Source organism: Phaeoacremonium minimum (assembly GCF_000392275.1).
Source record: "Phaeoacremonium minimum UCRPA7 unplaced genomic scaffold PA7_03_scaffold_610, whole genome shotgun sequence".
Taxonomy (NCBI): Eukaryota; Fungi; Ascomycota; class Sordariomycetes; order Togniniales; family Togniniaceae; genus Phaeoacremonium; species Phaeoacremonium minimum.
The window spans coordinates 206531-276125 of record NW_006921512.1 but is presented as its reverse complement, the minus strand read 5'-3'; the positions used below and the strand labels follow the sequence as shown (position 1 = coordinate 276125).

The following is a 69595-nucleotide window of genomic DNA, read 5'->3' as shown; positions in this document are numbered from 1 at the left end:
GTATGGCTGGCGCAACAGAGTACTACATCCACACAACCGTGACCGCGACGACCGACCTTCCCCCGTCATTCACTGGCTGCCATGAGCATGGTTCTGATACGTAAGATATTGAAAAGAAGCCCATTGCAACAACATAACAGTTGACATCTTGCGTGATCCATAGATACTGCCTCTCGCCGAGTGGCGATGACGTGGAAATCACACTTGCCACAGAAGACTCGTCGGAGGACGACGGAGAAGCTGAAGAACCTGTTGAGGAGAACTGCCATTTTCATGCCGGCGTTGAGTAAGTCAACCTAGATAACTTATTTCATTATGAAATCTTGCTAATCCCCAACAGGCATTGCGTCGGCGGCAGTTCAACGGAGGAAGAAACCGAGAGGAGCTGCGAGCGGGTTGACCGAGACTACAATATCCGCCTTCGGGTCGGGCTTCTCTTTGCTATACTCGTAACAAGCGCCATAGGTAAGATTCCTCCCTGTATCTCTCACAATAGAGCCCATGTTTAACTTGTTGTTCCAGGAGTGTTTGGCCCAATCCTTCTTGCGTCATTCGTCCCGCCAAGAAATATCTTCTTTTCGATACTCAAGCAATTTGGAACCGGAGTCATTATTTCGACAGCATTTGTGCATGTGAGTAGAAACCTTATCGTCAATTCAATCAACAAAAAGCTCATTTATCTTAGCTCTTGACCCATGCAACACTTATGTTCGAGAACGAATGCTTGGGCGAGCTTGCATTCGAGGGTACATCGACTGCTATATTAATGGCAGGGTTGTTCCTCTCGTTCTTGGTCGAGTTTGCAGGCCATAGGTTTATGCGATGGCATGCTAGCAAGAAAGCCGCAAACATCGAGGCGTCCGCAGCGCCGCGGTCGCTCGGATCGACCGAGATGGTGAATATTTCGGTTCTTGAAGCCGGCATTATCTTTCATTCATTGAGTAGGCTAATCGCCCTCCATTCAGACGACTGAGACTTGCTAACTTCTTGAAAGTCATTGGCTTAACATTGGTTGTGTCCGGAGATGGATTTTTCCTCACATTGTTTGCAGTCATCGTATTTCACCAGATGTTCGAAGGCGTTGCCCTAGGTACACGCATTGCTGCGCTCGGCCGCGGCGGGACTGTGCCTTTGCTGGTGCATGGCCATGGGCACGATCCTATATCAGGAGCCTCAGACAATACCCAGGTCACGACCCTAGACTCTGAAGGTAGAGAAACAAAGCCACCTGTCTCGGCTGTTTCTCTGCGGACGAAACTTCTCCTGGCCACTGCGTTCGCACTTGTGACGCCTCTGGGAATGGCTATTGGGATTGGTGTTCTGCAGCAGTTCAACGGCAATGATCCTTCAACCATTGTGGCAATCGGAACGCTCGATGCTCTGTCCGCTGGAGTTCTTGTTTGGGTTGGTGTCGTAGAGATGTGGGCTCATGATTGGATGCTGGGAGGGGAGATGACCAATGCGAGTCCACTCCGAACAATGTTCGGGATGAGCGCTCTTATCGCGGGCATGGCCTTGATGAGCTTCCTTGGAAAATGGGCATGATGACGCTCGGGGTCACAACAGACACGATATTAAACGTTGCCGATCCTCGTCGCGAAGGCTCGTCGATACAGCATAGTGACTTAATGTCAGTAGCACTGGGTCAGAAGAGAACACAACACAAACAAAAGCCTTGTGATATGAGTTTAGAAAGGATCAAATTCGCGTCCATCATGGTATCAAATGTATTTACCCATTTCAAATGACGGATCGATGTGGGGGAATCGTGTTAATGCAAATCAAGACTCCCATTTCATGCGTATCCATTCCATCATTCTCTACCGGTATATCTACATGTGATATTGTACCCTGCAATGCAAACTTTTTAAATGAAGACGGTATGGAACAAACGTTTTCCAGCTGACATCGCAGCCAGTTCGGCGCGGTAGGCATTGATTGCATCCCAATCAAGCTCACGGCGGCCTGAATCGACGTCGATTTGATGGGTCCTTAGCCACCCAGCGCGTTTCCACAGCCAGCCACCAATCCAAAAGACGATGACGACCGGAAGAGCTAGGTATGACTTGAAGAAGCCCTGAGCATCATTGAGCTCGCTTCCTTGGTTTGGTGGGGCGATAGCTGTATAAAACTAAGGAGAAAGATTAGCATGGTTTCAGTCACATGCCGTCTGGAAAACGACATCAAACTAACCTGAGCAGCTAGAACTATGATATTAAGGGCAAGTCCAAGCCATGAGCCCCAAACACCGCCGATTGCTTTGAATGGGATCTCGTCCACGGTGTGGCCATGGTATGCCCAAGCCTTGCGGAATCGGATATGGGCGAGACAAATAGAGCCCCAGGTGAACAGCGCTGCCAGACCAGACAACGCTTGGAGCCAATCGAAGACAGTCGGGCCCTCGGCATCCAGGTTCACATAGGCCAAACATCCGAAGAGCAAGATGATGGCGACACTGAATAGGGGTCGGCCAGAGCGATCGACATAGGTGAAAATCTTGGGTGCGTAACCCTGCTGGGCGAGAGCGGTGAGCGTACGAGAGCCACCGTACACGGAGGACACGCCAATGGAGACGACGGAAACAAGGATGATAACATTCATGAAGGAATCGAAGCCTTTCAATCCAGCATACTTGCCGACGAGCACAAACGGCGACGCATTTACGTCAGCGTAGGGGTTAGCGCCGAGCAAGTTGTCGTCGTCACAGCTGATGAGCAGGCCGACGAAGAACAGCCCGAGAATGTAGAAGAGGGTGATTCGCCAGAACACCTGCTTTATAGCACCGGGCAAGCTTTTCACAGGATTGTGTGCCTCAGCAGCGGCCAGACCAACTAGCTCAGTTCCGCTGAATGCGAAAGCAGCAGTGACGAAGACAGAGCAGAACCCCTTGAAACCATTTTTGAAAGCGCCTGGGTCGTACCAGAGGCGTGCGCCCCAATAGTGGTCGTATTGGCCGGAGCTGGGACCGCCGCCGCAAACAAGCACCAAAGCGATAATCATGAATATGACGGTAGCAGAGAGCTTGAGAATGGAGGACCAGAACTCTTCTTCAGCGTACCCAAGAGTGCCAAAGATGTTGATAATGACGATAAAGACCAAGAAGACAGTTATCCATACGCCGACACTGATGTCTGGGTTCCAGTACTGAACTGTCAAGCCACACACAGTCAGTTCAAGCGGCAGCACGACGGCCCACTGCATGACATAGTTCCAACCCATGGCGAAACCCCAGGAGGGATCAATGAAACGGGTCGAGTACGTGTAGAAACCACCAGAGACGGGGTACATGACGGCCAGTTCGCCGAGGGCATAAACGACGTTGAACATCATGATGCCAATGATGAGGAAGTCGATCAACAGAGAGCCAGGTCCGCCTTTGCTAAGAGCAGCGCCAGAGCCGACGAAGAATCCAGCACCGATTGAACCGCCAATGGCGATCATGTGCAAATGGCGGGACTTCATGGACCGGTCGAGCTCAACAATTCCCTTGCCGTAGTCGCGCTTCTGGAAGGAGCGCAGATTGAGGCCGTTGCGCGTCATCCAGTCCTCCTCGCGCGGCCGGTCAGGGATAGCGCCAACCTTTTCGTGGCCATTGCCATACTCGGGCAGTGTCTGGCCATTGTTTTGGGAGTGAACTGGCTGTGGGGACGCCACGCCCTTCTCCTCATTGGAAGACATGATGAGCTGTGTGAACTGTCGTACTCAAGCGACCTGTAAGCTAAGGTTAGTTCTTGATTCGCAGCGAGGACGGTAAACATGGATCACAATGAAGCTGAGCATACCGATACTTGAAGAAAACGAGATGTAGAACAAGGTGAGAGAGCTTTACAAGCTCTCGATGAGGATGAGGTGGAGCTAACCTCTTTACACGTTCCGTTCAGGAAACGCGACAGGTGGGATGGCAGATATGGAAGAAGAAAAGACGGCCACCACACAGTCAGGGAGATGACGATCAACTTGAAGGAGGAGAAGATGGTGGATGAGTGAGGACAGGGGGGGAAATGACGACGTTCTTGCTCGAGGGGGGACGGCAAGGTATTTATGCATGGGAAGGGAAGCTGCGACTTAGAGGGAGACTGAGAAGAAGAGTGAGAGGCACCTGCCTTCCTTTCCTCTGCTTGCCTTCTCCCGAGGTAAGGCAGGTACTTCCTGGTTCATGTACTGGCTGCTTCATTCGTTCCTTCCTTCTCCTCACACCTGGGAAACGACCTTGCCGTGTCCGTCAATTCGTCAGTCAGGTTAGTCGGTCCCACACACCGTCACGCCTCCGTTCTCACTGCTGCCCATCCAAATGTGAAGAAGGCGCACTAGAAGGTCTGTCGAAGCTGTGGAGAAGGCTCTTAGCTGCAACCACCACACCCACCCACCAAGGCCACCGTCTTCAAGACCAACACCAACCCTAACTGAGAATCCGGCCCACGATTACTCCATCGCTACCTCACCAGGCTCACCTACATACATACAGGCGGCAAGGGGCGGTACTGTACGACAAGCGGAGCGGCGGAACCCCACATACAGCTAGTGGGCATGGGCGTGGGAATGGGCAGACTGGGCCTCATCTCCGTCCAATGGGCAATCCCGAGCAGTAGTGTGAGGCAATTGGCACCGGCAACGTGATGCACACGATGGGTGGCTCTCTGGTGGATTGGGGCACGCACTCGTCGTAGCTTGAGCTTTCCAGATGAGCATTGGCATCGCTAGGATATGAGATGCGCTCGATGGCTGATTCGACGCCGCTCGGGACTCGTTATTGATCCCAAAAAACGGACCCGCTGATCTTGACTGCAACGGGGAGGTCTCACGGCGGTCATCTGTCTTGCTGTGGCAGGCTATTTCGAAGAACAAAGTACCCGGACATACCAACCCACGGCGGGTCTGTCAGGCTACGACTGGCACTCCTGCTACCAGGCTGGCCGCCAGGCTGCAGACAGCCTCAGCCGATGTGCAACGACACCAGTCCGCCAAGGCGCACACCTGCCGCTCAGCTTGAGGTCGGCTGTCTGCTGGGTGCTACAAATGATCCAAGACTCGATCATGTCGGCGTCAGCTAAAGCAGAGACAACGCAAGAGAAGCTACCTCTCGAGTGGCCAGGCTGTGCAAAGCAGAGAGAAAGCAGGAAGCAGAAGAGGAGAAAGTCCAGTCACCCACCATGCACAGTCAACACTGTGAGTCAAGGAATTACAGCACGGGCCAAGCCAAGCATCCCCGTCTTGTAAGATGCTAGTCGAAGCATCGCACAAATCCGTACCAAGGCTGTTAATGCCGAACTTATCCTTCGTCTGTTGGTGCCTTGGGGTGGCACAGAGCAGACAGCCGGCATTGCATTAGAGTAACGAGGTCGACGAAAAGTGAGGTGATGGAATGGCATGTGGCTTGCTGCTGCTGTTGCCCCACCACCACCACCGCTTGAACATGATCAGGATGAAGCGCGACAGCTTCAGGCAAGTCAGATGCTGGCTAGGCGACTTGTTGACGTAGCCCCATCCTAGAATTTTGAACGATCGAGTCCTGGGCAAGCAAGTGAGGAGGTGGCTGGACGCCGTGTCCCCAGACTGCGTTATTCGATATAGATGCGCACTGCCAACTGTGAGTGATGTTCATATTCAGGTTCTTAGTCAAGTTAGAGCGGCCCTTTAAGTACAGTCCCGGTTTGGCTAGGACGTTGCCTGGTCGGCTGTAGGCACTCCATTTCAGCTCCAACGCCCGTTGATGTCTAGTCGCGCGAGCTAATCTCCGATGCAGTAGACAGCCGTCCCGCAGCCCGTACCAACAATGAACAAAAAGGATTGTCAAAGTATGTGATGTCCGTTGTCTTGGCCAAGTGAAGACCTGTGGTTGCTGTGCTGATTCCAGCGCCTTCCAAGAAAGCCCAAGGCGCGGCAGATGTGACAAGACGAGGCCAAGAGGGTCAAGCTTCACATGCGACATGGACAAGCAGTTGGGCATCACGGAACTGTAGCGCAGCCAAGCACGCTATTAGTGTCGGAGGCACGTCACCGCAGCCACGTCTCCAAGATCACAACCGTGAAGGACAATTCAGGGCAGAGTGCGCGTATCTACTTAACACAGCATCACTATTAGGAATGGGGCCGCCAGCCCAGTATTAGTGGTATGTAAGACCCATTGTCGACTGAAACTGCCGTATCAAGCTTCATTGGCATATCCAGAGTTTCACTTGGCTTGCGTTATGGAATTGACTAACAGAGAGTCATTTTCCCCCAAAAGAACCTCATTCAATCGAAGGGAGGCAAAAGGAGATACAAGGACCGAAATCATCAGGTCACAAAACACGCAAGCCAAGGCTGACCGGCCGGAAATGGGCTCAATGTTGGGGGATGCTAGAGTTGCCGCTTAAGGCCCCTCAGTGACCCTCTAACCCGTGAACGGCAGCCAAGAACGGCCGTCCCGGAGCCAGAAACGAAAAACCCCATCAAGAACACGACGTTGCTTGGAATTGATTATTGCAGAGTGGAGGGCAGCACTGAAGCGAAGTCCATGCTGCTTCGTGATTTGACGCGTCGGCCATTGCAGCCCCGCCGATGTACAGACGCTGCTCGGTTTAGTATCGAGGGACCGCTGATATCTAGTCTGGTATGCCGGGTATCACGATGATGCTGCTCCCTGCTCACTGGTGGTTCAACATGGAGCCAGATTTGGTGGAGAAACATGGAGAGTAAGAGATAAGGCTATCATCTTACAAGATGGCATTTGAGCGTTATGGGCCTTTTGATGGAGCTGTCTGAACGGCCCTTCTATGGAGTGTCTTCGCACCTCTCCCATCTTCTGCTTTTGTTAATCCAACTCACATCGACTTCAACGAAGACTGGCTCACTGGGTAGTCCTGCCATGGTTGTCGCCCGAGCCGCCCTGCATCTCCTCAAGTTGTGATTCAAATACTATTGATAATAATTATTAAACAATATGTCAACGCTGCACCTGTCAGGAGTTCCCGCTCAGCACCCCGAGAGCAGCCGCCCCCAGCCTCGACTGGGTACATATAGGTATGTTAGGCCCTGGAAGACCCTGCTACAGGGCGCTAGCAATGCAGCCACACCAGTGCTGGGGGCGAGCTCGCAAGGTTGACGGCAGTGGCTGTTGTAGCCAGTGGAGATCTGTGGGGAAGGCGCCGGCAGCGTGATCACGCTAATGCACATAAAAAAACCCGCGATGACATGAGAGAAACTCGATCTGCCCAATGGGAATCCCTCCCCACAGATATCGGCAGGGTCACGGAAACCCCCTACTGGCCAACCCGTCTCGGCCAATGTCTTGACGTCAGATCCATATTTCATTTCTGTGCAAAGAGGGAAGAGCATCCTCTGCGGAAGTCTACACGGTTGAGCCTTCCCTATCGACCCAATCACTCGGTAAAGGGGTTGGCGACCTGTTCACGGAACTGTCTTTCTGAAATACTGCCACCTGACTGAGTGACTAACAGGTAAGTAGCACAACGCGAACTTAGTCGTTAGACGTAGACTGGACACAACGTCTTGTCTTGATATTTCATCGGATGTAATCTGTGTATATGTATATCTGGCCCGAAATCTTACTTGCAGGATGAGGAGCATGCCGTAAACACCGTGGTGCATTATGTAACAGCGGCTACGCGCGGTGTAAAATACCGAAGACGGGACAAATCATCTTGAAGAGGAATATGGAAGAGAACTTCTTGACGGCTTAGATGCTCGGTTCTCCTAATATTGGTTGTCTTCGGTTGTGTGTACCTGCGTCTTTTCCTGATACTCTCTGGCAGCCGGCAGAGGGAGGCATCTAAGGTTCGCTGCATAAGAGACAACCGAAGTGTGACAACTTAGCCGAAGAATACACCAGTATCGCAGGGTTGCACTTGGCTCAGATTGCGAATCTGCTCTGTCCGTCGATAGCCTCTAGTACTACCGCAACCCCATCACAATTCACTCGTTAGAGTTCCACCCGTTTTGAGGCCAACGAACAGGCTTGTCTCTAGACCCTCGGCTCTTCACCCAGCTCTGCGGCTCAAATGTCTCCATGTTGTAAATAGTGTCACCTTGTGTTTGTAGGACCTCGGACTCATCTCCGCTGGTTGACATTTTCATGTCAAGTACAGTACAACATTGTGCCGCAACATCGATAAAACTGCTCTCAGAATCAGACATCAAAAATATCGTGGTCTTAGACAGCATATTATATTTCTAGTCTGAGGACTATTCGAGCTTATTTGAATCTGAACGCCCCCAAAGTACTGATAGATTCAAAGCCGTCAGGCCATACAACTTCATCCATTGACCCGTCTTTTGTCTCGATGCCCTTCAATATGCAAGCGCCTCGGATCTCTCGTCGCATCCTGATCGATGACATATTCCTCCGCCTGAGCTTCACCAAGTCGCCGTTGTCCAGCTCCCCAAACACGGGAAACTCAAGTCTACCAACCAAAGGAAACGACATGCCTTCGAGAATGAAAACGTCGTCCCCGTCTTTGAGTGGTTGTGCACCTGGACAGCTCAGCCCCACCAGTCCACTCTCTGTGACAAATAATTCTCGACCCTTAAGAAAATCTACAACATCCGTTAGGGTGAGGTGCACATCATATGAAGGCCGAGCAGTACATCTCCAAGCCATCCATTCTCCGTAGGGCTCTTTGGTTGTAAGTGGTTGTTGAGGGGCCTCAGATGAGGCAGTCTCTGTTGATTCCACTTCTGAGTGTGTATCTTGCGACTCCGTTGACTCTTCCTCGTAATTGATTACATCATTTGCCTCGTGAGAGCCTGAGGACACATGGTCCATATCGTCATCTCCAGTTGGTAATGCTCGCATCGGTACCATCAATATCTCATAACTTGTGTCATCCTCTGGTTTGTTCTCGTCGAGATCATCCCAAGTGGCCTGTACAGTAGAATACAAATTATCCCCTTTGAGCCCGACGAGGCTTTGAGCCTTTTCGTGAATTCGCTTGGATAAGGTCAGTACTGCATTCCTCATGAAGCTCCTGATGGCATCACCATCACGACCGTCCAGTATCTTGCCAATTAGGTCGAGATAGAAGAATGGCTGCTGCGTCACTGCATGATTGAAACACCCGTCGGGTGGGCCGTCTTTACCATCTTCGCTTTCGTCATCAGTTTCTCTAGGTTGTACGAAACCCTGTCGTACTGCTTCTTTCAGATCCAGTGGTATGACCAGATAGCGAACTTGTGAGCAAAGATTGTCGTAATCAAATATGGATATACCGACAAAATCCTTACTATGTTTGAGGAGGTACTTGAAAAGTTTGTGCAAGTCATCTATGGCCTCAGACCTCAGCTGATAACGCCGTCGCTTTTCAAGACCTTTGGCGGCCAACATGTTCATGTGATTCGGGAATTCTCTATCGATGTCGCGGATCCCGCCTTTTTTCTCCTCTTCAAGTTGTTCCTCCGCCACCTCGGGAATTTTATCGCCAAATTCCTTGAAGACGTCTGTAAACAGTGTTGCAAAATCGCCGACAAAATAGATGATATCAACGATCGATATGTCAGCCGGAAGTGTCTCGCTGTATTGTGTGGCCCACGCTACGCTCGGGTATGCCGTGACACCTCCCACCTCATCCGACATTTTGTGAAGACCAGTAACGGTTTCTGTGTCGATACCTTCATGCGTCTCATGGTCGTGGAAGAGTTTGTATTTCGGACGTCCATGCCTGCGCTCAAAATACCAGAGTTGTTGGAGAAGGCCATAAGGATCAGCATCAGGTAATGGATAGACACTGATAATCTCATCGACCAACCAGCCACGTATGAAGAGAACTCTGTCCATAATCAATGGATTGCTGTCAACAGTCCTCCTGATTTGTTTGCTTTTAACTGTCGTTTTTTCCGCCTCGCGCGGGCGTATGGGCTTAGTAAAGTCTGGCGTCCATGAAGGTATGTCTTTTCCGTCTTCGCCATATGACGATGGGTCTAGACGATAAGGATAGTGGAAGAATAGATCGGTCCAGCTATCAAAAACGAGGAGATAAACCGCCAGTCTTGTGAATAATTCCGGTACGGATAGGGTGTAGTCAGGCTTGAACATATCCTTGAATAGGGGTTCCATAAGCTCGCGCACGCCGTACACTATGTCGTGCGGATCAGAGCATTGCGATCTGAAGCGTCGGTATAAGAACTCAGGAGTATTCCAGGGTCGGCAGCGAGACCGTCGGTCCATAACTTCGTGAGCCAGCTGTATCCTGCGGCCCCATGCAGCCCATTCCCGGCCCTGGGAGCTCTGCTGTGGAAAAGGGCTTTTTTCAACAGCCCAATGATCGCGCGTTTCACATGGTCCGTCGCCATTGCCTTGCGACGTTCCTTCACTTGTGTTGATGTTCTTGGCCAATTGGTCTTTGGATTTTGAAGGCCTAGCGCACGCAGGATGCGAACAAAGTTCCAGAGGCACGGGGTGTCGCCTCACATGCTCTGCCCAGTCACTGAGTTGTTCAAAGTTGTCATGAAAAATCTCGTTGGAGAACTCGTCCCTTCCACAATGAAGCACAGGATCTTGTTTGCTCAAAACATACTCTTGAAGAGTCCAGACTCGGCTCCACCAACTCCTGCTGCTGATATCAATGAAGCCTTCTAGTACATCGTTCTCTTTGATTGATAACCTTCGACACATGTCTCGAAGCTGCAGCCTAGGTGTATACTCTTCGGGATCAGAATCAGTGCTTGTTGGCTCCTCGCGGTCGCCGGATTTGAGAAAGTTTATGAATGCATTGGATAAATCCGTAGCAGGACCAAGATAGACAATGACTTGATGAGCAAGCTTGTAGATTTTTGCCATAAGTATGACTTGATGCATTCGTTCCACTGAGTCGCCTTGATTGATGCATAGGGAGTCAACCCATACTGTTCTACTTGTCGATGGGCGACGCAAAGATAGAAGGGCACTATATAAATTGCGAGTGACAAGTTTCTTCAGACCGTTTAGTCGGACTGTTTTCGATTCCGATGGCGAATCAGCATCACCCCAAGTGTATGATAAAGCTTCGTATTGTTTCTCAACAGACTCCAAATTTGCGACAAATAGACGCGTCTGAATCACTGGGTCATCAAAAGATCCTGGGAGTATTTCCAAAAGCCGGATCGCTGAAGAAGTATCGGGAAGCCTTAGGTTACAGTAGGGGATGCGATACTTGTCCAATGTTCCCTGTTTGGTGGCCGCTCCCTTGTCATGCTCATCTCGTATAGCTGGTAATGCGATAGAAAGAGCCTTCTCGAAAGAATCGAGAAGATATGTATGATTCTCTTCATATGATGCTGCCTTCTCTGGTTGAGGTAGAAGTTTAATATTGTGCAGTTCTATCAAAATAATGTTACTACCGTTTACTACCGAGCAAACTACCTCGTGGAGAGTGATTGACACAGGATTTACTCACTCACGCCCGCAAGATGCTCTTCATCTAGTTGGTAATAATACTCAATCTTAGGCCGGATGAGAATCTCCCACTGTTTCAAGCGATGTTTCTGGTGATGAATTCTGCTTGATTCTGCCCACTCATCCCATTTCATGTAGTACTTGACTTTAGGATCGACTAGAGGAGGGTGCCCATGCTGAATATGAGCCTCTGAAGAGAGCGCCGAATCTAGATCTAGGACTAAATCTTCTGAACTCGCCATCGATGGAGGGTGGCGAGCAGAAACCCGGCTGCAATTAATCAGTTTGGGGTGAAGGAATGAATATAACAAGTAATGCCAGAACGACTGCAGAAGATAAACTACTGAAAGGCTGCCTCATCTACAGGGGGTAGAGATAGGATGCTGGCAGCTGCATGAACTAGCCGCATAAAGCGCATGAATGCCTGTTTGAACCAGGGTGCGAGAGATGTAATTAAGCTACTGAGTCCTACTGAGTCTTCGCGTGGCTATGCGAAGCCAGCGCCGATCCTTCAAAGACTCAAAAGACCACAAGACTTTAGGCAACTGCAGAATCGGGCAGCAATTAGACAATCGCGAATTCTGCAACAAAGAATTAGTACTCAATTTCACACATGATCAGAATAGACAGATCGTGAACTGAATTGTGAAGTATCCATATATTGATTGTCATGAGGTTTCTGACAAATGTGTGCTGCTTTTCCCCCGAAAGTTGGTGAGTTCAAAGCTCTATAGCGGCCTAGTAAACATTGGATACACCTTCCTTTTCATCACAGTGTGTATCAAACTGTAATAATATAGAATACGACTTTAGCTCCGGTCGACCGTAGGGTCCCAAGCAATTGGGGCATAAGAATCAAACTCCAGAGTTGCCATGTCCTCATCGCTGAGTTGGAAGTCAAAGACTGCAGCATTCTCTTCAATTCGAGAAGGTGTTACCGATTTAGGAAGGGGTACAAAGCCCTAAAATAGATTATCAGTCTCTATCCAACAATTGGAGAATCGGACAATGCGTACTTTCTGCAAGCTCCAGCGTATGAGAATCTGAGCGGGTGTCTTCCCGTGCTTGGCAGCCAAAGTCTGGAGGACTGGCTCGTTCATTTTCTCTGCGCGGACCACTGGGCAGTACGCTTGCAAGATTGCATTGCGCTCCTTGAGCCAGCCCACAATATCAGGGCGAGGCAGCCATGGATGCAACTCATATTGGCCTACGTCAATTGAGCCGCCACCGCCCTCTTTGATGTATTGCTCCAACTCCTCCAGATGGTGCACTCCGTAGTTGGACACTCCAATAGATCGTACCATGCCCTCCTTCTGGGCCTCAACAAGGGCTCGCCATGTCCCAAGTCGCGCCTCTTTACCACCATACGGGCAATGGATCAAGATGCTATCATATGGCTTGAGATTAGTTCTAGATTATTGAGTGTTGGAATCCTTACAGGTCATAGTAAGTCTGTTCGGCATTTTTCAGACTCGTCTCAATGGCACTCTTGGTCTTTTCATATCCCATCATTCCGGGAGGGATCTTGGTTGTGAAGAACACCTCGGATCTAGGGATTCCTGACTTCTGAATGGCCTGAGAGCATGGGACCTCATTATTGTAGGCAATAGCTGAGTCAACCTGGCTTTGTGAGCGACATGGTCTGCGTTCCATCAACCTCGGAGGTATTTACATGACGATAGCCTGTTTGGAAAGCCTTCAGCGTTACCTCTTCGGTAATGGCCGCAGGACTATCTACATTAATTGGGTCCTCTAGTCAACTTCACATTAGACTGACGAACGTTCTGTAGACCTAAACCGACCGGTATTAGCAACCATGGACGATTGGTAATCACAATGACTTGAGGCACAAACCCCATATCCAAGGACTGGCATCTGAAAGCCAGACTTCAGCTTGTAAGCCGATCGTATGGTGAATTCGTTGGCCATTGCTGCGACTATGATGATTTCGAGGATCCAAAGAGCAAAGTTCTCTAGCGGACAGAAGGTAAAGATCGCGAGGTCGAACTACATCAAATAATGGCACCGCCTCCTCACTCTAGCGTGCTGCCGTTATCAAACACCCGCTTTTGTTTGGAATCATGGCGCCCACTGCCGGTACACCTTTTCGGACTTAACACTCGCATTGGCCCGGGAAGGATTGGCGCTAGGTATTGCACTTCAGTTAGGTCGCCACTAGAATTCGGGAGGCTCAGGCTATTCGGCGTTCCGAAAGCGACCGAGTAAACAACTTGGATTTTGACTCCGGATGAAGCCGTGTCGGCATCATTTCTACAGAATCTCAGATCTCATGCACTGAAGCAAGCTCTGCGGTGAAGAACTTGGGCAATCACAAATTCCAAGAGGAAGAAGGCAGCATTTCCAGCATCGATCCACTACCAAGTTCCTGCCGGAGCCGTTTCAGGTAGACCCTTTTACGCTCGCTCTAGCCTATATGCTCACGACCAATTTCTCTCCACTAACACCCGTACGCATCATATCCAGAGCCTTTTTTAATGCCTCGAACCCATGTCCTACTCTGGTGACTGGCAATGGCAGTTTGTACTCTTGCTCCTCGAGCAATACTTGTAAAGCGGACATGATGTTTTTGCTCCCTTGTAGGCGTGGCATATCTCTACCCCTAAATAGAACCGAGTCGACACCGGCCGGGGCTTTGATCTCCTCGTCACCTGTCCAGACTTGTGCATATCTTTTGGGCCCGCTTGGGTCGAAAGCCTCGAAGATGTGTCGTTGAGAGCTGCCAGCACCGACAGCATCAATTATGGCGTCAACTCCTCGCAAATTCTTTGTCGCTGATTGTATCTCTGCGATCAGTGACTCTGAACTTCGATCAAGTGCTATATCTGCGCCAAGATCATCAGTGATGTGTTTATGATGTTTTGGTGAGCTAGTAGCTAGGATGGTGCAAGTTGGAAATGCGAGACGGAGGAGTTGAATTGTGGCAGCCCCGACCGCTGAGCTGCCACCTAAGACTAGGACGGATGATGGCGTGAAGCCTGTCGTCGGGCCATCTTTCAAAAAAGGTAGCGGAGCTTGTAATCCAATTCCAAGGCCGACTAAGGCTGTCGAGTAACCCACTCTAATAAAATAAAAAAGATATAAGTCAGCACTGAGCATAGTCAGGTAGGAGGATAGTTAATCTTTACTCACCCTAATGAGGCTGCATCTTCGAAGGACCATGCCGCAGGTAGTTTTGATATCACTGAGTCCTGAACCACAGCGTACTGTTGAAAAGAACCTCCACGATCTCCAGCTTGAAACAATGCGATGACCCTATCACCTATTGTGAGGTTCTTCACGGTGTCACTAACGGCCTCGACAACCCCGGCACCGTCCAGCCCAGATACAAGCGGCCATGAAGTAATCCTATGACCTTGATCGATCATCTTGCAATCAGCTGGGTTGACTGCGATAGCCTTCACACGAACCAACACTTCCGAAGGGCCGAGGGTGGTGGGTTTTGTAGCCAACGTCGCCACCAAAGGGCTTCCCTTTGACTTGACAGCATATTTCGTGAATTGTGATGCCATGTTTACTAGATTCCGTCCGGGAGCCCTGGGAATTGTACGCATCCAGGCCTGATAATAGTCTTACTCAAATCGTTGCTCTTGATGTTTAGAAGCCTGGTTAAGGTCAGCTCTAAGTTATTGGATGCATTGGCCTAATTTGAGAGCGTAAAAACGAGAATCTATTGACGGAAAGCAAGAACTAGAACTACGTCGGCGATTAGAAGAACTGCTGTGACAAGCGTGTCATGACTTGTGCTAACATTTGTAGCGGGGCCCAGTGTTACCGTGCCTCATTCCACGGGACCGGTGTGCTGCGGAGTTAGCGTTGAGGTCGGACTTACAAGTCCTGTAACCTCAGGCAGAGATAATCCATTTAGCGATTAGATATCAAGCCTATAATCGTAGACTCAAGTAAAACCCCAAGTACATCATGGATGAGAGTCGCTTGAGAGAGGAGATTGGCTTCACATCACTGTGCTCATTAGCGACATAGTGCTCATTCGATGGCATGGGGCTAGAACATGGAACTGGGCGTTTAGTGCCTTAGGTCCCGCGCCAGCACTGATTGAAAAAGCTTAGCTGTCACAAAAGTTCCATACCTAATTAGTTCTTCACAGTATTGTGCCCAGAGGCTCGTGAGCATTCTTTTCATTTGGATTATGTTCAAGTAGACCGAAACCATTATTGTCCCCCGTTGAAGGCCATTCAACTATGGTTTAATGAGCGTGCTCATGGCTGTGGATGTGATCGTCAGCGCGTTTCGTGAAATCGCGTTTACCAACCCAGCCAGTACCGTTGGCACGAAGAATTGTGGTCACATCAGAGATCTTCACCCCCAATGCGGCCTCGATATATCCCGGCAGTTGGGTGTTGTCCCAGTTTCCAGCCATATCAGCCTTGATGGCTCGTCCATTATCTCCTGCACCGTATCCATAGAGAGTGATATCTGTCGCGGTGTGACCTCCAGTGCTCCAATTCACTCCGGCGCGGCTGGCTAGCAGGTTACCCATCTCAGTCGATAGACTGCTGGCAGCCAGCAGCGTGTTGATCTCGGTATCTGTGGCATCCTCCAGACCGTATGCGGGTAGGATCTCCGACTTCAAGAAAGCGCGCTTCTCAGCATCAGTGCCAGAGAACTCACTGAAGCGGCGAGCCAAGACTTCCGTGCTGGCGGTAGCACCACCGAGTGGTAGGGGGTTGTAGCCCCTGAGGGTCAAGCCGCCACACTCGTGGTCCGCGGCACTCATCATCATCGTGTCCGGATGGGCGTCAATCCACTCGCGAACGAAACCCATTACCTCGTTGTACATGAGCGTGTCAAACAAGTGAGCGGCTGGGTCTGACGCGTGGCCAGCGTGATCGATGCGAGATGCCTCGATCATAAGGAAGAAGCCCTTCTTCTTGCAGCTAGTCGCGCGGTGGAGGGCATTGAGCGAGGTTTGGACCATCTCAAGAAGTGAAGGCTCCTCCTCGCCATCCTCGGGCTGCCTAGAACGATCTATCTCATACTTCATTTGATCTATTCGCCATCGCCAATCAGTATTACGACCATGATCAATTTACAAACGATAAAGATTCGGTAAGCGAGACCTACCATCATTGAATAGGCCAAGGAAAGGCAGTGGAATATCTCCTTTGCCACCTTCAAGATTATCAAAGGCAGAGCGATTTTGCATGACATAGTAGCCATGATCCTTGGCGAAAGAGATTAAATCAATGTCGTCAGAACGACAAGATGTCTCGTCGGATTGCGGCTTGAAATAGCAACGGCCACCTCCCATAAGGATATCAACTGCTGGTCCCAACGGATGACCATAGCCAATCTCATGCTCAGCAATCTTAGCATATGAGTTACGGTCTGCGACGTGCGCAACATAACCTAGACACCGCATCAATGCTGCTCAGCTTCGCCATTGCCGCGAGTTACATACATGCTGGAGTTGCGTGGTTTATGGTACTTGTCACAACTAGTCCCGTTCGCAAGCCGTTAAGCTTAGCCGCCTCGAGGATTGATCCAACCGGCTGGCCGTCATCATCAACGGCGATTGCTGAAAGAAAGTTAGAGTTTGTTCGTTAAGCAGTATGTGCTATGTCTTACCGTTGTTGTATGTCTTGACACCACAGCCAAAGGCCGTGGCAGAGGCAGCAGAATCGGTGATAAGATTGTTGCTAGCAAGGGTGCGTACATTGCCAATTACCTACATCCACCTTTCTCAGTAACGTTGGAACAGAAATGATATTGATTGTCCAGAACAGAGGGAATTGAAGGAAAGAGGCTTACCATCTGGTCAGCTGGAAGCTGGTAGCTCACTGGGGCACCGGGCGTCTGGCCATTCTCAAGTAGAGAGGCATAGTCCCGTGCCATAGTCTGCGATGCAGGACCATATCCATCTGGAACGATGTAGATGAAGTTCTTGACTGAGGGTGCCGCATAAGAAGAGTGAGCCAGAAGTCCGCCTATGGCGAGTATTCCAATAGTGGAGCGCATCTTGACAATTGAACGAAGTTTCGTGGGAAGAACAAGTGTGGGCTACTGAACTGGATGTCAATCTCAGAAGCGAGCAGTGATTCAAGGCTTTAAATGGGCTGCTGTCATGATTGTGATGTAACACACGGTCCCGGTTACTGCATGCCCCATGCTCGACCGATGCGCTCCCAGGGACAGGTGGAAATGGTCATATCAATAGCTTCATCTCGGCGAACCACCGTTGAGATAAATCGAGGTCTAGTCGGCAGGATTGCGGCTCGGCGACGTACTCGTGCATCAGCAGCGTTGTGGAGGGTAGAGCCACGTGCTCCTTGTGGCATGGCATTGACGGCGGCATGCTTCATTAGAAGAAGGTAAGAGGGGGAACAGTGTCTAGTTAGACTTGCAAAAGCTCAAAATCTCATAAAGAGGCGGCGCAGTAGCTCTAATGTCAGAAAGTTCCAAGACTCTCTTGTCCAGGATCTCTGTCTTGGCTGTTCTTGGAACTTCTTGGCTACTTCTTCATATTGGAAAACGGCCACCAATCGTCACTTCGGGATCTAAAACGTGTTTATCATTGTTCTAGAAAACTGTTTTGTCTAATTTAACAATTCTAATTGGGATTTTGCTTTCTTTGGACGAAGGACTTGTCTATTACACATAATTGCAGTCTTCTAATTACACCTATTAAGGATGAGACATGTACATTTGATATATAAGCTACACATTAAAAAAATGCTCCTCTTTAGGGCACTAATAAGTTTACTCATCGACGTCTAAGACTCAAATTCGACAGCTTCTAATTGTCTTGTGAGACGCAGACAGAAGCTGAGTAAGCGGGCCAACAATAGGGCCGGGTCATCAACTACCCCTGGCGGACAATGGCCGAAATGACAGTGGAAAATCCTGGCCTGGAACAACATACAAACATTGCCTTGAAAGCAGCGCCTCCTGCCACTACACCCGCGTACAAGACCGGCATAGGGACCGGCCATTCAACATGTCAAGTGCCGCCTTATCTCCGATCCCTGCATACCTCGTCGGTACTGCCTTTCTCGGGGTCGGCCTCATGGCATTCGCGGACCCGAGTGGAGCGTACAAGCAATTCGGCATCCCACTGAGCCCATCGCTCCCGGAGAAGACCCACCCCGCCGCCTACGGCGCCGCGTCTCCTTTCCTCTACGCCAAAGCAGCGCGCGACATCACATTCGGGCTCACGTACTTCCTCCTGCAATATACGCGCAATGCTCGCGGCGTCACAGCTTTCTCGATGGCCGCCGCCGTCACGGGGTGTGTGGATGGCTGGATCGCCTGGACGTACGGCGGAGAGCTGCGGGGTACTGCCTGGAATCATTGGACCGGCACGGCTGTCTTCACAGCTTGGGTTGCGATGCGCCTCATGAAACATGCTGGCCACTGATTGGTACTGTGCTTGATGCTTGGTCTTCTGCACTTCTACAAAGCCGAAGAATCGCGGATTTGTCGCATAGTATTTAGCTTATGTCATATGTCATGACGCAGAGAAGAGGACAAAGGCTTGATCTAGTGCATCGGTCCCAGCACTTTGCCGGCGGGCTTCTCTAGGCACACAGACAATTGTAACGTTGAAGATGCCCGAATCAAGAACCTCACCTCCACCATATGTGCTTTGAAAGGGATAATATGCTCCTCGCACGCTGGTACCTATCCAGCATATGTCTCATAGCTATATAATGGATATTGCAGTATGATCCCAAGATTCTTCTAATAGGCCTCTACGGACAACGGCGGTCGGTAGTTCTCTTCATAGATTTCCCCATTGTATTGTATTGAGATGAAGAGAAGAATCGCGATGATTGAAAACGAGGCCAGGAATCGAGTTGTTAACACGTGAAAAGGGCGTGACATCGGGCACCAGCCTTACAGCCGCAAAAGCCCAGCCACACGAAGCTCTACTTTTCCCAAATTATTTAGGAAGCTAATCTTCACTATCTTAATCCATCAATGCTGTTTCATCCTCACTCACTCAAAGGTCACCGCTCTGGCTTTACATCAAACACCGTGAACTTCAAATTAAGGGCTTTTACTTTATTCATTCTAGCATGTTCACTACGCTGCGAAACTGTTGCAATCATGGCATCATCGGGCGAATTTTAGGGAATCGCTTCGTGAAATGGATCTTGCGTGCTGCCGCTTTTCTATTCTTGCTTGACATCAGCCTCAATGTTCTAGACGCAGCTGGAATTATCAGCCTCGAAGGCGAATATCCCGATTTCTCAACTACCAATCCTTATCGGGATCTACCGGACGACCCTTTGCTTCACAACGCGATTCGTGAAGTGCTCTTCATTGGAGATTCGCTTCGAGATGGATTGCTTCCCACCTCTCTGCCGGATGACGACTATACGCTCTACTCAAATCTTCTTCGCAGTCTGGAAACACGACAAGATATCTCCTGGCTGGCCATGCAGGAGACGCGAATAGACAGTGTGATCATGGCTATTGCAAACCGTGGAGGCTCCTTAAGGTCTGCGATCCCGGACGAACCACACGATCTGCATTCACGCGCGAAAGCTTTGCATGATCATTGGTGGGATCTGCTTAGGGCGCCCGAACACCCCGAGCGATGGAGCCCCGAATTTGACACGACTCTCGTCCCACCTCTGCTCAGGGCCAAGGCATTGGGTGATAGTAGCGATGCAATCCAAGCATTTCATTTGAGCCTAGAACCAGGACAGGCAGCAGAAGCCGAGAAGAAATACTCAGAGTACCGCTCGCGGCGAGATTGGAAGGTGTCCTACTTGAAACGGAACCCCCCTACTCCATTGGCCTGGGCACCTATACCACAAGAGCAAGTTGAGCTCAAGAGCGCTTGGGACAGCATCTTCACGGATGGCATCATCGAAGCAGGCCGCCACGTTCTGATCACAAAGTTGGCCAAGAATCCCAAATTCAAGCCAATATATAGGGACTTAATTACGGAAAGGGTTCCCTACAGCTGGACCAACCCTGATAGTCCTGTTCTGGAGAAGACAGACGAAGAGTATGCCGAGGAGTCCCGATCTCTCCAAGCTGAGATGAAGAAGATGGAAGTAAGGCGAAAGAAACAAGAAGCGTTTCAAAAGGAACTAGCCGCTAGTATCGAAAGAGCACGGACAGGAGGTCATAAAAAAACAAGACCGACAGTAAAGGAAGAGTTATGAGCAATCATACTAAGAAATTATTCAGAGAGTGGCCAGCACTAGGCATATATAATGACCCAAAGGAGGCACCAAGCCTTTATGAGTATATAAATCGACATCCCGCGTCTTACCGGACATCCTCTACCATGATCTCTCGAATCACTTCCCACTCGACATATCGCTCCTGTCCTGTATGTGCTGAAGCTAGCAGACGCTCGAACTCTTTTCTTGCAGCTAGAGTTGGCTCTGATGCACCAAATCTCATTGGCCACGGATCGATGATAGTATGATCCGCCTTTATCTGCACGCCTGCCTCGATTCCCACACCAGTGAAGTCATAGACCTTCATATAGCTATGATTCAATCATTTTTACGCTCTGCTAGGGGCTGAGGTCTGTGTCACTAAAGAAGACGTGTCGTACTCACTTTTCAAAATGTAAATCCACATCTTGGACTAGTTCCCGTGCCGTTAGCAGTCTCATAAAGTCGGGATCTCGTGGTGTTGTGCTCTGGAACTTCAGATCAGGCATAAAGCTCATGACTTTATTCAACTTATGAGCCAACTCCTCGGATTGCGCCTCGTACTTCTCCAGGTCATCCCCAGGGTAGCACCCATTCCCTCCGTGTCCGGAGCAGGAGCGATGGATCATCTCCGGTACAGCGTTCAAAAATAGAGTAATTAATGTGGCATGGGGGTTCTGCAAAGGACTCTTCAACATGGGTCCAAGCGACTTGAGGATGGATTGAAGGCCAACGTAGGATGTGTCAGATACATTGGAGACCTATTGAGTAAAAATCAGCATTATTCATGCAACCCCGAAAAAAATAAGAGCAATCGTACATCAATACGATCAAATTTCTTTTCCGGGTAGTGATTTGGGAGCAATCGCGCATCGATCTGCAGGGCCTCCAGATGAAATGATTTCGATCGCAGACGTTTGTGAAATATTTTGAACAAGTGCAACAGGTAGTAATGTAATTTGCCATAATAATCGTTTCTCGTTGGACCAACATCGACGGAGGTCACTGTACTCAGAGTCCAGCCATCAGTCGGGTCGGCACTGTCCATCATTGGCCATTTGTCAGCGGTTTGGAAGAATGTACTGATTGCTTAATGTTAACTCGGATCAACTCTCTTATGGGACATCACAGTCTTACGGATTTGGTACACTATGCGCTGCTCTAGGGTGTCCAAACGGCAAGAGGAGGCCGTCGCTGCGGAATTTTGCCGTACCCAAGCGGCAATTCGGCGGCCTTGTGAGCAATCTTCTGTCGACATAGTCTCGCCTTTCTGGTGCATTAACAATTTTTTTCCTTAGCTCTTGCGCTTTATCCTGAGATAAGCCAGCTGGTACGACAAGGAACCCAAGCAAGGCATCCCATTTCTCTTTAGTCAAGACGACTCGCAGAGCTCCCCGGCTTCCGAAGCTCCAGGTCTTGCCCAGGAGAGTCGTTCGTGCTTTCTTGGCAATTTTATCACAAACTTCTTGTATCATCGGCTTCAGTCTTGTTTGGAGAAAGGTTAGGCAGTGATTTGTGACCATCGCAGAGTACCAGAGATGAAGGGTATATTCCGCAGCCTCTGAGGGATCGTTGAGCACCAGAAAAGTGAGAAGTAAGATAATGTTTCGGGCCACCACATCGAAGTCAAGGTCGTTAACCACCACTTCGATGCGACTTTCGTAATCATCAGGTAGATGAACGATCGACATAACGAGGTTTCGTATGTCTCCAGACGCTGTAATATACTTAGACACCAAGATATGACTAAAGTATCACCCGTAAAATCATGGAATGCCTCACCTGCAAATAGAATACTCAAAGCCTCTTCATAACTCTCTCCTTCATTCGCGCCCAGCTTGATGACATCAATTGCTGGAGTATTGCCCCACAAGTATTTCAATGTACCAAAGGATTCCGTAAGTCCAGGTTCGTTGGACTTGGAAACAAACGTAGGAAGGCGCTTCTCCAAAACCCATGAAGGCTGCCAGTTTCGATTGAAAAGGGGTGATTTGCAGTCCTTGTCATGGTCTCGACGATGCTCGATTCGACAATTGTTACTACAATACTATAAATTTGCATTAGTCAAATAGATCAAAAGGTTGAGTAAGGTCGAACAGACTGCAAGCATATAGCAATGATCGCATGGCAGCAGCCCATCTCGACCACATTGAGGGTTAGCACAGAAGTGTTGCACAGCAACAATCTCCCTTGCGAAACCAGTCGCAGAATGAACGGAAGTGTTTGCCATGCTAGCATCAGAAGCATTAGTCCTTGTCTGCTACTGCAGTTGGCATCTGCCGATAGGGCTGCATCCTCTGCTTAAATAATAGTTGACACGTATAAACTTCATATAAAGCCATGATGAATCTCTAGAGCATCATATGGAGTCTGCATCAACATGCACAGCTAGACACCCCTTTACCGGCACACTGGGACCTAGGAGCGGCCGCTTGCCGACTCTAATGCCAACCAACTATGACACTGCGAGATGAGCCGCTGACCTCATCAGCCAACCGCCGGCAGACGCCGTACCTCCCGCACTCTCCCGCCGAGACGCCGGGCACTGTTACTCAAGTCGACCGTGCGGCCGCCCCACGCCCCCAAAGAAGAGCAGGTGTTCTGCTCCATCTGAATTCGCTCTTCCATCGGGATGTATGGCCAGTGCTCTTTTGGAGCATTTGTGGCTGACCAGTGGGCTTTGCTCCGCTACTGCTCCGCGGCTGCTGAATCTGCGGCCGCCTTGCGGAACCCGCGAATCATCTAGAGCTGAAGTAATTCCGGGTTTAATTCAATATAGCTGAAGTGATTGGTGATTTTGATATCATGTGGGTAGTTGCTCGCTGTAGAAGATATAAATGCTGACGCATACACCAACTATCAGAGACAATTCCTTCAGCTCTCATCGGGTATGTCTAGGATACAAGCTACAATTGGTGGAGCTGGTGTGGGAACAGGTTCAAATTTGGCAAGAGATTGCGAATCCTGGAAAATCACGCGTTGTAAATTATCATAGTCAGCTCAATGATGCGAAGTGAGTGTATTGATGTCAGTCAGGTAGATCGAACGACTAGACTAAGCTTTCTTTCCTAAGCAGGAGTTTCAACAGTGTTGCTAACAAGCATGAACAATCCTATGATTGATGTATGCGATTCGGTTTCAAATATCATCAGGACTCCGTCATCAGTACGGATTTAGTGGAAGTGGCCAGGGCCGGGACCAAAGAACTCTCCATCGGCGAGAGTCTTCAAAGTGCAAGCATCACCTTCACAGCCCTGGCTGACAACATTGTTGCCCCACCAGTCGATGCTGATCTCGGCCCACTGGAGCGAGAAGAAGATGATGATGGCGGCAATTGCGATTCCTGAGCTGAATGCGGCTGACAGCACGAAGTTGTACTTAGACCAGAAGCCAAGGTAGCGGTTCTTCGTGTAGACCCAGGAGAACCACGCGATCGGCAAGGCGGGTATCATGTAGCTAAGGTTATACGGGGCCCACGTCAAGGCGCCGTACAGCATAGCAACGGGATGCATCTGCCGCAGCCAGCGCACGTTCTTGTAGCGGCGTTGGAGGGCCCAGAAGACAATAGGGAGGATCGCACCAAGCGGGAAACCCACAAGCAACGCGGTGTACTGGCCACCAGCACCGAAGACTTTCTTCGGGCCGATGGTGCCCCAAAGCACGGCAGCGGTAAAGAAGGTGTTGATGCCGGGGCAGGTGAAGTGATTTGCCGCGTGTTGTGTGCATACGCCCTCAATTTGATTCATCTGAAAGTTCAACACGCCAGTGCACACGAAGGTGGACACAATCGTGGCGATCATTTGTGCCCAGAATGTCTGACGGGGCGGAATCTTATGGGATATTAGCTTTCTTCTCTAAAGTCCTGACAAGGCAAACAAACCTTGATGTAATGGGCCAGCTTCAGGTCGTTGGCGAACCACACAGCATGGGCACAAGTCACGTAGCCGAACGACTTGAAATAGTTCATCGCGAGGGCGTTACCCTCCACCCAAGATCCTCCAATGAACTCAGCCAACACATTTAATGTGATCTCGATACCAGTCATAGCCTTGATTATGCCAACAGGGACAACAAAAATCAAGCAAAGAATGATACCGTAAAACACGACACCAGGTGTGGTGTATGTCTCCCAACCAGCGATACCGCCAATGCCGAAAGCGATGGCCAAAACCACAACAATCAGGTAGTGCCACTCGGGAACCTCTGGGTATTTGGCCATAAGGCGATTGTGGACATCTTGATACTGGCCAATCTCTGTATCCTTCTTCTTGCGGAAGCTGTTGATGAGGTTCTTAAAGCCCGTGACAATCTCATACCGATGATAGAGGTAGGCATATACCAGAGTAGCAGGGTATACACCGAAGAAGAAGAGGTAAACAGAGAGGTTTCCAGCTGCGAGGTAGGCTGGCGAGTAATCTTCATACTTCTCAGCGTCGAAGATACCTCTGCTATCAATTGCTCGTGAGATATTGTACAGTTGGCCTGTGTTATCAAAGACACGGTTCGAGTTGATGGGCAAGTATCCTGTCCAATATGTGTTGGTGTAGTATAGACCGATAATTGTGAAGAAAGAGAAGAACGCGCCGATGACCTTGTTCAGGGTCGAGAAGAATGGGATCATGAGAGGGTCAGTGTTGTCGAACAATAAGATATTCCAATCAAAAGTAGGCCACGGGTTGAGACCAAGGCCATTCGCGAAACCAGTGATGTTGGTAAGATGTTGATTCTTCGGCGCGATCCAAGTCATCCAAGAGAAAAGACTAAGGGCCTGGAAGATGTAGTTAGGGAACCAGAAGTACACGAACATAGCCGCAAAGCCAAATAGGAAGAACTTCAGACGAGAGACCCTCCAGAAGGACCGGAATGGACCCTCAACCGCCAAATTAGTCTCTGTGTGGAAGGCTGCATTCAAAGCAATGGTGACCAGGGAAGCAGGCCACACGCAGTATGCCGGATACACCAGAAAGCGGCGAGTCAAGCCAGCCAAACCATAACCGATCAAGTTGGTGGACAGAGCGATTAGGATTTGGTAGCCAAACTGGCCAGCGTAAGACTGGTTGAAGTATTGCGGGAGATACTGCGACCAAATGATGTTATTTGTGTAGGGGGTCTGGTAAGCAACATTGGCCATAATGGTGATCAACATATGCTCCTTCTTCGAGAAGGTGCCAGGGTTCAGGCTGTGGCGGGTGCCGAACAAGGTGAAACCCCAATCCGGTAGAGTTTTCTCCATTGCCTTGCCGATAGGGAATGACAGTAACTGGGCAACGTTGGCCAAAATGGTGATAGAGGGCTGCCGAATAGAGAAAAGCTGATTGATAAAGCCAAGTAGAATAGAAAAGCCGAGTCCAATGATCCAGGCTCGAATTGTAGAGCATGGGACGCTTGGGTCATCATGATTGTCGACGACAGCTCGCACCTCAGAGTACGGACTGTTGTTGGTAATCAATGCAGCTTCGAGCTTCATCTCGTAGATGAGGTCTTCATACTTCTCCGGATTTTCAAACACACTATCATTACCTAATAGGCCGTAAGCTTCGAAGAACGGAAAGGGGAAATGTACAATGCTACATACCAAGGAATGTCTTGATTCTCTGGATGATCGCAAATGGAAAGTTGGGGTCATCTTCGTGGATCTTCAAAACATTGCTCATAAGAGCTCGAACCTCTTCCAAACTCATGCGACCGGCGAGCTCCTGGGCCTCCTTGAGATCAAGATCTGTGACGTTAAAATCACTGATTTGGTGTCAGTCCCAGCTCAAAATTTTTACTGAGCAGCACTACTTACTTCTCCACTGTCTCGTTGCTGGGAAGCTGGTCATTGTGGCGGTCATGGTCATGCTGTTGATAAGGCGTTTTCTCATCCAAGACGCCCCCAGCTGGCGGACTAGGGGGCGCCTCGGTGCTCTTGATCTCTTCAACCTTAGACATGATGTTCACAGGCTGTGATCCGAGTCAATTAGATGAACAAGAGATTGAGGGTACCACAATTTTCGGCTCACGAGGAGCATCGAGGGGTTTAATAAAGTTTCACGGCCCAGTGGAGTACCAGGGCTTGTTACCGTCGTACCATGGAGCGCAGCATGCCGCTCTGGCCGGACTGCAGGGTCCTGAGATGTGCAGAGGCGGAAATCAAATGCGCAACCCATTTACAGTACTCCACTTGCTGATCCGTCGCCTTCCAATTGGGGTGTAGGATAAGATCATCGCGATGGTGGCCATGTTGCACTTCAGGAATGTCGTCAAGACTATTCTGACTGGCTGAGTATCCGTATGCGCCGACCACCCTGAAATGTACGAAGCGTCTGAAGGCCAAGAAAGCTTCGATGGTCGGGGGTCGCCTTGGACCTCACACCTTCTGCATTGAGGTAGCAGCCGGGTATCAATCGGGCAGGGCTGGTGGTGAGGAGACCTGATATGACAGCCAGTTGCGGGCTAGCGAAACTGGGCATGTCTTGGATATCTGGGCATGATAGCATCCCAAGCTCTGTTTCATCACCCAGTCCATTCATCATCATGTCAGACAAAGTGTACTCATCCGACAGGCTATGCGCCCAGTTGCCCCCTCATGGCGTACGAGTGTTTCACGGTGCACTGTGTTGCAATCACACAGTACGAGGCGACTTCGTTATCGAGATTTCTGACCACTGCAACACAGCATTCAAAGCGCTGCATCTGGCACATGTTCGCCAAGAGTTTATGCTGCCATCCACGTCAGCTCGGCTTCATATACGGCTATCGGCGTCGATGGTGGGCCAACCGGGTATTCAATGGCAATAATTGCGTACGGGGCATTTTGCTCAACAAGGAGACGTTGGGGTGTCAAAGTGCCGATACACGAATAGTAGTAATAGCAATCAAGGACCTGCTTTATCTGGTGGCAGGAAAAGTGGGAGTGAAATGAATAGACATAAGCAAAGGCCGTGCTAGCCAAGGGTACTATATCATTGTTACAGGCTGTTTACTGCGTATCAGCAGCAGTGGCTAATGGGACTAGAGGGACTCTGCACTGTGCACCATGGATTCATATAGTTCACGCACCCCCTTCCTCGTTCTTTGGGTCTAGAGTTTCCGCAACAATCTGGCCCAAAAGAGGAAGATCGTACTTGAATGATGACCAAGCGCCCAGCAATCCTTGTCCCGTTTCGTCCGGTGCCCAGCCTGGGGAAATCCCACCTTGTGGCGCTCTCAAGCATCCCAAGCAACATTGGCAAACATTGGCAATAGGCGGCGACAGGAGTGGCACCGGACTGCTTTCGATCTCTGAAACTCGTTGAAGAGAGCACAGTATCTACACGTGTACAGTATCTACAGTATCTGAACATCCCCCTGCCGAGCATGATACTCGACATTTCTACTGGCTCAAGACGGGACTGGCCGTTATCAAAAGAGGGGCATACCCCGTCTCGCCAAGGCTGACCTTACGCAGTAGGGCAACCCAGTGACAAAGTATCCAGCAGAATGCTTCCAGTCCGTGGACAAGGGTAATCTAACGGCACGGGTCGTTATTGCTGCATAGTACGTAGTCCCTCAAGCTTCCAGAACAAGAAAGGACAACAGGTGTGGCGTCCTCGCACTCCACACAAGCGAGCACAATTTGAACAAGTCTTGTATCATTGGCCATTCTACCTCGCTCTGACGCGCGCATTGTCATAGCCTTTGTAAGTTGTGCGGCGTCCTGCTAATGACAGTTCAGAGATACACTCCAGATTGTCGATTGTTGGTCTCTGCTCGACTCTCCTGCGCCGTACTCTTGCAGACAGACCGGGCTTGTTTGTCGGCTATCGGCATACTCGGAATTCAACAATGTCGAGGATTGTCGACTGACATCCAAAGCAAAGCTTTTCCTTTTCACAGGTATTTTGGTAAATGTGTTTCTCTGATCCGCAATCTCGCTACTTTGAAGTTTTGGAAAAGACTGAACTTGAAGCTTTGCCCCTTTGCAGGCCATATACATTGTCACGGCTCGGAAGGTTCCGATAGTTTGGCTCTGAGCTACTCGATATGAGTAGAGGCTCAAAGTATCAGCCAAGCCAAACTAATCCTCATCATATCTTCTCATAGTGTGCCTTCAGTGGATGGACGAATACTCATCAAGAAAGGTTTCGTCTTGAAAGTTTCTCCGGTTGTAGATCAACTCCGCCAGATAGCGTCCAAGGAGCCACAGCTTATTCCCCGGCCGCAGAATCGGAACAGACAAAGCCAATCAAATTGCGTGCATTTTTACTCCGAAGACCTAGAGTGAATATCTTAATATGTTGCTGGGCCATAAGTTCTGGGACATCCAGATGGGAATGGTCCTTGTACAATCGGTATCGACAGCCCGATGGCACACCAGCTTGGAATGATCCGAACTCCGATGTACGTGGCCACTATCACTTACACTACCACGCATAACATACCATTGAAATGATACAAAATTGCTATTGGCTCTTGGAAATGGTCACACCTTCTCTGTCTAGTAAGGTGCCTCACCCTTGTCTAACTAAACCTGGTCACTGCTCACGGTGCGCCACCAGTTTCCCAGATGCTAGCACCTATTTTCACAAAATCCACAAAACTGAGATTCTCTTGGCTATGAAATCAAACACCAAAAAAGCACTTTATTTTCCGAAGAATCAACAGCTCCGAAAATCGAAGGCCGAGCATGTTCGGTTTAGGTGGAGTGTGTTGATGAAATTCCCTATCACCTTAGACATAAAATCCTTTGCAGAGAAAGACCACAGATGCCAATATATGTGGTTCAAGAATCATGAGTCGATACTCGTTCAATTCGCTGTGCCCATAGGCTAAGTGAACCAAGTACAAATATGGACATAGTGCTATATTCGATAAGATCTCGATAAGAATGTAGCTACTCTGACGTACGACGAGCTTGGATCAGATGTACTCTAATGCAATGTGAAGATCAGGGTCCTATGCGGTGCCCACCTGTAGATCAGGTGATATCATTGCTCAGTAGGAGGTATCATTGCCTTTATCAATTCGGACGACCCCTACATCCTGCACAAAATCTCGATTTGAGGTCATAGATCGGAAAGATCTAGGCGACTCATTCACAAAGCTGACTTCTGACGTCATTTAAAGCTTCTGCACTTTTCAGAAGCTTATGGGTGATCAATTTCTTACTGATATGCTGTTTAACTCGTCTTTGAAGTCCTTGTTGGCTACTGGGGCAAAAATGCCAAGCGGCGCAAACTTCGCAAAGTACCATCTGCTGACACCCTATTCTCACTATTTCTTCACTTACCTGGACTATTATCATGTATAACTACAAAGAAGAGACCTTCATATTAACAAGACATTGTGTTTACAAAGGATAGCTATGTTGATGTCCTACTAGCAAAGCTCGAAGATTGAGAGAAAGAGTAGTTCAGTACAGATTGGCATTCCCCTTACAAAATATCATCTATCTATGAGGCCATTGAATCGATATAATTATGAGATGGTCCATTTTCATCTCTTTGGGTCTTTGTGACGGAAGGGAGGATGCGAAGATGTGTCAAATTGGTTGATCCCCCCAGGGAGTTGGTGTTCCGCCTCCTTGGTTCCGTTGCCTAAAATAGACGTGCACCCACAGGCTAATCTATATTTCATCTCGACCACACAAGCGACCACTGCAAATAAATAGGATTGTACCAAAAGAGCCTAACGACGTGACAGAAGTGAAAGAGGACAGAGTTGCGTAATAAGAACGTACATTCATGTTTAAAGATGCGGACAATACCTCCCAGAGCGCCCAATTTCACGTGCACTTAGGTGTTCAGACGCCATCATGCGCTTCTTGACACTCACCCTCGGTGCGTTTCTTGCCGTCGCAAGTGGTCAACCTCAGGTCATTGTCAAACGAGTCATAGAGACTTTCAATTGGAAGAATCCTTTCGCACTTGCTCCAACTCCGGCCGGGTTCGCGGCCGACTGTGAAGCAACGAGGACATTTCACGCTACACAGCATGCGTTGAGAGATCTACAAAAGCCGACTCCCGTTGGCCTCGCACCTTGGGCTGAAGCACTCAAGTTCTTCTTTGGCGGGCGGCCGTTTCCTGGCAGCTGGGAAGGCGTTGATGCAACAGGGGTCGACCGAGATGTGATCATGATGGAGTACAAGGACGTCCCGGAGACTGTCAAGGATTGGATTGAGGAGCAGCAGGACGACAACGAGGGAGATACAAAGTGGCTATTTGCTGTGTATGATAAGCCAAAGGAGCAGGGTGTGAAAATTAAGGGTACCGCAAAGCCGCGTGCTACAGACAAGGCCGGTATCAAAGAGAATGGTGAGAATAAGGTGATGCTTTTCGCTGCGGGAGCCATCTACGAGACACTCCCTCTTTGGGTGGCGGAAGGAAGCAATTGCAAGGGTAAGCTGAGATATATCAGTACTGGATGAGCCATGCTAACAATTTATTCTAGATGATCTTCTTGATCTCGAGAACTATAACCCTGAACCCGAGGACAAAGGTGTTGTTGCTTGGGTAGTTGAGCGTAGCGAGCCGGAGTATGAGTCAGATAAGCGGGATATCACTTTCCAGATCAAAGCCCAGAGATTAAAGAAGACCCTCCGGGAAGGAGATGGCAGTGACAAGGACGAGTTATAGGATCTGATAATCCGGGAAATGAAGAATGGGTCGGTGTAACGATACTTGAACATTTCGCTGCGTCAGGTCGCTCACGATAGCTGAACATTTGATCAAGATGATCTCTGAATGAGCTCAAATTCAGTCGACCGCAGTCCGTGTATCTACCCTTGTCTATCATGCCCATTATTATACATCTCGCGTGAAAAACATCCCAACTCCTTAGCATTATACGCCTCGCTCCCTTGACTAACCATATTACTGCAATCTGTGGTATCGTGAGATCATGGCTCGTTGATAATCGAGGTATGTATCTCGTGCGAATGTCTCACTTGGGCGCTGGCTTCTTCAGAATGGCTAGGTCAGCAACGATATTTAACGCTCGAGAGGCGGGAACTGGTGACTTACGATTCCATCGGAGAAACAGGCGCCACCATTATCGCCAAAACAGCAACCACCATTATCAGAGAAACAGCAGCCACCGTTATCACTAACACAACATCCTCCATGAGAACTAAAACAACAGCCGCCATAGCTGCTGAAGAGGCAGCCGCCGTGATCGCTAAAGCAGCAGCCTCCAGTCGAGCTGAAACAGCATCCAGGCTGGCTGTCCCAATCTGGTTCCTTGTTTAGCTCGGAGCTCATCGGCGCCGGAGGGGCATATCCCTGATCACCACTTTCTGGGATGCCGTTCATCGCGATGCCATCGTTACGAGCATAGCCATCGCTACCTGCGGAGCGACGACGTTGGAGAGGTGCGTTCTCCCCTGCATCGCTGGATTGAGAGCTACGCGCGCTGACGGGCGAGATGGGCGTGCGCTGAGGAACAGATGTGCTGGTGCTGGGCGTGTAAGGCGGAGGTGCTTCTATCTCGTCTTGGACGGGAACAGTCTGGCGGTGGGTGGCGTGAGAGGGCGAGGTGGATGGGTGGATTTTGTCACTGATCGGATCTTGTTTCATCTCTTCTGGCAGTTCGAGTGTCACACAGCTGTGATATAAATTGCGTCGATGTTGATCAATGAATTCTTTTGGGCAGGCAAGACGATCTTCTTTTTGCGTTGATATCAAAGTAACAGCAGGATTGAGAGACAATCAATAAGCTGGCACTTTATGCGAGCAATGGATCAATTAATTTGAGTCTGAGGAAAGACGTGAATTATCATGAGATCGCAGTCGAGGGTGCGGCCAAAGTCTTATTACCGCTTCGTGGCGCCAAGGTGCTATGGACGCCATGTTAAGCTTATTGTGGCCATCGGGTTCCCTCTCTGGTAAATGCGACGTAAGATCGGGGAGATTCGTCAGCTCACACCCAAAGCTGCTAACACCACGATCCCAATCTGCCAATACACTCCAGCCCTTTGCAAGCTCTCGCAAGACGGCGCCCTCTTGCCCAATCACCCTACGATTGGGGCCGCGTCAACGCGGGGATGCCGTTCAGCTGCTGCGCCTTCGTCGTGATCACTGTCACTATCACTGGCAGCTCCGCTTGCAGCTTGGGCTCGCTTTTACTGACATAGCTACATAGCATTTCATTCACATAGACACGCGAAGATACGACACGAGAGATTTGTGGTGATTCATCAATTGAGGGGGTCTCCTTAGATAGACTTTGAAGACTCCGTGCGGCGAAGATTCGTAAATAAATATATCTACGTTTCCACCGCCTCATAGCAAAGCTTTTGATCGAGTTTAATGCGTGCCTTCCACACCTTCATATCGCGAATGCATCAGTTTCATCGTCGTCCTGGGAAGAGTCCCTCTCTGAGTAGCAAAGGTTCCGATCGAGCGAGCAGTCCATTCCTTGTACTGTCCAAGTGGTAATCACTCGTCAAGTTTGTGCGACGAGACACGAGGTGTTGTTTATTTGTTTAGACAGCGCCATCCGGGCCCTGCTCCTCATCCTTGACCACCTCATTGTCATCCTCGTCGTTGTCCTGATTGTCGACAGGTGCCTTAGTAGCTTTAGCAGCTTTCTTAGCACGAGGTTTCTTGGTAGCGGGAGAAGAAGCATCGCCGTTCTCGTCGTTCTCAGCCTTGGTCTTGCGCTTTCGGGGAGACGCCTTCGCCTTGGAAGGAGTCAGGCCGCCGGTGTCGGCGCCGTCCTGATCGCCGTTGCTCGCGTCCTTCGCAGCAGCCTGGCCAAGAGCCATCAGCTTCTTTTTCACCGGGCCCCAGCAGGCGGAGGCAGACTGCGCATTCTTGAAGCCGGCGATATCGGCCAACTTCTCGTAGTTGATCTGAGATGGAGGTCAGTTCCTGAATGCTAGTGCTATAAAATGGGAAAGGGGCCAATCGGTCGGCGGGGATGTGAGGATGAACTCACCTTGGGAAAGGCGCCATCAAAGCACTGGAAAACGAGTCCAGCCAACTCCAGCTCGCGAGCAGTGAGGCTGGCCAGCTTGGTGCTGCCGCCCTTCTTATTGCTGTTGTCTGACATCGTGACGATTGTCGGAAGCCTTGGTTGCTGTGGGTGAGTCTGTTTGAGGTTAAGGGTAAGACAGTGAGAAGTGGTGATGGAGTGGAAGAGACGGATGAAGACGTCAAAGTAGAGGGAGCTATTGTGGTGTTTCGTCAAGCGGACGGAAGAAGATGAAGTTATGAGGTAAGGTGAAAACTCAGGCCTCTAGGTAGAGTTGGGACCGATTTTTTTGCCTCAAGATAGCAGGAAGATCCAGATGGTCTGAATATTGATGGCAGAAAGTTGAGAGTGATGGCGAGGGTAAGAATTTGTGAGATAGTTCTCGAAGCTGTTTGCCCGATTTCCGGTTTGTTTGCGAGAAAGAGCTGCGAGGCTGCCTATGAAAGCAGACCACTTTATCTCGAGCGATTTGACGATGAACACGCTTCTTGGCACGTGCAAAGTATGGCGTGGATTAAAGAGCACCGTTTAATCCTCATTCGCTTCAACGTATTGTGAACATTTCTCCCGGTATAGACGGCGTTTCTTCGGCGGCTGAGTTGCCATCCATGCTTGCCCTCGCTACTTCCCCATACATAACGCCCTCAACATAACAGTTGCCGACGACATGATAGTGACCATGACATGCTCGTAGCACAAAAGGTGCATCTCCACCAGATAGGATGGCGATGACGTCGCCTTCTGTGGTGCTGTCCGGCCCCAAGCCGATCCAACCATCTCGAGTGCGAAATGCAGAGCGACCAACCATGATCTGGCCTAGTCTATGCTGGAACTTGTGAAACTCCTCAACTGCCTCCGATGCTTCCATGTTGGCTGGTGCGCCATCGACTACGATGTTTGTGCTCTGAACGCCGGTGTATGCTTCTACGTAGCCTTGAAGAAAAGACCCGTACCAGTCGGGCGGCCGTGTGAATCCATCCAGCTTTTTGTCGGCCATCACAGTCCTCCATATTGCTTCTTTGATGGTCTTGAGTGGTTTTCCTTTTGGGCCATATACGAGATCCCATGGATTATCCGTTGCCGTACGCTTCTCTGTTTCTGTAGATCTATTATCGGTGTTATGTGGTAAGGCAAGGTCGGCCCGACCAGCGCGGAAGTACACAGGCAATATGCCTTTCCAGTTCTTGAATATCTGGATTCTCTCCGGCATTTGGAACCAGGCGATCGCGCACTCCTCCACGATGTCCAACTTCATACCCACGATGCGAAGCTCTCGTGAATGGCGTTCGCCAATCTCCATCGTGCCTGATCGTAAAGCCGCATCGTAGACTCTGCTCCGTCCACACCAGTCTGGGATGAGAGGAGCCTCGCTGTTCTTCGGTGGAGTTTTGAATGTGAAGTTGCGGATCCACGATGGTACTCCACTTTCGTCGTTAACCGTATAGGAACTGTTGCGACATTGTTGTAAGATGAGGTTTCGAGTTGGCAGTGCGATATGATTGAGTTTCCCTTCTCTAAATATGAGATATCTCGTAGCCTCTTCATAAAGATCTTCAACGCTTTTGCTGTAGTCGACTGTGATACTCGCCCTCGCCTCCTCGTTTGCCAGACCCATAACTCCATAGATCTTGTCTCTCTGATTTGTCGCAAGAGATTCCTGACTGAAGAAGAGCAGTGATGAGAGCTCCATCCCATCTTCGGCACGTTTTGAGTTCTGAACAATATCCCGCATGGACATGAGGGCACCGAAGGGGCGGAAGTCTATCATGGCGTGTAGTTGCCGCCAGGCCGGTTGGCCAGTAGCAAGCTGAGTGTGATCGATGATATTGTCATTGTAGTCTGATGTTGTTCTCTTCCAGCGAACGAATTCCGTCCATTGCATTCTGTGAGCTCCGCATATGAAGATTGGATCTCGTCGTGGAAGGGCAACTTCTTGGATGATCCATGTGCGACGGAACCAGCCCAGATTTAATAGCTCGGTAATCCCGTTGACAAATGTTTCTGGTGAGTTTGTCTCCGAGCCCTCCATAAGCTGCTCGAATGATTCCAACTTGAATTGGGGTTCACGGAGAAGAAGCTCTCGCATAGAAGCAAAGGCGAGCTCGAGGCCCGGAGTCGATTCACCAAGCCACACATACGCTTGCTTAGCTGACTGATAGATATCTCTCATAAGCGGAACCTGAGTATTCCTCTCGTCGAGTGAGGTTTGATTGATACAGATTGCGTCGATCCATATGATAAGATGCTCTGACTCGAGTCGTAGATTCAAGAGGCACTGGTAGAGGTGATTAGATATTGGGAACTGATGACCTTGGATAAATATGGGTTTCGGATCGCCCTGAGAGTCCCAAGCATATGACAGAACGCTGAAATCAAGGCTTTCGTTAAGAGAAACACTGCTTAGTCTCGTATCGATCTCGGATTCTTTATGACCAGGGAAGACTTCGAGCAGACGTATTTCTTTCCGCTCAGAGTTTAAAGGGACGTGATTGTAGATGGGATGACCGTACTTGTCCGCTTCACTGTGACTGACAGTGGTAGAAGTTGCCATCCCTATTGTTTGGGTAGCTGTCGACAGGGTGTGAATATGCAACCCTACTTTTTGAGCTGGACGTGAAGTTAAGAAGCTAGTTTCGGTTGCGGCAGCCAATACTTTCGCCTGATAGAGAAACACAGGGCACTCTGCGAGTAGCTGCTCCGTTAAGCGGCTACATCGTTCATAAGCTGTTGTTCAGCTTGAACAGGTAGCGAGTCGAGTATCTGATGCTGAGCAGCTGGTTAAAAAAGTAAAGCTCAAGGAAGTTGGGCAACTATTACGCAACCTATAGTTGTGCGAGGGGTGGGGTCAAGAAACCGAGAACGAATTAGGGCTTCCGAAAGATGGATGGTTCCAATGGGGGTCCGTCTTACATGGGGAACACTTCCAGTTAGTCCTGCATGCAAAGTAGTTCTTACTGATGACAGACATGAACGAAAAGGCTCGTCAACTTGGCATTATGAAACCATTGTCCTTGTTCATGAGAAAAAATTTGAATACGTACTGTAATGAACATTTCTATTGACCGCAAGCTTGACAGAAGGGCCGAGAATTGTACTTCGGGAAATACGAACGTAAATTTCACGAAAGCAGTCACATCCATTGAACGTTTTCAAAAGATAAGAGGCCAGATGCAATTCGCTTGATACTTCTAGACAATCACTTGGCTGAAATTCGGTACTCCCCAACACCGCAAGTAGAACCGGCATGCATCATCGCGCAGTCGCTGTGGCATCTTAAAATACACGGGTCGCGTTCGACGGAACACCTCTTTTCGTTATACATTACGTTGCTCTCAAGAATCAAAACACTACAAGCCTCTAACTCTCTCATGCTTCACAGAAGATAGACTTCCCCCATCCTTACACCACCAACGCTATGTTCAGGAATCCAAAGATGTCGTCACCGAAATACCGGGGTCAAGCCCACGAGGCATTTACAGGATGGACAGGATGCTGTCAACGGGGGCCAAGAGGCCGTTGACGACGCCCTGGAGGTCACCGACGAGGGTGGTCAGCTCAGAGGTGACCAGGCTGCCGGCGGGCAGGGTGTTGATGACGCTGAAGGCAAGAGAGGTGACGGGGCTGGCGATGGTGCCGACGGCAGTCAAGACGGACTGGATCTCAGGCTTCAGGGTGCTGACGACATCTGTATATAGCGGTTAGTATGTTTCTCATGATCAAGACTCATCATCACATACCGGAAGTAGCCACACCAACGAATCCCTTGACGGTGGTCTGGATACCGGTGACGGTCTCCTTGAGGTCACCGACAACAGCCAGGACGCTCTGGGCCTCAGCCTCGACAGTGGGGACAGCAAGGCCGAAGACGAGGGGAGTGACATCGGCAGCGACACCCTGAACCTTGCTCAGGACACCGGCAAGAGCAGCCTGAACAACGGGGATGGCAGCAGCCTCGACATCACCGACAATGGCTGGGTTATCAGGTTAGCTTTGTTCATGGGACGAAGCTCCAGGGAAATCCTTACGGATGGAAGCCAGCTCGGAAGCAACGTCGGTCTTGAGGCCGGCGATGAGGCTGGTGATGGTCTCGAGAGGGCTGTCCTTCTTCTGGACGACGGGGGCCGCGAAGGCAGAGCCCAGGGTGAGGGCAGCAGCAATGACACCGGTGAACTTCATTTTGACTGTGTTGGTAGGTTGTTGATCTTGTAGAGAAGATTATTTGACGTAAGAGTAATCTCGAGGAGTGAAGCCGAAAGAGCAGGGAATTAAGGAATGACTAAGTTGGACTATAAAGAGCGACTGTGAGATGCTGTTGATGCGATGAGAGGTGAGGAAAGACAAACCGGCTGACAGGAAGGAAGGGAGGCCATGATATATACGAGCCATTCCCAGGGAAGCGGATCCCGGTGTTGCTTGATGTGATGTTCACGACCTCTCATGGCATGGCTTGGTCTGGCATGGCATGGCATGGCAAGATGAAGATGACATCAGTACCCCTTTCTGGCCAGGCCGTGGGATGATTGCGGGCGTGGGTCTATTTCTTCACCAAAATACAGATCAGCCAGGGAGAGGCAGGCCTCTCTGGTGGGCTCGCAGAGCTCGTAGGCTCAACGGCCGGGGAGGAGATGCGGTGAAGTTTCGCGTGGAGCGATATTCAGACATGCCGGGATGGTGTGCCTTGGAGGATAAGATTCCGATCAACGACTTCCAAACAGCAGGTACAAAGCATGTCTGTCAGACAGCGATGGATGCGGTAATGAAGAACGCCAATCCTCCTCCACACGCCCCCGTCGCAGGGCCTGGGCGTCCCCCGGATAGGCAAACGGGATCGTAGATCTCCCTCGTGCAGGGCGGCGATGATCGCAATGGACAAGTGACAGGGGTGTGTTTTGGTGAGCCCTTAGCCTTTTGTCCTAATGAGGGTCCTCAGGTTTGAAGAAAAAAAGGGTGCTGCCAAGGGCGACCGTGTCTCGGGCTTTTTGTTATGCGGCATCCTTGAGTAATGATAGGCCCAGCACTCCTCCTCCACATCCTCAACGCCCTCTTTACGAGTAGTGTGTTGTTCCCAACTTCCCCTAGAGTCTACACTAGAGAAGCCAGGACCCATGCTGACGGGTGTGGCTTTTCAGACTTCTCCGCATTGCCCCTGCATGAAACGGCGTGGGCGTCCGGCATTTGGACCGCCAGTGGCGGCATTCTCCAGAAAAGAACCAATTCTGGCCCTTTCTCTCCCTCTGGCAATGTCATGTATGTACACAAGCAGAGCGCGCGTGAAGCGGAAGTATGACACCGGCCTCATTTGGGTTACCTAACTGACTTATGCTGCGACGGCTAGTTCTTGCACGCCTTACCTCGTTGGCACAAGTAGGCATTGCTGGGTAGCCATTGCGAAATGCAGGCACACGATGATGTAGACATTCTTGCTTACTGTCCAGGACTCCAGGAGTCCTGGTAAGAAGCCAGGGTCAAAAGCTATCGTGCAAATTACAGTATTACAGGGGTAAGATGCCCCCAAATGGATCGGCGGGCGCGAAATTGGTAGATTGTGACAGGTGAGGCATTCGGATTCAAGCTTATTACTTGACACAACCTTTTCCTTATTATTCCCAGCACCGTAACGTATAGTCTATCTGTCACTCCCTGCAGGAGTCCTTATGAGCCTCACCTCCCCAGAGATTAAGCTGTATCCACTGCTGTAGATCATGACGGCAGAGCCATTGATCATTGATGATAAGGAGCAAAACCCGGGATTGCAGTATTGTAGGTAATGGTTAGAGAACACGGGGCAGCACAAAGTATTGTGCTATGACAAAAGGAGTGGCTCCCGAGTTGGAATGCGGGTATGTAACCGTCAGTTAGTTAGTTGTCCAGGTAGTGAGGCAGGTCTGTGGGCATGTCGCATCGGCAAATTCCATCCACAACTTCACCACTTCTCATTACCCGCCGCCATTCCCATGTCTTCCTTGCCTACAACAAGCCTTTGATCCTGGCCCCTTGTCCAGTGGTGGGCGTGATCTTGGGCAGGAATCTGACCGACTCCTAAGTCCCGGTCCAATCGTCCATCCCAAGGAGCGCCGTGGTTCATTTCCAGTGCAAGGCTGTCTGCAAGTTTGATTGCCAAGAATCCTGGGACTAGCAGACTACCACAGCCGGGCCACTGTTGACGTGAAATTGCCCAGTCATTGTCTGAATGAGACACTGCTCAAAAAGGAGCAGGTCACACAAAGGACTGTGCTTTCTCAGCGCATCCGGCTTAGGCTATTGATTTTGACTGTAGCCGCTAGAAAAGTAACAGTCGGGCCTTCTCCACGACAATTGGCATGGGGTATGGAGACGAAAGCCACTGCAAGTTGACTAAAGTCATAGCATGATCTCGGAGAGCTTTGAGCTTTCAGACTGGCAAGACGAATCCCATCTACCACTGCTTCCTTGCCGCTGGTGAAGACGAGATAGCTTGGACTGACCTTTCTTTGTACAGACGCCAAGGTGAGCAGCTGGCGCCCCCTGACGATCGACACAACTAGGCTTGCAAGTTCTTGGCCACTTGAGAACATAAAAGCGCCCCATTCCTGGCGTCTGTTATTCCTGATTCCCGTGACTGATGCCAAAAAAAGGCAAATGTAGACGCTGTCCTTTCATGGAGGCGTGATCGGGAACTGGGAGCATGAAGCGGATGCAGTCATTGTGAGGGTATGCGGCTGGCGGCGTTCAATGTTTCTTGACGCTGTCCATCCATTCCTTGCCCGACTTTGACCCATCGTGGGCCTTCCTGAACAGTCTTCTCTCCCACTCATCCAAGCCCCTGAGGAACTCCTCGCCTCCACTAACGCCTAGGTTGCTACCGTCTTCTTTTGCTCCTGCCCCGCCAGCCTTGCGCGCATGCAGCGCAACATCAGAAGCCCGCGTCACAAACGTCTTTCTCAGCTCCTTGGCGAGATCTCTCTCCTCAAATAGGTCGAGCATGCGTGTCGCAAAGCCATAGAAGTGCGCGCTCTGGTCGCGGAGGGGGACGGCGCGGGGATCAGCCCTTAGGGCCTGGACAACCTCGTTGGAGAGGGCAGGGGGCAGGTTGAGGTTGACAAAAGATTTGGCCTCCTCGTCGTCGCCCGAGGTGTTAGCAAGGGCAAGCATCTCGGCGAGCCATAGTGGGAGGGACAGCTTGGTGCCAGACTTGAGGGCGTGGGAGGGGCTGTTGTCGAGATAGCCCAAATCGGGCACTTCAAGCTGGAACTCGCATGGAACTTTCTGAATATAAGCAGCTTGCGTTAGCTAACTCTCTCTCTCTTTGCCATTCTATTACGGGAAAGTCGTTGGGAAGGGACGGCTGCAAACAATGTGTAATGGTTGTATCGCGGGGTCAATTACCTCTGCGTCGGTCAAGATCGCGTCTATATCGTAGTAAGACATGGTGAAACGGAGGCGCGGTGCAGCACCCTGGCCCAGCCAATACTCGTTTGAAGTTCGAGTTTGATTGTATCAATCACAGTGCCATCAAATAGTCGAGATCGGCGGAGGGGAGTCTGACTCTTTGTGTCGTTGCTTTTGAATGTTCCGCCGAGCTCGACGCGTGATGGAAAAGCCGAAGGAGGGGATGCGTAGGTGTATGTGTGGCTTGAAACAGGCACGAGCCACTGAATTAAGTAGTCAAAACAGTGGCTGATAACCAAAATTGTTAGTGCAGTCAATGGTGTTAGAGTTGTAAGCAAGCTGATGTGGGGCTCGGCTTTATGACGACAGAGTGATAGAAGCTTCGGGGAAGCTCGATCGCTTCTCGGCAATCCGAATTGATTCATTCGATTGACATCAACCCGCATCTTCAGTTCCATTGAAATCCCGCTCTTCCGACCGCCCGATCGACCTCAAATACCCGAGCAAGGTGAGACAGCCCGCTAATCAATTCTTCAACTTCTCTCCTATTCCAATCAATTGGCCTCAAACTAATCGTCAAGCTGAGAGCAGTACACGCCTCGTCCAAAATGTCGTCGACTCTCCTACGAACTTCTCCCGCTCTGCGGAGTGCCCTCCGCGCTCGTGCTCTGAAGCCGGCTGCTGTGGCCGCAAGCACCCAGTTTGTCCGCGGAAAGGCTACTCTGCCGGATCTTCCGTGTATGTTTCCTCCCTCGTCCGGATCATGGTTCCGTATAGTTATAGAGAGCCAGAGGATCGGCTCCGTACACCCGTAGTGCAAATGTGCGAGTTGGCTAACCACATGCTATCCTTAGACGACTATGGCGCACTCGAACCGTACATCTCCGGCAAGATCATGGAGCTTCACCACAGCAAGCACCACCAGACCTACGTCAACGGCCTCAACAGCGCCCTCGACAGCATTGCAGAGGCCGAGTCCAAGGGCGATCTGACCAAAGCCGCCGGGGTCGCGCCCCTCCTGAACTTCCACGGAGGCGGTCACGTCAACCACAGTCTCTTCTGGGAGAACCTCGCTCCCGCCAGCCAGAACGGTGGCGGCGAACCTGACGGCGAGCTCAAGGTGCGTAGCAGTCGAGACGGCCGTGCAAGCAGCGCCCAATAAACACCAGAGGTGTGGCTAACTTCTCTCGAACAGAACGCCATCGACACTGATTTCGGTTCCTTTGACACGCTCAGGAAGCAGACAAATGCGGCTCTGGCTGGGATTCAGGGCAGCGGCTGGGCATGGCTGGTCAAGGACAAGGAGAGCGGCACGCTGGGCCTGGTGACGCGCGCCAACCAGGATCCCGTCACTGGATCGCTCGTCCCGCTGCTCGGCATTGACGCCTGGGAGCACGCCTACTACCTGCAGTACCAGAACCGCAAGGCAGAGTACTTTGATGCCATCTGGAATGTCATCAACTGGAAGACCGTCGCTGAGCGCTTCAGCAAAGCATAAGTTGAACATGTGTGGAGAGGAGAGGAGAGGATAGTTGGGAGGATCTGATAGTTTTTGCCCTGAGCTGCTTGTACGCTATTCGTCGGAAGAGAATTGAAGCCACTGAGAAAGATTACAACAATCGATTAAATACATCTGATTCTGTTGATCATGACTTTTGTTGAACGGCTAAGCAGCTAAAATGAGTTTACACAGTGTTACCTGGGACTATCAGGATAACCTTACAAGGCATCTAAGAGCCATATATTAGATGGAAGCGACGCATCGTTAAGTAGGTATCATTAGAGGATATCGCGCATATTCGTACAAAGAATCGTTAATCTCAGCCGCTACTCTATCACGGCATCTTTACAAAACCCATATCAACCCATTTACTGCCGTTGTACCACACCTCCTTCAACGCCCCTCCTACCTGAAAGTAACACCTGTTCATGTCATCCTTCGCCTGCAGCGGCACAACTGCGGCTCCGCCTGAGCTACCCGCCGTCACACAGGCCAATTGTGTCGGATTGTCGGCGCCATCGAATACAGAATCCGTCACCGGGCCCTTCCACCCATCTGAGCTGCCATCCTGCCACACGATCTGCACGGTCCCGTTGTTTGAAGTGTCCTGCCATAGCAGATACGTCGTGAGAGTGTCATCGCTGTTTGCGGTGGCGAACGCCCCGACGCCAGCCTCATCAGGCACGGAGAAGGGCATCGCGCCGCTGCTGGATGCCGTAGTCCCGCCAGAGTTGCGATTGAACTCGTACATCTTGCCATCCGTGCGGCGATAGAGAACACGAAGCTCCCTGCCGTTGTGCGAAGGCGTGAGGGGTAAAGCGATCAATGGGCCAGCCGCGGTTCCCGATACAGAGAGTGAGGTTGCCGTCTGATATCCACCATTGGTGAGGTTGAAGAATATCTCCTGCACCGACCCGTCGTCGTCTTGGTAGAGGGTTGAGGGCCAATATGTTGCGAGCCTCGAGTCAGCAGCTGGGGTAAAGCTTGCATTGACGATACTGTCGCTGAACCCAGTTGCCGGTCCGCCGTCACGCCAGTTTTGCCCTTCGATCTTGCCAGAGGTGCCGCGGAAGAAGAGCTGCATCTGGGGGTAGGGATTGAGATCAACGACATCTGGCTCCCACCAAATGATGGATGTTGAGAGAGAGGTGTTGCTTGAAGCTTTGACGCTGAGCACACGGGGAGCGCTCCAGTTGGCAAACACCGTGTCGTACGCCGAGTAGCGTATGAGATCATCGGGTCCCTGGTAGAAGAGGCGAATGGCAAAGTCCGTGCCGAATCGCCAACCTGTTACCGCGAGCGCGGAGTTGGGCTGGATCATGCGGCTCGCGCCCGCTATCGAGTCTGCGTTGCTGCCTGCGTCGCTAGTCCCATTATTCGCAGCTGATGAGGAATTGTTTTTGTTTTCGGTGACCTTCCAGCCGACAATGCTACCTATTATACCTGCGATGATGGCGATTAAGATGGCGGCACCAATCGTCCACCACTGCTGTCTTCTCCTCGCGGCAGGTCCCTGGGCTACAATTTTCCCATCATCGAATCCACCAGGCTGATAGGCGCCATACTGCGGGTTTGATGTGTCTTGAGAAGGTGCCGAGTGTGGTGAGACCGACTCTTTAAAAGAGCGCGGATCAGTTGTTGGCGTGTAAACTTGCTTGTCAGGCTGGGCGTGGTGTATGACAGGCTCCAATCCTGGCTGAGAGTTCCTGACGGTTTGATAATAACCCTCGGTTGAAGAGTCCATGATAATTGTGCTACTTGAAGTCTGCGACCGATCATAGGATCAAGGTCGGCAAGCTCTCGGACCGGCAAGAGCAAGATGAATCACGGTGTTCATTCAGACATTAACGAAGGATGTTGAGAGGATGATTGAAAATCAAACATTGCCTGGCTGCCCGGACTTTCAGAGTTGTCCGGGGAGACATACAGTACAGGGCACTCCATCCTCTGCCCCCTTCCTTGTCATCCGCTCCCGTGGGATCGGGCGCCTGGCTCGTGTATCGCCATTGCGGCACAGCTATGCAGGAGGTGTATTAGCCATTCAAAACCTTAAGTAGCGTGGGAGCAAGGTGTGGCACAGCCACTACTAAGCGCGCGTTGGCCCCGTCTTGTCCGTCCAGTCCAGGATATGCGCTTGACAATCGAAGACCAATTCTGCCTGGTGTCTTCAGGGATTGCGATCCCTCGGCTACAACCATTCCAAATTGGCAATGCACGATGACCTTTGTGTAACGAACGCTCTTCGAGTTGAAGCGACGCGCGCGTCCAAAAGTTGAGAGAATTGTAGTGTCTCTGGAGCCTCGGCTTTCCTGCGGTCCTGCTATCTAGAACTCTACTAAGCTTGTTAAGTGTCTAAGAAAACTGGTGTTTCTCGAGGTGATTCGTCTAGCATTCGCTGGTAGACAATCATCTTGCCCCTGAGAGGGGTACGTCTCGATTTATACTATTTTGAATATGTTCACTAATCACAAGTGCTTTGGTGAATAAAATTTACACAGCCAATCGGTGGACGGTCCCCTTGGAAAGATAATCGCTGATGAAATTCCTCAATGCCAGACACCAGACCCAGCCTTCTCCACCGAATCCAAAGTCAGGACCAGGGCACGAAATCGTGGAAATATTCCATAAGGTCACTCGCGCTGAGTAGTGATGAATTCCTGCAGCGTGGGTGGAAGTGGTCCTCGTTGTTGCCGAAGGGAAACATTGGAACGAAACAAATTTCGTCGGCATTTTGGCAGCGGCCGCACTCCTTCCAAGTTGGCCAGTCCAGCTTCTTCACCAATGCGCGTATTATGCCTTGAACCTCACCGACGACATCTTGACGTGACGTAGATTGTTCAGATAGCTCGCTTTTGGAGAGTATATGGTGGACGTCGAATAGAGTCGTGCATATCCTCTCGGACACAGTCTCAATCGCCGCGTGAATTGCAATATCCTCAGGTGTGAACCTACCTGGACGAAGCACAGCTGGGTCGAGATAGTGCTGGACGCAACGATTCAGAGCAGAGGTGCTGGTGGGTTGGGCATCACGAAAGTCCATGAACAGATTCACCAGAATGCCGATGTCCGAGAACAAGGTTTCCGCAGAGACGTCCGTATCGATGAAATGCCACAGTCGACCAGCAAACCGTGAGACAATCCTGTCGACTACACCTTGCCAGTTCACCGACTCAGGTGTACGGTGATATCTTTCCTGACTAACTTCCTGAATGCGGGAGCGAATGCCAAGCCTTTCTTCTTTGGTAGTATTGATCACCCGCGGCAAATCAGGCCTCGACTGGTCCGGGTTGGTCAGATTGATCGGGTATGCATAGGCAGTGACCATGCTGCTGAAGTCGATGTCAATCCTCCCCGCGGGCATACCGTGGTATCTTTGAGCGGCGGCTCGAATCCACTCGAAGTCCATCATTGACAACGAGGTCTGGTTCGGAAACGGGCTACCCGAGAAACTGACAAGCTCTAGTGCTTCCTCATCCTCAAAGTGACAGTAGATAATTTCGAAAGCGGTCTCCATTCTAACGAATCCATCGATTCGGCGGTCATCCAATGCCCAACTGTCTAGCAACCTGCACATGTCTTGTACCCGCTGGAATTCGGTATAGGCATCGTCGTGGGGGCTTTCATCGTGACCGAGTAAAATAAGGTCCTGTGAATCAAGAGTCCCGAGTTGACATTGAGCAGAAGCCATTCCATCCACATAGAGTAGGTTAAGTGGCCTTGCGGCTCGATATGTGTGCAGGTATCCACGCAACGGTACATTTGGGAAACTGGGCGGCGTCCAACTGTCATCCATCGTGATGGGATTCTCCTCATCATCCTCATTGTTGTCCGTATTTGTGGTGCCGAAAGGCTTTTGGCCGACTGTTGTGTCTATCCGGGCACGCTCATGCCGGGCAGCAGCTTCTGAGAAATCATGAGTCCGCCCATGTAAACTCCGAAGTGTTTCCTCAATTGATGTTGCGGCGGATGCCAGTTCTTGCCCGCTTTCATCTGACTGATTGGAATCATTGAAACCCAGATGAGGCGAGAAAGATCGCGGGGAGTACTGCGGGTCCCATGACCGGGCGAACTGAATAGCATGCTCAATCTCGAAGGCGAGCCACTCGAAGCCTTCGGGGCGCACGGCTATGTGGTTGCCGTGATAAAAAACCTGGCCTGCTGGCACAGTAGCTAGGAAAAAAGACAGGCCATTGTGATTGACGGAGGAGCCCCATTGTCGCATAGCGCTGTGGACGGCATTGAATAATTGGAAAGCATTTTGGCGGGCTGCATCTACGCTTGGCGTGTACGACGAGACGGGTGCGGTCGTCGTCGGCGAGACTGCGATCGCAACGGCCGCCCAAAGTAGTGCGATAGCGACGACCGTCGCGCTTGATCGATGATGTGCCATCGCCGCCAACGCCAGTAACAACGAAGGATGAAAAGCTCTTTTATGGAGGCTCAAGGCGGGAGGCCACCAGCCAACATGAGAAAGTAAGGCATTACTATCTACCCAGAGCAAATGGCCAGGCTGGAGTCAAAACTGCGTCGAAAAAAAGGCGTGGAAGGATTTCCACCGTCGAATGCTGACACAATGTAACTCGATTATCATCATAATCAGGTCCGTTGCTTTTCAAAGGATTTCAGGATTCGGGGCGCGCTGCAAGCAAGAGGCACCTACCTACTTGGGTAATGCGTACCAGATCTGGTTGGCGGAGATAAGTTGCGAGAAAGTTCACATATGCACTGATTGCTGATCAACCTGCTATCTACCTACAAAACGACCTTGACATTGTCTTGGAAATCTGCATTTACAGCAGTTCAAGCAGGTCAATTAATCCGATTGATAGCGGTGCTTCACAAACAAGCTAATCGAATTGACGGATGGAAATATGCCCTCCATGATCTTGAGAGCAGCCTCAGACAAGAAAAATTGCCTGCTGGAGCGAACAGATTCGAATATCCTGACGACCCGAAGCCAGGCGTTTGGAATATGAAGTGGCACTGAAAATTCAAGTGAAGAATGCAGTCCGTGATCAGGTCAATGGTGGACGTGAAGATGACTGCGAGGAGTTCTATGGCAGGTTTCTGCCCCTCATATATATTGGTCCAAATCCAGTGAAACGTTGGTGCAGGTTGGCTTAGGTAAGTTAGGTGCCTTCCATTCCAGGTTTCGTACATGCCTGACATTATGTCATCTAAGAAGTCGGGACACGGAGGTTCTCCTGGCCTTAATCTGGGCAATCCATTGACCTCACCTAGACTACCTTAGATCATTTGCCCACAGCACAGCTTAGGTAGATAGATACCTCTCGGTTTTGATCTCACAGCATGCCCAGGTGCTCTTTTCCTCCAGCAATGCTAAACATTGGACCCCATTTACTGTCATGCTTACCTTCCATGGCACCCCTTCGCCTTACCTATGCCCTTAACCCCAACAGCGTACTGTACAATGGCTGCGACGATCCTAGGCAATCCCTGCCTAGTACCTAAAGCACGCTAGTGGGGTCTCTTAACCTTCTGGTAGAGACCGAAGCCAGCTCTAAAACCCCACTACGATCGTAGCTACCTCAGCGGGGTCATCCAGCCCTATTTAGTGGCGTCTGACCTTGCCGTCTAAGGCTGTTAGCTACCTACGTACCGTAGAAAGGCTATGATGCTCCAGAAAGCAACCCACGAAACATCACTCTACTTCTATGGAGGGTCGTTGAACCTGTACTGTACTACACCTGAGCGTTGAGAAAATCACTCACACTTAGGGCTCCGGCGTCTTTTTTTTCAGCTCACGCGCTTCTGTCTAGACGCGGGATCAACGATTGCGACTGCAGACGATGCAGCTGGAACGTGGGGGTTTGAGTTTGGTAGTTTCTCGAGATCAACCGACCTGCTTGATTCAGAATACGCTCAGATCCGGGGGGAATACTGAGATAGGCATCAGCGCCTTTATCCTTGCACCAAGAAGTCTAGAGCTGTTCGCGATATGTTCGCGGTGCAGCCGTTGAAGCAGCGAATGCGCCACAATTGTTTCTCAACTGGAGGCACAGGATGTCACCGCCACGAATGTCGAGTGCCGCGAGGATGTTGGGGGCTCACATGACCTCCTGACCTTGGTCAAAACACGCCATGGTTGCTCTTAGAACATGTGGGAGGCCTGAGAAGGATCGAGATGGAGATCTTGATGCCCGAAGCGCCGGCAAGTTAGCCGTACCGGATATGGGACATGTGTTCAGTGGACAGCATTACCCGAGCTGTTGGCTATCATGGTGGGCAGGTCTTCTGCAATTCAGCCACCCAAGGCATGAGACATCACTTGATGGATCGGCATTTTGCGAGCAACATGGAAACAACGGTTTTCTGCAGGGAGGAGGTCCGTCCCAATAGGCATCCATGACAGCTTGAGCGAGACGTCAATGACCCCAACAAAAGTCTCGCTTGGTTGCTTTGAGGGGTGCCTTCCGAGCGCCGCCAGTGCGATGACCGAAGGCCAGCGACTACCGCATAGTGAAAGCCTCTCCGCATTGGTGTCCTGGCCAAGGTTGAGTCTTGGGGCGGTGGAGGGAACAATCGTATGATACTCGGCGGAGCCTTTTAATAAAGGCATGACGTCTAACATCCACACACTAGGCCGTCTTCCGGACTTCTCGTAATTCACTGAAGCAATAAGCTTTCTCATCTATCTGTACCTGAAGCCAAGCTCCAAGAGTGGGAAAAGAGTACAGCTTCCCTTCAATTCCTTCGCCTTCGTCTCACCGTTCTTCGGCGCCCGAGCATCGCATCGCATTTGCGTCTGCAAGTCAAGTCAAGGCGGTTCAGTTGTCGTTACGAATTGCATTGCTCACTTGCAGCCAGCCGAGCTAGCCTCCCTGCCTGCGTCCCCACCGTATCCGATTCCTCCCCTGTCTGTTCTGGCCCTAAATCCCCGACCGAGACCAGCCCGATCACCGGCGGGGTGCGGCAGCACGACAGCGCATCTACTTCCCACCCCATTCGCATTCGATCCAACCTCCACACCATCGTCTACGGGTCCCGCGTCCCGCCAGAGACAAGGCCACCCCAATCCAGCAGCTCCTTGTTTGCTTTGGCGTCCCGCTCCACAGTGCTCGCTAGGCCATCTCGAGCTCTCTGAAGCACCTCTCGTCCTCACCGTAATCCGTCTGGACACGACACTAGAAGCTCTCCTCCTCCGCTACTGCATCTCACGCGGTGGGTCGTTGCATCCCCGGTATTGCTGGCATCCCAACCTGCATATGCTGCATACCTCCTGCAGTTAGTGTACAGTTTGATATCGAGGACTGCGAGACCGTGCTGGAGTCGCTGCAACGCAATTACCAGGCCATTAGATAGTCGTTTAGAGACTACCGTCCTTCTGATCCGTCTCTTGCGTCCTTCCATTACAATTCAAGAGGTCCACTCTATCTAAAACGGTTAACCTCATCTCCTGCGTCTTAGGCTTGATCCTAACCAGGCTGGCTTATATTCTCACCTTTGGAACAGAAGGAGAAAAGGCATTGTTCGACGACCAAAGAGCCGCCCCTGACAACAGAAGGAACACTATCGACATCAATCAAGCTAGGGACTGCGAATCGGCCTGGGTAAAGAGAACAGTCAGAGGAAGGAGCAGAATTTGAACGAGCAATCACCGAAAAGCCCTTTACCAAACCGCCTGCCGGGCCCTCCGAACTGTCACAATCATCGCAGATCATCTGCGGGTACTGTACAGGTCTAATACCAACCTGTTACATTACTCGATCTTCGATTTCCACCAAAGGGGCAGCTCAGTGTGAAACTTTCGATTTCTTCTTCTCATTTCGGGAATTGTACAGCTTCCAAAGCTAGGTTCCAATAAGCCGTTACGATCACCACCTACGACAGGCGAGACAGCCTGCTGCTCGCCATCTTGCAAGCCTGGCCTTACAGGTTTAGCATAACACAGCAGACGAGCTGTGAGTATCCATGTTTCTCTATCACTCCATCTCACTTTCGATGTCGTCCACTCTGCGCAAGCATCTATCAAATCTTACTATCTGTCAATGGCTTGTTGCACTCTGTTCTGCGCGGTTGTACCCCGTGGCTCTGTCTGCCACTGCACGCGCATTAGTTTGGCAAATCACAACGAGCCCTGGACACACGCATGTCCGTCCATCCATTGCAGTTGAATTTTTTGCTTCTCCTAGCATCATCTGCCACTCTCCGATTTACCCCACGCTTTCTGACCGCTGCCTCACCGACTCTTGCATGGGCCATGTGGTCATGCCGGCGGCGTTGACGCGGCGGTCGCTAGTGTCTGAGCAGCACCCGGACTGCACTCTCCTATTTTCGTCGAGGGTCAAGCAATCATCACCAGTAGGCGGCATGCAGCCTAGAAACAAATTTACTCCCACCCGATTGACACCGCTCAACTTGCATGAGAGATACTGCGACGCTAATGCGGTCCCTGTTTTGATTGATGACTTCTCACTTTGACCAATTTTGACTGCTTTCTAATGGGCTTGCGGGAATCTCCATGGCTTGCTTGCTTGCTTGCCTTGCTTGCCCGCTCTCGAGTTACCTACGTGCAAACCTACATCTCATCGATGTTGCAGGGTTCTACAAGTTGGGACCCTGTTCCTGGGTTGCTGGAGGTGTGTGGGTGGGTCGAGAGACTCTGCGTTGACATCCCACAGCAGTGGCGAGCAGCAACTTCGAGATTCTACCACAAATGTGTGCTGGCCACAGCGTCTCTCAGGCTTGCCCCTCCAGCATAATTGTACCATGCCTACTTTTATTGTAAGATTCTCGCCCCGCGAGCAAACAGGCGGGCTAGAATGGATGGTACAGTGGCTCGAGGAAGGCCAAGGTAGGTAGTCTTAGATGGACTGCCTACTGTAACGACTGGATTGTCGTGCCTGGCTATTCCCTCCGTGTGGTGTGCTATGTCGGATTAACCGCCCTTTTTGCGTGTTCTGCGATATCTTCTCTCCGATATGGCGCATAGCATGGCTGAGAATGAAACACGTCACTCTCTCCAATTAATATCACCAGATTGTCCCAGGGTATTCCAGAATCCTGGAATCTCTTGTGGACCCCCATTCCTTCAGCTCCCGTTTCCTTCTTCCCCTAGATCGGGTTATTGTGTTTGAATGGGGAATTTACCTCTTTCGTTTCGCAACCTGCAAATACTCATGGTACAGCACTGTACTTGCTGCACCTCGACTGACATGACAGTGGAGCTTTCTAGGTAGAAACCCGCTTGTGGGCAACTAACATCTGTCCACCTCCACCTTCGTTCGCCCCCTGTACATCATCGGTCGGTACCCCAGACGCTAGAGACGCCGCTGTCGAACCATACTAGAGCGACCTGGGTCCATTGTACCCGTATCCCACCAAGATCACGAAGTTGCACCTGCTCACCTGCACGCCGTTCCGGATCAGCCCCACGGCAGCAGTGCCCAAGGTGGCCAGGCGCAACCAGGACAAGAGCAAGGTGTGCCTTTGCTTGTAGACTTAGACGACGTAGCTGCCGTGGCACCTGCAGAGACACCCACACCCACTCCTGCACCTGCACCTGCACCCGCAGCTGCACCTCTAGGTATGCCCACACCAGTGCCTGTACCTGTACCTATACCCACGCCCGCGCAGACGCGAGAGCAAGACCAAGGGCAAGAGCAGGAGCAGCAGCACCTGCAAGAAGAGCTGCACCGGCTGCAGGAGCCCCCAAGCTCAACAGGAGAGCCCCTTCCTCAAGAAGGTCAAGGTCAAGGTCAGGGCCAGGGCCAGGGCCAGGGTCTGCGTCTGGGTTCGGGTCCGGGTCCAGGTCCAGGTCCAGGTCAAAGTAGCTTGAACGAGCCTACCGATACGCAGCAGCCTGTGGTAGCTCTGGGAAGGAACAACCGTAATACCATCATCAGCCCAGAAGAGAAAGTACCTGAGGAGCAAGAGCAAGAACGTCACCGTCACCGTCACCGTCACCGCCTCGACCAGACCTTGAGACAGGAGCAGACACAAGTACCAATACAGACCACACAGCACAAGCAGAGGCAGGAGCTACCCGCCTCAACAGCTGCTGCTCCTTCTTCTTCGTTCGCCTCAAATAGCTCTGAGCCGCAACACCTCGTCCCTTCTCCTTCTCCTACTCCTACTCCTCGTTCTTTCCCTTCTCAAGCTCCTTTCCACTCCAGCTCATCATCTTCTCGTCCTTTTTCTCCCGACGACGTCTTTGTCACATCCTCCCTTCAAACACCACCACATACAACAAACAATACATCGTCGTCATCATCGTCGACAGCCACCTCCAAATCTCGTCCTACTACTCATACTTCTTATCACCCGCAGCTTCACGAAGGCGATCTACCATCGTCGACGACACAGCACCTGCACCCCTCCAACTCCACTCGCCCACCTCGTTCCCCTTCCATTTCACCCCGCACCACCCCACACCAGACCCTGCCTCAGCAGCTGCCACCTGTAGATTCTGCTGGTGACAGCGACCGCAGTCTGACCAAGACGGACAATCAACAGGCATTTCCTGCGACTATCAAAGCTGCTGCCGCTGCCGCTGCGATAAGTCAATCATCACCATCCTCAGCTGGACCTGGCACGCCAGTCTTCTCAGCAGCTCAGCACCACCTGCCTCTACCTCTAGATCCCCACCACGAGCTTGCGCCTATCTCAGCGCACGTCAGTGGAACCTCGACGCCAGCAGAGCCAGCTCGTCCCCACCAACAGGCGCAGCCGACCCATCAACAAGAACAACACCATCATCCAAGACTCGGCCCCTTCATCCACGCAGTTATGGCGTTCACTGAGGGTCGCAAGTTCTCCACGGGCGCTTCGGCGCACCGTCAGAGACAGATGAGCACCATTATCGAGAAAGAAGGTCATTTCGGTGCTGCTCTCACTGTACGTACTCAACCATCAACTTTATTTCTTTGTGCGCCATTGTGTGGTTATCTCCAGGATTGTCATAGTGATATTATTGGATTCTCTTGTACATCAGTGATCATCTTGTCTAGTCTACAATTGTTGCACGAGCCTGCATTTGCATATCTCATTGATTCTCTGAGCTGCAAGCATCACACATTTTTAACTCTGTTTCCTACTACAAACCACTCTCCTCATTTTCTAGTCTCCTTTCATAATTTGTGTGAATTTTTGTGACTTCAGTTGATTTGTTTTTGATGGTCTGGAATTTCTGATACTACCTGGCGTTGTCCGGTCGATGTGCGCAATGATCAATCAAGTGTTGACTCTAAACTATTATAGACTCTTTACCTTGGTATCTCAGCTGTGTTCTCCGATGACCACACTGCTGTTGTCGCCCTGGCCATTCACGACACAGTCTACCTGATCGACTTCTCTGTCAAGCACATTGTCCTCGATGATGCCCTGAGAATGGGCGAGGATGTCATTGCCGACTTTGTGATTGCCGAGGTGCAGAGATATGAGCATGAGAACTTTGCCAAGTTCATCGGCGCTGGTCTCCCAACCACTCTTAAGTATATGAGCCCGACTTTGTGCTCTCGTCTCTGGCTGGAGCTGGACATTGTCCCCATTGTCATGCGCCCTGATGATGAGCACAAGGAGAAGAGTTTCTGGGATGCCAAGCGTGTTGATGAACAGGCTGATTCTATGGCTCGCAAGTGTATCATGTAAGTCTTCGCCTCACTAGTCCAGCACAATGTCTAACGAGAGCACACAGGAACTTTGGCCCATCCCTAGTTCCTCTACTTCAAGTTGGCTTCCGTGGCATTGTCCAGACGGATGCCGGGTTCCGTGCCCACCTCACTACCGTTCAGAACCACAAGGACACTTGTGGCAGCTCAACCTGGGAGGCAACTGTAGGTTTTGCAAGGAATCTTCGCAAGAACAAGGTCAAGATTGCCTTCTTCAGCAGCACACCACAGGGTGGCGGCGTCGCTCTCATGCGACATGCTCTTGTCCGCTTCGCTCGTCTGCTTGGTGTAGACCTGACTTGGTATGGTAGGTTGTCAATTGCTAGAACACCCCCATGCCCCTCCAATACTGAGCTATGAATAGTCCCGAAGCCTCGCCCAGGTGTCTTCCGAATCACAAAGAATATCCACAATATTCTTCAGGGAGTCAGCCATCCCGACCAGCGTATCTCAGCAGAAGAAAAGGCATCCATCATCGATTGGATCACAGACAATGCCAACCGATATTGGTTCTCTGAAGGCGGGCCTCTGCGTCCAGCAGAGGAGGGCGGTGCCGACGTTGTCATTGTGAGTAAATTTCTTCCAGCCCTCTCCCACCTTCCCCTTTAGCGACTCCAACTTCCACCCACACCTCATGCAGCCTGTATTATGCAAGGCTGCATTGCAAGGCACATGACGCGGACCGCCCCCACGCTGCCCGTGGGCGTCTTGTCACTCGTGGTACTAATGGAGACTAGATTGACGATCCGCAAATGCCTGGCTTGATTCCCCTGATCAAGAGATTGACCCCTGACCGCCCCGTTCTGTACCGTTCTCACATTCAGATCCGCACCGATCTCGTCGCCAAGTCTGGCTCGCCTCAAGCCGACATCTGGGACTTCCTATGGAGTAACATCCAGCAGGCCGACATGTTCATCAGTCATCCCATCCCCTACTTCGTTCCGCATACAGTTCCGCGCGAGAAAGTCGCCTACTTCCCTGCAACTACGGACTGGTAAGAATATCTCTGTCAAAGCCCTAGAGCAGTCCTGCTAACATCATTATCAAGGCTTGACGGCTTGAACAAACACCTGAACAGATGGGACGCCGGGTATTATGGTCACATCTACAATGTTGCCTGTCATTCTCAACGCATGTAAGTTTCTGTTAGACTTGCTACATCTCGTCTGCCGTACTAAATCTCTTCCAGGACTGAGCTCAGCTGGCCGGCACGAAAGTACATCGCTCAGGTTGCACGTTTCGACCCTGCCAAGGGTATTCCCACTGTGATTGATTCCTATGCCGAGTTCCGCCGCCAATGCAAGAAGGCAGGCATCGAGGATGTGCCTCAACTCATTGTGTAAGTCACCGACTTGTTTGAACAATTTTCTAGGACAATATAACTGATTGCCGCAGGTGTGGTAACGGATCAGTTGACGATCCCGACGCCAGCATGATCTACGATCAGACCATGGCCCAGATTGAGCAGCATTACTCTGAACTCAGCAAGGATATCAGTGTCATGCGCCTCGATCCAAACGACCAGCTGCTCAACACGATCATTGCCAATGCCCATGTCGTGCTCCAGCTCTCTACTCGCGAGGGTTTCGAGGTCAAGGTCTCTGAGGCTCTTCACGCAGGACGTCCCGTCATTGTTACTGCCACTGGCGGAATCCCGCTCCAGGTCAAGGAGAATGTCAACGGCTTCTTAGTTCAGCCAGGTGACTGGAAGGCTGTCGCTGCCCATCTGATGGAGTTGTTCACAAACGAGGAACTGCACAAGAAGATGAGCTACGAGGCTCGCACTGGAGTGTCTGACGAAGTTGGGACCGTCGGTAATGCACTTGGCTGGTTCTATCTTGCTGCTAAGTGGAACCAAGTCGGTGTCAAGAAGAACGGCAAGGGCGGTATCGACGGCAATGAGAAGTGGGTCAACGACATGGCTCGCGAAGAGGCTGGCTACCCCTACAAGGAGGGCGAGAATAGGCTGCCGCGTCACTTTACTAAGAAGAAGGATATGCCGGTGCAGACCACACCAAATGCCAAACCTGCCCCTGAGGCGTAGGTTGAAGCGGGCTTTCTCCTGAGACTTGCGTTAAACATGATTTTTCCCGCTCCGGTCCTCGCTCCGAGATGTTCAATGCTCGCGATCTCCTCGACCGTTGCTTTGATGTTTATCGCTTGGCATTACACTGAACTCATCGCTGTCTCTACGACTGCAAGACATGTGGTGCCCTGTCCGAGTCCTCATCCACGGCTGATGGGATGGGGGGCCGGCTTTCATTCGAACTCCTCACTCTGAACTTTCATGCCTAGAAGGAAATCGTTTAGACAGGGGTTCACCGTCAACCGGTATCACCGCTCATCAAATGAAAGAATAGCTCTGTTTGTTTCCGATCTTCTCCACAAGGTTACATATACTGGTTTTTACAATGGCTTTGATTTTACTGGTGTGGATTCTCAAGTGTGCAAGTGTGCTATTAAGTACAAAATGGTTGCAGGGAAAAAAGGTCAGACTTTCGGCAGATTGATAGACCAAAAGATAAGTGCTAGATGACTTGATTAGAGAATCTTACCGTGAAAGATTGGCCCAGTGAGAAACACAGCTCTCCATGGCCATCTTTATCTCTTTGAAGCTATGTCCAATCCTCGAGCACCTTCGTTATTTCCGACCACACCTGGATAGCCAAGGATTTCATGTCCTCTGTAGTGAGTGTCCTAAGCTTATTTCAGCTCTCAAAGTAGTTACAGATAGTTGCTCGTCTTAAGACACTTACTCGTGAAGCTGGTCGTCATACCAGAAGTTGCCATGCGCGTCTGCGCCTATAGTAACACCACTAACGAGTGATCTCGCCCCTTGCTCGGGGGTCCGCAAGAAGAAAGCGTTGAGAAGACTTTTCACGATGGAGGCAAGGGCACCTGTCCAACCTCGGCTCAGACTAGACGCTGCAGCCCCGGGACATACTGCCAGGACGATCACTTCGGTAGGCTGGACTGAGGAGGCGATCATCTTTACAGAGCACAAAGCCAGAAACTTCGATGCGCGGTACTGCAGGCTTGACTGAAAGGTGTCGGGATTGTTGAGAGAGGCTAAGATATTTCCTTGTCGTTGCTCGGGTGGGATGGTGACTGCCTCCGCCCTCCTTGAAGTGACGACCTCTAAGACTGGCACGCCTGCGCCGTTGCGAGAGACCCGCAGCTTCGGCAATAGCAGCAGAGCCAGCAATGTGGTAGATACCGCATTGACTTGCAACGTCTCCTCCCAGCCATGCGGCGAAGTCTGGTAGTCCACCATGTACACCCCGGCATTCAGCACCGCGACGTCAAGCTGCTCCAGCGCCTCCGCCTGCTTCGCGAACGCCCGGATGCTCGGATACGAATCCATGTCCAGATGCCAGACTTCGGCGGCATCTCTGCGACCCGTGTGCTCTTCTATCGAGCGTCTTGCAGCATTTCCTTTCTCGAGGTCCCGGACGCCCAGGATCACGCGTGTGGCGCCGAGGGCGACGAACTTGGTGGCTGCCTCGAGGCCGAGGCCGGAGTTGGCGCCGGTCACGATGATGGTTTTGCCTGCGAATGAAGCGGTTGGCTCGGCGAGGGGCTTTTGCTGGAGGAGTTGAAGTCCGAAGGACTTGGACATTGTGGTGTTGTACCGTCGAAGATGTGGTGAGGTGTTGAACAGGGCGATGGGGTTTGATCTGGAGCACCATTTGCGGGGTGACTGAGCTGCACGAGGATGCCGAGAGACTTTCCGCATGCATGAAGCAACCCCGGAACGGCGATACATCATGTTTGGAATGTTTTGGAAACTTCTTGAAGCAGTGGTGACGCGTGATTCTGAGGAGTTGGCTGTGGTGTTGGTGATCGGTACCGATTTCGGCCAGTTCGTCGCTCGCGACCTGGGCTGCACCTGGTTGACATGGCGAAAACGAGCAATTTGTTTCTAAGTCTCATGGATGTTGAATATGGACGATGTTCCTCTGATGTTCATCTCGATTTAGAGGGTTTGAGACAACCTGTGATCAACATCTCAACTGAAGACAAGTTGGGAGCTGTAACTGACAGCGCGCAGGGTATTAGTGGGCACTGAAGCTCAACACAGCGCATTGAATTGTTGGATATCTCATTAGATATATTTGCTCGATCATATTAAGGCTCAATATACGTGGATATGAAATACAGGTGACCAGCATAGTAACAGACCCCTAATGAGTAGAAGGCCCAATGTGCTGAAAAGAATAGTGTAACCAACTTGGTTGCATATTTTGAGTGCGGGAATATGGCGAGACTTCATCGTCTCTCGTCGTCCAGCTAGAATCCCTTGTTAATGCCATTCCATTCTGGGTTCGCCTCTTTTGCTCTGAATAAGTCGCCAGGCCATGAGGCGCCTGGTGCCTTGTCGCGTCGCTCTAATATTTGTCTGACTACTGCGTCGCCTAGATCCTTTTCAATCTCGAGCCGTGGCAGTTGTTCAGTGATTACATCGGCAGACCTGACAGGCGGTGGTGGGTGGGAGCCAAAGTCGGCCCTGACGCCCAATCGTACAGCCCGTACCAATCCGCCCACTCGCTCAGCGATATGAGGGCTGTCATGCAGAGCAATGGCAAGCCATGCTTCGCGAATAGCTTGCTCATCAGTACCGTGAGAGCGTAAGATGTCTGCTGCTACATCTGCACCGACAACTTCGAACCGGTTCGGAGCGCTGTCATGTTCTTTCGCGGTGCCGATGTCATGAAGGATGCAGGCAGCAAACAGGACATGCGAGGGCACTGACACCGACAGAATGGAACTAACACCTATCGCATCGACAGCGGGCACGGGGGAATCCACGAGAGCTTGCGTATATAGAAAGACACGAAAGCTGTGATTGAAGATGGACGGCGGGAGACTTTCCTGGGCGAGCTTCAGAGCTTCCCAGCATGCGGGATGATCGGGCACCTGGGACTTGATGTCGCCGCGGAGAAGGGTGATATTTCCAACCTCTGCGCCTGAGGCGGTAAGATTACACATAACTGATTGCAAATCCAGGTGATACCATGCGTGCAACACGGAGCTCCGCGTTTGAAAAGTAGGTCAAGATCCAGTTTTATCCAGGCGGTTATCATGGGAATTGCGGTGTCGATTCGCCAATTGACATCTACCACAAGGGCGCGCTTTGTGAGTAGCAGGGGCCAATTCCAGAGCAATGTGCCCATGCACTTCCTTACGTCGCATACTACTCTAACAGTCTAGGTATGCTGGGTCAGACCAAAATTTGTAATAGTAACTGGGCTTAGCGCTCACAGGCAATGACTTACACATCGCCTCTGTTTCGTTCCCGATCTCCCCCGAGCAAGAGAAAATGAGGATCCAGATATGTACTGCGCCAGATGCAGCACCCATCGCGAAGGAATTGCATTTTAAGACAACAGAGAAGATGCGTAGACACTTTCATTCAAGTTCTACCTTCATGCAAATGATCCCAATGGAACGAAGTCCGTGTCAAAGTTGCTGCGGTACGACTCATGCAAGTTAAGAAATTCACTGTGAGGCGTGCTCAGTCACTAACGGTTTGCACTACAACTAGCCCACCGCGGAGATGTCAACCTTCGCGAGAACAACTCGGGACTGGCGAATGGGCTGATATCCTTTACCGATCAATGACTCCCATTTGGACCCTTACGGGAGATTGATGTCTCCGGCCGGCTCGAACGCCAGAGCGGCCGTTGACTGACCACCACTGCCGGTCCCCAAGTGCGCGGAGCCCCGGAGATGCAAGAGTTGACTTCTATGGAGCATTTTCTTCGTCGTACGACGTTGGTGTTTTGTCAAAATCAACTGATACGCTTGGCCTCTTGAAAGAACCTGGCCGGCCACGAAAGCGGTACATATTCGCGACGATATGGAGACGATGGGTCACGGTGATAAAATGCGACTCGTCTGCCTACTACGACGCGGTGTTGGAAGAAGACGTACATCACTCCTCACATGACAGTATACCTACGAGTAAAGGCTCCCAGACTACTTTCTTCGACTCTGACCACAAAGACCATCTTCAGAAGAAACATCATCAGCATGGCCGCGGCTCAAGTTTCACAAGCTCCCATGTTGCAGCCCAAGCCCTCAGCACCCGTCTTGCCTCAATCAGCACCCCTTTCCCCAGAGCAAATCGCCATCATCAAGGCCACTGCCCCAGTCCTCAAGGAGCATGGAGTCACTATCACGACTTTGTTCTACAAGAACATGATAGATGCCAACCCAGAACTCAGGAATATCTTCAGCAGCTCCAGCCAAGCCAATGGCAGACAGCCACGGGCACTAGCCCAGTCCGTGCTTGCCTACGCAACCTATATCGACGATCTACCAAAACTTCAGCATGCGGTCGAACGCATTGCGCAAAAGCATGTGTCTCTTACTATCCAGCCAGCACAGTATGACATTGTTGGCAAGTATCTGATGGAGGCTATTGGCATTGTGCTTGGGGATGCCGCTACCCCGGCTATTGTGGACGCATGGACGAATGCCTATAACATTCTCGCCAGTGTCTTTATTGGAAGGGAAGCTGAGCTTTATCGTGCTCATGAGAATTGGACGGGTTTCAGAAAGTTCAAGATCTTAAGAAAGGAGCGGGAAGCCGACCGCATCACCAGCTTCTACTTGACGCCTAAGGACGGGCAACCGTTGCCGAAGTTCTTGCCAGGGCAGTATATCAGTGTACAGGTGTTTGTCCCAGAACTGGGCCATCTGCAAAGTCGGCAGTATAGTCTGAGCGAGGCACCAGAAAAGGAGGGAGCCTACTATCGCATCAGCGTCAAGAGAGAGCATGACGATGCTGTTGACGTGGATGGTCTGATTTCCAACATGCTACATGACAAATTTAATGTCGGCGACGAGGTCGAGCTCACACACCCCCAAGGCGAGTTCCTCATTGATCCAGCCGACCCCACGAAGGAGGGCGTGCCCGCTGTTTTCATCTCTGCCGGGGTCGGCGCAACGCCACTGTTGTCGATGCTCGACTCTCTCACACAATCCTCGATCTCGGTCCGCCGGCCTGTTTCCTGGCTGCACACTTCACGCTCCAAGGAGAGCTTGCCCTTCGGCGAAGCTGTCCAGCGCATACAAGAGGGTAACAAGGACCAGGTGTCCACGCATGTCTTCCTACGCGAGGACCGGGATGCGCGGTTCGACCTCCTGAATTTGGAGCACGACAAGGATTTGTTCACGCACAACAACAAGACTGAGTACTTTATTTGTGGACCAGAAAGCTTCATGCTCGAAGTGAGGCAGACATTGCAGGGCCTTGGCGTGGTACGAGAACGGATTTTCCTAGAGCTATTCCAGACCGGAGATGTTATTGATGATTAAATGGTCTTCCATGATACAGGAGTTTTATTGCATTGTACATACATAAGTTGAAGTGCCTGGTTAGGGGCCAGAGACATACGAGATTGTCGCAAATCTTGTAAAACGCGGCGTTAATATTAGGGGCAATGACACGAAGTACACGTCAACTAAATTGAAACATCTTTACTCATAAACCAGGACTCTGTGCGGCTACCAACATCATCGGCCGATACGCGAATACTGCAACTAACCTTAACACCCGTTGCCGTTTTCCTTTTCCATCCAGGTTATCGGATTGCGGCTTCTCGTTCCCCGCTGTGTGTAGCCTAGAGGTATAGTGCATTGTACAGCATGTTGAGCCGATTGAAGTGATTCATTCCCATGAATCTGCAACACAGTGACTCTGATCTGTGCGTCGAGGTTACCGGATGGTAGCGGCATCGTTGATCGTGCTACGTTGTCATATCTGGTGCAGGTGGCTGTCTAAGTTTACTCAAAACAGCACCCCGCAGGTGATTTATTTCGGAGCGTTACATTTAGAAGATGCTTAGAGTTCTTCGGAGCCATGAGTACACCGAGCTCCTGTCTGACAAGCTTTCAGTACGTTGTTTACCTAGTGGCAGGACTCGAGCGGGCCACCTGTCAAACGCTCATGATCTGTGTCGTGTTATACAATCGTGTCGTGCATGTCTCCATGCAAGACATTGAGAAGGATCAACAGCTGGAGATCAGCAGGCTTCTATAACCCCTGAGGAATGGCAGCCTAGTGGGCAAAAGTCGCCACACGCCGCCGCCCGCCGGGGCTGGTCAGCGCCGGATCCAACAGCAGCTCTTAACGTTGACCATCGACGGCCGCGTACCTGGCATGACATGGGCTCCCGCGGGATCGCCTTTGCATGAGTTGGCGTTGGCAAATCGCCTAAAGACGGAGCTACGTCGATGTGATGTTGCTAACGATGCAGGGCTCAAGAAGGCACTATCATGAGTGCGGTTGCACAAGATATTCAGGATACAACATGGGCCACGTGGTGTCACCACCGCTCCTACGACCTCATCTCATCGGATCCACGGTGTTGATGACACGCACGCACGCTGCTGCTAAGACCCCCGTTCGATCCGCAGGTCCGGTCCAGAAGAGGTCGCCAATGGGACAATTCATCGGTGCCAGGGAGCTGGGAGATCTAAGCTTATTCGACGCGCGAGGCACCAGGGATCTCACTGCGCCGTCCCGACACCGAGACAGATGGAGATGATGTGTCTCTGATCCTACCAGGCCGGATCGAGATCAATCGCAGGGAGAGAGATGTTCAGCCCTTGAATACGAACCTCAAAACACAGACGGCGGCTGGTGGTGTGACGAGAGAACGCCAGGCGCGACAGCTCTGCTTGTATTGTGATTTCCCCTCAGCTGGTCAAGCAAAGCACTGCTACAACTAACTTTGTGTGTAAGCACCCTACAACATATTGTGGCTCAAGTGTGCTCAACAGGCTACCTCAATTGAAGTGGCCCGTCCACCGTGGCTGTTCCCCTACCCAGGATCCCTTGACCTGCACCCGCAAAGAACAATTACAGTCCCTGCACTGAGCCTTAGATTCGTACGGCCCAGGAACGACCCGCCACTAATATAGCCATTGATATACGCATGGCAAAAGCGCCGTTGTGGAAAGACGTCAATGGGCTTCCAATATCGCTCCAATCGATGATGGGGCTCGAAAGCTGTCATTTCTGAGGCCTACTTGTCTTACAATGTTCATTTTCGATACATCCGCGATAGCCTACTTGCTTGTCACAGGCCCGGAAGTCTTCGGACCACCAGCAGCCGTCTGACGATCAGAGTGTGCAGCCGCACTGCGAAGGCTGAACATAGCTGGTCAGGGTTTGGACGCACGACGAACCCAGTACGGTACAGGATTGCGTACACGACATCTATCTAGAGTAACTTCGAGGCAGGCAATCCTGCCTATGATCACATCAGACCGACCAAGCTGTCCTGCATAGTACATCAGGCGCACAACCCCCCGGTAAGGACGAACGCTAGCGCACCAACATCGCCAGCAGTGATCGGAGTTCCAGCTGAGAATGTTGCTCCATTCAGATGGAGCAGGCTCCCGACGATACTGCAGGAAGATGACCAGGGGCCACTCTTGGCCCGCCCGCCCCATGCGCACCTTCATTGATCTGATGCATCCTGCCGGACCTGTTCGGATGGGCTGGCTTGTTGCTAAAACTAGCATTTGCAGGGGTATTGCCATGGACTCGGGATCTCCCCCTCGTTGCCCGCTGGCCGGCCTGTCAGACGGCTGGTGCGTACGGGCCTTGCGCTGCACAGAATCGCGCCTTTTCAGGGACAAGGGATGTAAGATAAGGTGACCAGCACGCTCCAGGTAGAAGGATGTTGGTGGATAACGTGCAACGAGTTGGTATTAGCCACAGCAGTTGTTAGACAGCACATTACTGCAAAAGCCCGGGGCTTCGAGTTACAATGTAACAGTCTCTCGCTCACAAGGTCCTTCTTCTCTCTCGCCTGAGTCAGGCTTCCCAACGTGACGATGCCATCCATGAACACAGACTATCAACTCGACTATGAAAATTAGTCAAGAATAGAGAACCTTCTACGATTCCAACTCCGAATCGGCCTTCCACATTGGAATGCCACGCCTTCTGGTCGGTCCCGCCAGTTCGGCGTTCGGTGGGGGTGGACGCCTCACCTTTGCTCTCTCAGCGACTTTGCCGACTAGAGCCCATTTTGCTCTTCAATTCATACTTGCAACTCTGATAGCTCATTCGCCATGTCTCACCCAGGAGTGGTCATCATAAATCTCTAGGCCGGCTCATCAATCAGGCATTCCACAGTTCGCATACAGCTCCTTGCTGTATGGAACATGCGGGCCGGCGCGAGGAGAGCGCTAGCGGCGAAAATTGCCTACCTATACGCACTGTTTTTTCGTGTTGAGCTTAGTGTTATGCAGAAACCCCTCGCGGCCAGGTTTCCACAAGGCCATTATACATCAAATCTCGACTCCAATTGGTCCAGACCACCTTTTCCCAATCTTCAGATCATGTGGAAGTCCAAGACAGGCTCAGCTAGAAACTACTTTGTCGATGTCTGCTGAACCAGCTAGCACCCGCCACCACTCTCTGTCCGGCGTGGTGGTGGTGTCCAGATGCGTGCGAGCACCGCGCATGCGAACACCCGCTCTCGAACACTGCCATGCTGCTGTTGCGAGCCTTTCTCTAATCGAGCGATAGAGAACGAGGGCCTAGCCTTGTGACATACTGAGTCGTACAGCCCATCGAGGGATCCGCATATTTGGTTTCACTCCACAGGATCTACCTAGTATAGCACTGAACGTCATGATTTACTGGACCATCGGCGAGTGAGAATCGCGGACGTGGCCCCTAATGTTCTCTTAGAGGAACCACTCTCCATTTGGGAGAGAACTATACGGACTGAATGGGATTGACGCCGTCCGGGTCCCACCCCCTAGACTTAAAATGCATGTCAAGCTAGACATCGACCCTGATTGGGACGAGAGACTCTGCCTTCGTCCTAAGACGGAATCTCTTTCCCATATCTGTACTGAGAGTGACCTGCACTACCGACTTGCACGTCAGGCCTTACCACATATCTGGGAATTAGTGTCACCCAGCCCTTCTTTCGGACAATGATTGGCTAGCTACTTGCTTTATCGACAGCAGGGGTACGAGAACCGCGCGCAGGTGAGGTTGACTAGGTACTGCATAGCCAGCCAGGAGTCATGGGCTCCTCACAAGTTGGGACCATCCTAGGTACATCGGCAACATGTGTGCTCTGATACACAAGGCCTCGAGCCATGCCAGCCGGGTATCCATTCCGCGTGTCTCTGCGTCACCAGAAGGGACGATGGCCCATTGTCCATTTCCCATTTAGACCTATCCACCATGGGCCATATCCATTCCCACGCGCAAATCGTGCAACCTCGGCGATCCAGGGGCATCTCTTGAAAGTAACAAGCGTTTTCGGCTTTTTGACTTTCTGCTAGCTATCCACGTCAGACTCGGCCACCTGCTTCATGCCTCTTGAGGCCCTTATCCGCCGAGGGGCTCGGGAGGAGGAATGGTCATGACGGAGAGCCCTATACGCCGGGCTTGTAATCGGTGTCATGCACAGAAGTTGAGCTGCAAGCGCAGTGGAGACGAGCCATGCGAAAGATGCATACGACTCAAGGCCGAATGCAAGTCCAGCCCATCGTTAAGGTATCGAAAGAACCAACATCCGAACGTCACTCCCGAAGACTTGTCCAGACCACCGAAGCGTAAGAGAACATACGAAGAGTCCGGGCTAGCCCAGGACGAACTTAGTATGCCAGGTCACCCTAATATCGTGGCTCGAGCTAATACCAAGACTGTGTCAGAAACCAATGCAGGAGAATCCTCTGGAGACATGATCCAGCTTGCAATGAATCAAGTGCCTGACCCTGGTGTCGCATTTCCCCAGGCATATACAGCAACAGATTTGAGCAATTTCGGGTTCGACTTCGGTCCTGCCGAGCTCTACGGCAGAACTGCAAATACCCCCGACCTCTCCCATCAACCATTCCATCGACGCGGAGGGAATGGTATCAACCATCTCCTGGATCCTGAAGATGCTCTGGCTCCATGGTCTCATCAACTGACAGAAGCATCTTCACCATACTCTGACACAGATCTCTTTTCATCACTACCGACCGGGGATGACAAAGGACAGACTTTCCATAGCCAGCACGCCTCCTTGTCATTATTACCAACTCCAACCCATCAACAAACCTCTCGCACATTTATCAACAGTCAGCTCTCTGCGCCGACGGGGCGCCGCCGTATCATGTTGAAAACCTCACCCAGGCAGGTGGTACCGGAGGGAAAGTGGCTGGCTGAAATATCCGATATCAATGGCAAGCTTTGGGATGTGACGGCCTCTATCCCAGTGCTCACTGATAGTCTTGACGACACGGACATCTACACATACAGGCCAATAGAGAATAGGGAATTAGCGTCCGACCCCAGCTTTTCTATTGATTCCATGTTCAAGCTGTCTCGGCGATTCATAAACACCTTGCAAGAGATCACCGCTTCGTTCTCTGCGGACTCATCATCGGCGACTTCAGTACAGCCCATTTCGGTACCCAAGCAACAATTAGACCCAGGAAGCTCTCTACTGATACTTTCGACATATGTGCGGCTTTTAGAACTTTTCCAGAAAGCTTTTCATCTCGTCAATCTGGAACTCTCGGTCACTGGTGGCAAGGAGCCATTACAGTTATGCAAGCTCCCAGATGTCTCATTGGGTTCATTCCAGGTTGTTTCATCACAGAATCTACAGATGATTCTCACTATCCGCCTGGCAGAAGACTTCTTGGCAGACCTTCGTGGTGCGATATCTTTGCTTAATGCAGCATCTACGCCTAATCTTGATGCAACGGGTGGCTCCAGACCTTCATCTCTATTCTCGAGTGTTGTTGCGGTGTCGTTAAATGAAGTTACAGTGCGGGAAAGACAGATACAAAACGATTTGAGCACAATTAGAAGAAGACTGGAAACATCATGAACTTGTAATTTGGGCTGCTTATTTTGTAGAGTAAATGCCGTTCCGCTCAGCAGAGCTGGCATTTTGGGTGGAGGCTGCCGTACGATCAAACTAGGCATGAAAGCAACCTTCTAGATCTGACGAGGCATGAGGTTGATCGTAGCGTTATGATATGTGATAGTCTCATATTGTGGTGATTGTAGTCAAAAAAACGTGAATATATCCGTGCCTTTCAGCAGTGGATCCTAAGTAATCCTCGAAGGGTGTGCTGAGATTTGGGAACTTCATTGTGAGCTCAGGGGCAGATCTAGCCCGATTCTCAGAATGAAAGAAGCAATTTCTGGTGAGCTATGTTTTCGAAGTGGCAACACTATTATGTATGTACGGAATTCCGAGTGGCTTGGTGTGGTTCGGCCTTTCGGTGAGACTCCCCGGCCCACACTATCGAGACGGGCGACAACCCCTATCAACTAGCCGACACTCTTCTAGATGTCTAGGCAAGATAAACGACAGAATTGGATCCTAATATATCCTTGTGATACATAACACCATCTCTCGCGACCGAAATTGTCTTTCTTTGTTATCGTGGGCTGTATCGATCTCGTCTCTATACACTGCCGTTGCTTCTGATCGCCTTCAGATTGCTTTCACTTCATTCTCAGTTCGCCAACGCTCCAGCGCCTTACGGCCGATGTATCTCAACCTCGTCTCATCTTCAATTCCTGCCGATGTCATACAAAAGACCTCCTTCAGAGCCTATTGCCATTATCGGCAGTAGTTGCCGCTTCACGGGTGATGTCACGTCGCCGAGCAAACTATGGTCTTTGCTATCAGATCCCACGGATCTGTCAAAAGATGTCCCCTCTGAACGATTCAGTATCAAGGGATTCTATCATGAAGATGGAGAGTACCACGGAACGACCAATTCACCTAAAGCATACTGGCTTGATCAAGACCACCGGGCTTTTGATGCTTCATTCTTCAGCATTACTCCAAAGGAAGCTGAGGCTATTGACCCACAACAGCGTATGCTTCTGGAGGTAGTGTACGAAGCGCTCGAGTCTGCTGATTATACTCTTCAACAATATGCTGGTCAAAAAGTTGCAGTCTTCGCTGGTGTTATGACAGCCGACTATGACACACTATCGCAGCGAGACGATCTCACAGCTTCTCAATACTATGCGACTGGCAATGCACGATCCATTATTTCCAACCGTATATCATACTTCTTCAACTTCCGAGGGCCGTCCATGACAATTGACACGGCATGCTCTTCAAGTCTAGTGGCGTTGCATCAAGCAGTACTTAGTCTACGTTCCGGAGAAAGCACCATGGCTTGCGTCACTGGCGCCAACCTTATGATGACACCCGAACAATTCATTGTAGAATCGAGTCTCCATATGCTCAGCCCCACAGGGCATTGTCGTATGTGGGACGTCAATGCTGATGGCTATGCCCGCGGCGAGGGAATTGCGGCTCTCTTCATCAAGCCCCTGAGTCTTGCTTTAGCCGACGGTGATCAGATTCAAGCCATAATTCGTGAAACAGGCGCGAACTCGGATGGGAGGACCAGGGGTATCACGATGCCAAACCCACAAGCTCAAGCTGCGCTTATTCGTGATACTTACTCACGCACGGGACTAGATCCATTAGACCCGCGCGACAGGTGTCAGTACTTTGAGGCTCATGGTACAGGAACTCAGGCGGGAGATCCGCGTGAGGCGGCAGCCATCGATGAGGCGTTTTTTAGCGGCGCTGACGTTGGAGGCGCCCAGTCTGTCTTAGACGAGAAACAAAAGCTGTTTGTCGGCTCCATTAAGACTGTGATTGGTCATACTGAGGGAGCAGCAGGGCTGGCCGGAGTGCTGAAGGTTGTCTTGGGTATGCACAATGGTGCCATACCACCTAATTTACACCTGGAACAACTCAACCCGAGCGTTGCACCATTCTGCAACCATCTCCACGTTCCGACTAAGCTGACCGCGTGGCCCGCGGCGCCAGTTGGCCATCCCCTCAGAGCCAGTGTCAACTCGTTTGGCTTCGGCGGCACCAATGCTCATGCAATCCTGGAGAAGTATGAGCCTTATATTCACGATGACGTTGTCAGATTCTTTCGATCCGGGCTACAATTGCGCAGACCGCTGAGCTTTAGCGGAGAAGTCCAAATACCTGTCAACCTTCCCCTACTACTCTCAGCAAATTCACAGCAATCTCTTGCTGCAAGGATCACCTTATATCGCGACTACCTGATTAAGAACCCCAAACTTACACTGCAGGACGTGGCTTGGCATCTCTTTTCTTCCAGAACGGCACATGCATTTAAGCTCGCGATAACAGGCCGTTCAGCCTCGGCAGTCACAGAAACACTGAACACTTTGATAGAAAAGTCTATTCAGTCTCCATCTCTAGAACTTGGAACTCGTTCCAGATCTATACAGGACAAGCCCAATATTCTAGGCATTTTCACAGGCCAGGGTGCCCAATGGGCCAACATGTCGAAAGGTCTTCTCGAGACGAGCAATGCGTACCGCAACTCGATCAAAGCCCTTGATGCCATTCTTCAGGCTTGTCCAGATCCACCCAATTGGACCTTAGAGGGCGAAATTTTGGCAGAGAAAGAAGTCTCTCAAATCAACGTTGCGGCCGTATCTCAGCCCCTTTGTACTGCACTACAGATTGCTCTAGTTGACTTGCTTCGAAGCCTTGGTATTTCCTTCCATTGTGTCGTTGGTCATTCTTCCGGCGAGATTGCAGCAGCATACGCCGCTGGTCGGCTCAATGCGAGAGATGCA

General features: G+C 50.9%; 14 protein-coding genes across 14 annotated transcripts; 5 read left to right on the top strand and 9 right to left on the bottom strand.

Annotated features, from left to right (window-relative positions):
• Positions 1–1867: 1867 nt before the first annotated feature.
• Positions 1868–3678, bottom strand: UCRPA7_8803 (putative amino-acid permease inda1 protein; the record flags this gene model as incomplete). Its single annotated transcript, XM_007921313.1, has 2 exons — positions 1868–2131; positions 2194–3678. The coding sequence occupies 2 exons, from the start codon at positions 3676–3678 to the stop codon at positions 1868–1870; spliced, it is 1749 nt and encodes a 582-aa protein (XP_007919504.1).
• Positions 3679–12802: 9124 nt separating this feature from the next.
• UCRPA7_8802 (putative aldo-keto reductase protein) lies at positions 12803–13297 on the bottom strand (the record flags this gene model as incomplete). Its single annotated transcript, XM_007921312.1, has 2 exons — positions 12803–12943; positions 13223–13297. The coding sequence occupies 2 exons, from the start codon at positions 13295–13297 to the stop codon at positions 12803–12805; spliced, it is 216 nt and encodes a 71-aa protein (XP_007919503.1).
• A 2296-nt stretch (positions 13298–15593) lies between these two features.
• On the bottom strand, positions 15594–17365 carry UCRPA7_8801 (putative alkaline phosphatase protein; the record flags this gene model as incomplete). Its single annotated transcript, XM_007921311.1, has 5 exons — positions 15594–16396; positions 16472–16756; positions 16809–16925; positions 16976–17075; positions 17159–17365. The coding sequence occupies 5 exons, from the start codon at positions 17363–17365 to the stop codon at positions 15594–15596; spliced, it is 1512 nt and encodes a 503-aa protein (XP_007919502.1).
• A 979-nt stretch (positions 17366–18344) lies between these two features.
• Positions 18345–18764, top strand: UCRPA7_8800 (hypothetical protein; the record flags this gene model as incomplete). The annotated part of the gene is made up of 1 exon (XM_007921310.1): positions 18345–18764. One exon carries the CDS (start codon positions 18345–18347, stop codon positions 18762–18764), a length of 420 nt encoding a protein of 139 aa, XP_007919501.1.
• A 4935-nt stretch (positions 18765–23699) lies between these two features.
• On the bottom strand, positions 23700–26537 carry UCRPA7_8799 (putative oligopeptide transporter 2 protein; the record flags this gene model as incomplete). Its single annotated transcript, XM_007921309.1, has 5 exons — positions 23700–24356; positions 24407–26046; positions 26102–26262; positions 26315–26469; positions 26529–26537. The coding sequence occupies 5 exons, from the start codon at positions 26535–26537 to the stop codon at positions 23700–23702; spliced, it is 2622 nt and encodes an 873-aa protein (XP_007919500.1).
• Positions 26538–30622: 4085 nt separating this feature from the next.
• UCRPA7_8798 (hypothetical protein) lies at positions 30623–31121 on the top strand (the record flags this gene model as incomplete). The annotated part of the gene is made up of 2 exons (XM_007921308.1): positions 30623–30884; positions 30937–31121. 2 exons carry the CDS (start codon positions 30623–30625, stop codon positions 31119–31121), a joined length of 447 nt encoding a protein of 148 aa, XP_007919499.1.
• A 1847-nt stretch (positions 31122–32968) lies between these two features.
• UCRPA7_8797 (hypothetical protein) lies at positions 32969–33537 on the bottom strand (the record flags this gene model as incomplete). The annotated part of the gene is made up of 2 exons (XM_007921307.1): positions 32969–33337; positions 33424–33537. The coding sequence occupies 2 exons, from the start codon at positions 33535–33537 to the stop codon at positions 32969–32971; spliced, it is 483 nt and encodes a 160-aa protein (XP_007919498.1).
• Positions 33538–36932: 3395 nt separating this feature from the next.
• Positions 36933–37635, bottom strand: UCRPA7_8796 (hypothetical protein; the record flags this gene model as incomplete). The annotated part of the gene is made up of 3 exons (XM_007921306.1): positions 36933–37144; positions 37197–37430; positions 37485–37635. 3 exons carry the CDS (start codon positions 37633–37635, stop codon positions 36933–36935), a joined length of 597 nt encoding a protein of 198 aa, XP_007919497.1.
• A 2532-nt stretch (positions 37636–40167) lies between these two features.
• UCRPA7_8795 (putative dna replication complex gins protein psf3 protein) lies at positions 40168–40866 on the bottom strand (the record flags this gene model as incomplete). The annotated part of the gene is made up of 2 exons (XM_007921305.1): positions 40168–40704; positions 40825–40866. 2 exons carry the CDS (start codon positions 40864–40866, stop codon positions 40168–40170), a joined length of 579 nt encoding a protein of 192 aa, XP_007919496.1.
• Positions 40867–41435: 569 nt separating this feature from the next.
• UCRPA7_8794 (putative superoxide dismutase protein) lies at positions 41436–42325 on the top strand (the record flags this gene model as incomplete). The annotated part of the gene is made up of 3 exons (XM_007921304.1): positions 41436–41565; positions 41682–41947; positions 42023–42325. The coding sequence occupies 3 exons, from the start codon at positions 41436–41438 to the stop codon at positions 42323–42325; spliced, it is 699 nt and encodes a 232-aa protein (XP_007919495.1).
• A 337-nt stretch (positions 42326–42662) lies between these two features.
• Positions 42663–43649, bottom strand: UCRPA7_8793 (hypothetical protein; the record flags this gene model as incomplete). Its single annotated transcript, XM_007921303.1, has 1 exon — positions 42663–43649. One exon carries the CDS (start codon positions 43647–43649, stop codon positions 42663–42665), a length of 987 nt encoding a protein of 328 aa, XP_007919494.1.
• Positions 43650–53077: 9428 nt separating this feature from the next.
• On the top strand, positions 53078–56002 carry UCRPA7_8792 (putative glycosyltransferase family 4 protein; the record flags this gene model as incomplete). Its single annotated transcript, XM_007921302.1, has 8 exons — positions 53078–53185; positions 53549–53934; positions 53985–54265; positions 54323–54525; positions 54696–54952; positions 55007–55093; positions 55148–55297; positions 55354–56002. 8 exons carry the CDS (start codon positions 53078–53080, stop codon positions 56000–56002), a joined length of 2121 nt encoding a protein of 706 aa, XP_007919493.1.
• A 708-nt stretch (positions 56003–56710) lies between these two features.
• UCRPA7_8791 (putative short-chain dehydrogenase reductase family protein) lies at positions 56711–57577 on the bottom strand (the record flags this gene model as incomplete). The annotated part of the gene is made up of 1 exon (XM_007921301.1): positions 56711–57577. One exon carries the CDS (start codon positions 57575–57577, stop codon positions 56711–56713), a length of 867 nt encoding a protein of 288 aa, XP_007919492.1.
• Positions 57578–59991: 2414 nt separating this feature from the next.
• UCRPA7_8790 (putative bacterial hemoglobin protein) lies at positions 59992–61281 on the top strand (the record flags this gene model as incomplete). The annotated part of the gene is made up of 1 exon (XM_007921300.1): positions 59992–61281. The coding sequence occupies one exon, from the start codon at positions 59992–59994 to the stop codon at positions 61279–61281; it is 1290 nt and encodes a 429-aa protein (XP_007919491.1).
• Positions 61282–69595: the final 8314 nt, after the last annotated feature.